We start from the raw sequence: 71680 nt of genomic DNA, 5'->3' as shown, positions 1-71680 counted from the left end.
TGGGAGGGAGTTTGGGGGTGGGAAGGGATGTGTGGGAAAAGGGAGGTAGTGCACGATCTGGGAGGGGGTGCATGCTCTGGGAGGGAGTTTGGGGATAGGAGGGAGTGCAGGGGCGAGGGCTGTGGGGCTGAGGATGAGGGATTCATGATGCGGCTCATGGCTAGGGCAGAGGGTTGGGGTGTGGAGTGAGGGCTGTGGGGCTGAGGATGAGGGGTTCATGATGTGGGGGGACTCAGGGCTGGGGCAGAGGATCAGAGTGCGGGGGGATGAGGGTTGGGGTTGAGGATGAAGGGTTCATGATTCGGGGGAGCTCAGGGCTGGGCAAGAAGATTAGGGTGTGGGGGGATGAGGGCTGGGGCTGAGGATGAGGGGTTCATGCTGCGGAGGGGCTCAGGGCTGGGGCAGAGGGTTGAGGTGTGGGCTGTGGATGAGGGATTCATGATGTGGGGGGAGCTCAGGGCTGAGGCAGAGGATTAGGGTGTGGGGGGCTGAGGTGTTTGGGGTGGTGGAGAGGCTCAGGGCTAGGGCCGAAGGGCAGGGTAAGGGCAGCCTGCCTTGCCAGTAGGGGATGGCAGGCACGAGGACCCTGGGGCAGCAGACAGCAGTTCTGCTCTGGCAGCAGAAGCAGGCAGGGACGCGGCGGGGCGGGGAGACCCACGGTGGGGGGCGCACGGGGGGGCGGGGGTTGGCAGGCAGAGGCCAAGACCCGATCCAGGCAGGGACACGGCGGGGTGGTGGTGGGGAGACCCGCGGGGGCCGGGGCCCGATCCAGGCAGGGCCAGGGGAGAGACCCAGCTCCAAATATTGCTGGTGCTCGAGCACCGCAAACATATATAACCTGCCGCCTATGGTCACAAAGAGCAATGGCTATGGTCCAACAGCTACACATATCACCCAGTTGTAATGCTTGGCAGCATCAGTGTAACGGCAACTTGTGTTGCAATCCAGGGTTATCCCTGGATCTCACAATTGTATTAAAAAGCAGTGACCATCCTCCAATAGGTCAATGAAGATACAGATGAGTCTGAACCAAAACCCCAGCTCCAAACTTGAAAAAACTTTGTTTCAGATCCAGGCTTGATCACTGGCCTTTGTCTCCATATCCGGGCTGAGCTTATGAAAAAAGAGCTGGTTGCCACTAGATCAGTTATGGCAGCGGAGGTGATAAAGCTCTGTGCTACCATAAAAGCAGGGGAAAAGAAACAGCAACAAGCCATCCCCCTTCCCCACCCACCCACTGCCAGTTGGCTACTTAAGGATAATCACTGCACTCAGATCTGCATATTAGTGTCTCTAAAAAGCTGCATAATTTGTGAGGTGACCAGCAGCCTCCATGCTGAACTGTTGCATGATCGGTCCATCCAAAAAGCTACTGTGAAAATCCTCCTCACTGCTTGGAATCATCCTTCCTTGGCTGGTCTCTGCCTGGTTTGTGCATCAAATCCAGGCTTCCATTTGTCACTCTTAGAGGTTTGCACAGTGCTGCTCCTTAGTCCATCTCCCTAAGCCACCAGCCTAATTAGTCTCTTCTTTTTCCATCTTCCATTCTCACCTCTGTTGCTCCTTACGCTGGGAAGTCTCCTTGTTTACTGGATGACCATTAGGGCTAGGAAAATTTTTCTATCAAAAGTTTTCTCTATGGAAAATTGTGGGGTTGACTACATGTAAATTTGTGCAGTACGTTTCTGCTTCCCTCTAATTTTTTTGTCAGAAAATCAAAAAACTTAAAACCCCAATTTTTTGATTTTCAGCCAAAAATTTTCAATTTTTCAATGAAAAGTCACAAATTTCCACAGAAAACAACTCCATTTTCCAACCAGCTCTACTGACCAAATTTGGTTCTTCCGAATCCCTCCTTAAACCTCACAGCTTCCATTAAACGTTTCAGGGATGACCCACTAAAGAAATCCACAACTCTTCACTGTCTGTGACAAGAGCTTTCTTTGTTCAGCTGGTTTATCACAGCATATATCTGAGCAGCATTGTCTGGGCTATATTAATCCAGTTAGCATCTGCTGGGGTAAACTTTGTGTTACCGCTTTTGACCGGAGCAGTTAGTTAAAAACCTAGGCTCTAGCATGCTGTTCCAGTTACAAGAGGAAATTGATGATACGGCCAGGTATTGTTGATGCAGTCCTGTTTATGTACAAAGTCCTGTTTCCCTGAACACAGGACAAATCAAATCACAAGAGCCAGCTGTTTTTCTCACAGCTCGAAGCCTCTTTCAGCTCCAAAGGCTCTGTCTCTCTAGGTTTTTCTCAAGGCCATGCTCCCAGTTCTAGTTCAGGCTTTGTCTGTTGCCTTCTTGCTGCCTTTTCTCTCAGCTTCTCTGGTCTTTTTGCTGTTTCTCTCAGATACACAAACCTGCACAAAACAATAGCCAGAGAACCCTCTCCTCTCATGGGTGCCTTTGTGTTCTCTCCCATCTAGTGGCACCAAGACCACTTAGAGAGAGATTAATGAGTCTACTCTACAGCCTGAGCTAAGAGGCATATGGCTTTTAGCTTAAGCAGTAGAGGGTCATGCATTTAGCTTCAGAGGTCTCAGGTTCAATCCCACCCACTCATGACCAGGGTCTGTCGGTGTTACACAGGGATCCATTTACACCTTCTCCAGCCAGCTTCAGGGCATCTGGCCCTCTGTGTAATTCAGGTAATGAGTCCCTATGGGCAGGGGCCATGTTGCATTGAGCAGTGGTGAGACCACCAAGAGTGCTTGGTAGATAAGAAATGCTGCTAATATTTATGCATGGTTGTCTCTTTTGTGAGAGAGGATCCCCCAAAAGGACTGTGAAGCAAGATGTTCCAGCCCGGCCTGCATACGTTATTGGTAGGCTATCAGAAACAGGCTGTCTCGTGGGTGTAATTTATCACTCACTCTCGCTGGAAGGACGAGTATTCCAGGGCCTATGGTATTTGACCAGGCCTGGTCTCTGATTCTGACACTAAACTCCCTCCCACTACTGTGTGTGGGTGGAGGACAAAATGTGGATTTTGAGTCACCAGGATTTTGCCAGGCTGCAGGAGCTTTAATGAGCCTCCCAGCCAATTTGAGATCCAATAACAACATCCTGCACTCAGGGACCTTGCATGTGTGTGCCACTCCCTAGGAGATTTGGCTTCATTACCCAATGGGCAGAGTCCTGCGAGACAACAGTGCCAAATGAAGCCAATGGCCCAACACCGCTTCTGCCTGAGAAAGGGCAGTGTAAGAACACCAGGATCTGACAGATAGTGTTTTAAATTGTGATAGGTACAAATCCTAGTGAATCAGTCGAACTGCAAGTGTAGACTAGGACAGATTTCTGAAACCATGGTTAAAGCCTGCTCTAGTCTTGCACTCCTAGGTGTGGGAACTAGGGTGTGTGTGTGGGGTGCTGTAGCACCCCCTGATTTTGTGCAAGGTCCTGGCCGCCAGTCTCACGCCCAGGGTCCCAGCACTGCTGGCCCTACGCCTGAGGCTCTGCTCCTGGCCCACGCCCAGGGTCCAGGCTGCTGCCAGCCCTGTGCCTGGAGCTCCGCTCCTGTCCCCATGCCCAGGGTCCTGGCCGCCACCTGTCCCGCACTCGGGTCCCGGCTGCTGCCAGCCCTGTGCGTGGAGCTCCACTCCTGTCCCTATGCCCAGGGTCCCAGCCGCCACTTGTCCGGCACCTGGGGTCCCGGCTGCTGCCAGCCCCCGCTTGGGGCTGCACTCCTGGCCCTCCCACCCCCAGCTGTGGTCCCAGCCTCAGTCCCTTTACTCCCGTCCTCCCCACCCCCTGGAGCCACAGCCCAGTCCTGGCCCCAGCTCTGAGAAGAGGGGGCATGGACAGGAGTAAAGGGGTATGTGAAGTAAAAAGTTTGGGGACCCCTGGCTTTCAGCACCCCCACTGCAAAAAGTCTTCCAGCGCCACTGTTTGCACTAAGATCGTGTCCATCCCCATTTCAATTTCATTCAGCGTTGACACCCAAGGCCTGTCTACGGGTACGTCTTTACTGCGAAGTTAAATGGTGATTGTAATGTGGGGGCTGGGTACGCATACCTGTGTTAGCTTTAATCCAGCGACAGCTGTGAAGTTGTGGTGGCGCCCCACCCTCTCCCTATTGCCAGAGTCTTTCCCTGGACCCTTGCCTGCCGCAGAGAAAGACTCTAGCACCAGGAGAAGACTCTGGCAGCAGGGAGTTGCTGAAGCTTTTCCTTGCTGTCTTCCCCTACCAGAGCCTTTCTCTGCTCTATGTAGCTACACGCCACATAGTGTGGACGCAGCAGGCTTTTCCCTGCAGCATGTAGCTTGACATACCCTACAAGCACCTCCAATGATATGCAGTGGAAAGTCGGGTGAGCTGAACCAGTTTAAAACCAGTTAGAGTTTGGGGGAAATTTCCCCAGCATAGGTCGCCATCATCAACAACTGGTAGTTTTCCTAGCGCAGACCAGACTTTAGAGAAGCACGTTTCTCTCATCTCATTTACTACAGTGGATTTCACGCTAACCTGATTATCTCAAGGCTGTTCAAATAAATAGCTGTTCATGAGTCTGGAAAACTAAACCCAAAAGCCCCTATTCATATTTGTTATAAGTTGTTTACAATAATTGATTGATCACAATGCTAGCTCCACCCCCCTACCCCCCAGTTTACACCCTTTGTTTGCAAATCCTTTGGGGGCTTTAGGTTCTTTTATTATACTCCAATATACAATACAGAGGAACATTTAAAAAAAAAAGAAAAGAAGAAATGAATTTTGGCTCCGGTAATTATTCTCTAGACAGGCTTGCTAACAAATGAGATAAACTTAATCTCAATAGCAAAGGTCAGGCAACTTGTCCTTATTGAAATGTGGGTTATTTTAAAATATGAGGTCAGTTTAACCTCTCTAGCCCCAGAAAGGGTGTCCTCAGCTGCATTGTTATAGAATACGTATCCAATCAATTGATTGTTGGGTTAAAATTAATTCATTGCTCCTTAAACTTGAAATCTCAAGGACAGGTTCCCAGTTTGGGTAAGGCGTGGGGAAGGAGAAGTGGAAAGAAAGAGAGAGACATGCTAAGATTTTCAAGAGTGACTAGTGATCTTGGAAGTGTCCATTTTTGAGTGCCCACCTTGAGACTTTTTAAAGTGGTCTGATCTTCAGAAGATGGGTACTCAGCCCTTTCTGAAGATAACCATTACAATTTTCAAAAGCACCTAATACGATACATAGTGTATTTGTAGCCATGTTGGTCCCAGGATATTAGAGAGACAAGGGGGGTGAGGTCATATCTTTTATTGGACTAACTTCTGTGGGTGAGAGAGACAAACTTTGGATCCATACAGAACTCTTCTTCAGGTCACCTGAAGAAGAGCTTTGAGTAAGCTCGAAAGCTTGTCTCTCTCACCAAGAGAAGTCTTGGCCATAGATCTGTACAATATATTTATAAATGATCTGGAAAAAGGGTAAACAGTGAGGTAGAAAAATTTGCAGATGTTACAAAATTATTCAAGATAGCTGAGTCCAAAACAGACCCAAGACTTACAAAGGGATCTCACTAAATTGAATGATTGGGCAACAAAATGGCAGATAAAATTCAGTGTTGATATATGTAAACTAACACACTTTAGAAAATATAATCCCAACTATACATACAAAATGGGGTGGGGGGTCTAAATCAGCTGTTACCACTCAAGAAAGAGATCTTGGAGTCATTGTGGATAATTCTCTTGATACCAGTCAACTCTGTGTTCTTGGGGAACCAGGGTACAGTATGTAGATTGTCTGACTCATGAAAGACACCCCCCTCCCACCAGTCTCTGCTTGAACCAAAACCAATCAGAGAAAAGGTTTGCAGAGAGCAATGAAGGGTATTGGGAGACACACCTAGACCCCTCCTGACAAGGGTGACAACATTAAGACATCTCCATTTGTATACATAGTGGAGAACAGAGACAACTCCCCTAGCTGCATCTGCATGAAAGATGGGACAGGGATTCATCTCATTAGCATACCAAATGGAGAACAGAGAACCACACTGAACTCTGGGACCAGGAGAGCAGGGACACGCTGCATCATGGGGGATCTCTGCTTCAGATGTTAATGAACCTACATTTGCACATACCCAGCTCAGCAGTATCAGACCAGTTCTAGTAATGAGTCCTTGATTGATATCCAAAATACTGAAGCTCCCTAACTGCATTGTGAGCTCCCAGCAAGAAACATCACTCATAGCTAGCAGTGATCATCTCCTATTACCTAATCTAAAGAAAACCCTTGAGTCATCAGTTTACCTATAAACAAATCTAGTGTTCTCCCTTGAACCATTGTATTTTCTCTACAAAAATCCTTACTTACCCTCCAGTCAGTGTTCTGATGCATAGACAAACTCTGCATCAGTTCCACTGGGATTCCATCTTCTCCTGACTGATCGTGCCAGGGGTTCTGCCTGTCTCCAGTACTCAGGACCCTGAGCTACCACCATCACCTGGGAACCCCGACCAGTTCAAGACTCATGGCGTGGGTGAGAGCCCGCCACCCCCTTTTCTTTTCTACCTCAGGTATTCACCTTTAATAATGTAACTGTTATACTGGTTTAGCCCTCCTTGTGTAGTTATCACTATTATTCAATAACTTTTATGATTGAGCTGGTTGCTTCTCTCTCTCTTGCTGAACTTTACTCTTTTGTGGTTTTAGATTCCCTCGTTTACTCTGCAGCAACGCTTCTTTTACCTAAGCTAAAGATCCCTGCAGTGCCCAAAATACAGTGGGGTTTGCTCATCAAGTAGGTTACTACCAGTACAATTGTGATGTGAGAGTGGGGAGAGGGACATGCTGAATGTGTAACACATAAGGGTGGCAGCTTGAAAGTGCTGCTTGACCCAGCCCATTGAAACCCCCCCTCCCAGAAGAGTAACCCGAATAAATGAGCATACCCCAAAGTAACGGGCAAATCTGGTAACACTCTGAAAACACCCATTCAATGTGCAGTGGCAGTCAAAAGAGCTACCAGAATGTTAGGAATCATTAGGAAAGGGATAGGGATAAGACAGAAAATATCATAATGGCTCTATATAAATCTATGGTACACCTACCCCTTGAATACTGCATTCAGTTCTGACTGTCCCACCGCAAAAAAGATATATTGGAATTGGAGAAAGTACAGTAGAGGGCAACAAAAATGATTAGGATATGGAACAGCTTCCACATGAGGAGCATTTAAAAAGACTGGGACTTTTCAGCTTGAAAAAGAATCAGCAAAAAGGGCTATGATAGAGGTCTAGAAAATCGTGACTGGTGTGGAGAAAGTGGAAAACGAAATGTTATTTATGCCTTTGCATAACACAAGAATCAGGGGCCACCCAATGAAATTATTGGGCAGCAGGTTTAAAACAAATAAAAGGAAGTACTTCTTCACACAATGCACAGTCAACCTGTGAAACTCCTTGCCAAGGGATGTTGTAAAGGCCAGAACTATAACTGGGTTCAGAAAAGAATTAGATAAGGTCATGGGGGATTGGTCCATCAATGGCTATTAGTCAAGATGATCAGGGATGCAACCCCATGCTCTGGGTGTCCTAAACCTCTAATTGCCAGAAGCTGGGAGTGGATGACAGGGGATGGATCACTCCATATGTGCCTTGTTCTGTTCATTCCCTCTGAAGCACCTGGCATTGGCCACTGTGGGAAGACAGGATACTGGGCTAGATGGACCATTGGTCTGACCCAGTACAATCGTTCTTATGTTCTAAACAATCAGTATGTTCACACCGAGAGGATAGTAAGGTGATAAGTAATACCCACACTGGATATGTCAAGAACAAATCATGCCAAACCATTCTAATTTACTGTTTAACACAGTAATCAGCCTAATAGATGGTGGGAAGTAGTGGATGTGATATATCTGGACTTTAGTAAGACTTTTGATACTGTATCTAATAACAGTCTCATAACAAACTAGGGAAATATGGTCTGGATGAAATTTCTATAATGTGGGTGCACAACTGATTGCAAAACTATACTCAGAGTAGTTTTCAATGGTTTGCTGTCACATGGAGTGGACGTGTTAAGAGGGGTTCTACACAGGTCAGTAGATGACATCAAGCTTGGGGAGGGGGACAGTTGCAAGCACTTTGGCAGCCAGGATAACACTTCAAAATGACCTTGATAAATTGGAGAATTGGTCTGAAATCAGTACAATGAAATTCAATAACAACAAGTGTAAAATACTGCACCTGGGAAGGAAAAAATTAAATGCACAACTCCAACATAGGGAATAAGTGGGTAGGCAGTAGTGCTGCTGAAAAGGATCTGGGGATCCAATTAGTGGATCACAAATTGATTATGAGCCAGCAATGTGATGCTGCAATGAAAAAGGCAAATGCCATTCTAGGGTGTTGTGACGAAGTGGGACTGTTCTTAATGTTTCCTCTGAATACTGTGTGGGTGCCTCAGTTTCCCCTATGTTTTTTTTAAGTCTTCATTGTGCATAAATGGCTGACACTTTGTATCCTGGCAATAAATGGCTGGGGCCCTTCCCCCTGCAAGGGAATAGCTAAAGGTGAATAAAGAGATCCGGTGACCTCCTGGCCCGGGAAAGAGACAAAGGCCAGAAAGGAGGAGCTGGAGAGGGTTTTTCAGTTGGGAGCTGGCTGGGGACAGGAAGTGAGGGCAGATGGGGTTGTCTGGCTCACTGGGCCCCAGAATGGACCAGGCTGAGGGGACATGTTCTCTGCACCTACAAGCTCTGTTTTAGACCGTGTTCCTGTCATCTAATAAACCTCTGCTTTACTGGCTGGCTGAGAGTCACGTCTGACTGCGAAGTGGGGGTGCGTGCAGGACCCTCTGGCTTCCCCAGGACCCCGCCTGGGACTTGCTGTGTGAAGCATACAGAGGGGCATATGCTGAATGCTCCAAGGTCAGACCCAGGAAGGTGAAGCCGTGTGAGCTTCTTGCCCTGAAGACAGTCTGCTCCAAGGAACAGGAGGCTCCCCAAAGTCATGGCTGGCTCTGTGGGGAACAGTTCCAGAGCATCGCCCAGGGGACAGGTGTATTAACAAGAGTGCTGCATGTAAGATAGGGGAGGTAATTGTCTTGCTGTACTTAGCACTGGTGAGACTTTAGCTGGAGTATTTTGGCCAGTTTTGGATGCATGTTGAGGGTGCATCTACACTGCAACTGGGAGCGTACTTCCTCACGTGAGTAGACAGACATGAGCCATCTCTGCTAGAGATAGTGTGCTAAAAATAGCAGTCTAGGTGGGGGTAATCATGGCAGCAGAGGTCCAGGGGGTTTGTCCTTGGGTGTCTAGCCTAAGCTGCCACCTCTGCTATCCCTGACTACACTGCTAGTCTTAGCCCACTAGCTCAAGCAGAGCTAGCACAGAAGCTGCTGTGTAGGTGCACGTAGAAATACATGAACATATTGGAGAGAGTCCACGAGAGAGCAACAAAAATGATAAAAGGTTTAGTGAAACCTGGACCTGTGAGGATAGGTTGAAAGAACTGGCCATGGTTAGTTTAGAGCTGAGGTGTGCAAACAGGATCCTTCTGCCCGGCCCCTGAGCTCCTGGACTGGGAGGGTTACCCCCAACCCCTCCCTTGCTGTTCCCTGTGTCCCGCAGCCTCAGCTCACTGTGCCACCGGTGCAATGCTCTGGGCGGCAGGACCTGGTCTCTGTGCAGCCTGGTGGCGTGGCTGGCTCCAGCCGGATGGCACGGCTGCCTGTCCTGGTGCTCTGGGCAGCGCGGCTGTAGCATCACCAGCCACCGGTGCTCCAGGCAGCACAGTAAGGGGGCAGGAAGCAGGGGGCGTTGGATAGAGGGCAGGGGAGATCGGGGTGGTGGTCAGGGGGTGGGAGTATGGATAGGGGTCGGGGTGGTCAAAGGGCGGAGAACAGGGGAGTTGAATGGGAGGAGGGACTTGAGGGAGGCAGTCAGGAATGAGAGGAGGGGTTAGATGGGGCGGTGGGGAGCACTAAGGGGAAGGAGTCCAGAGGTGGTCAGGGGACAGGGAGTGGGGGGTTGGATGGGGCAGGAGTCCCAGGGGTGCCATCGGGGCGAGAAGCAGGGGGAGTCGGAGTAGGGGGCGGGGGCTGGGGCCTGGCCATGCCAGGCTGTTTTGGGAGGCACAGCTTCCCCTACCTGGCCCTCCATACAATTTCAGGCCAAAAAGTTTGCCCACCCCTAGTTTAGAGTTTTGAGAAGGCAGATGGAGGATAGGTGGAGAACAGTCTTCAAATATGGAAAACAATGTAAAAAGAGTGGTGATCAATTGTTCTCTATGTTCACTGAGCGTATGACAAAACATTATTGGTTTTGTTTGCAGTGAGGGAAGTGTAGGTTAGTGAGAAAGGTAGTTAAGCACTGGAACAGGTTATCTAAGGAGGTTGTGGAATCCCAGTCACTGGAGGTTTTTAAGACCAGGTTAGCCAAACTCCTGTCAGGGATGGTCTAGGTATACTTAATCCTGACTTAGCACAGGGGGATGAACAAGATGACTTCCCAAGGTCCCTTCCAGCCTTACATTTCTATGATTCCCCCCACTTTACAGATGGGAAAACTGAGGCAGAGAATGGCAAAGTGACTTTGCCCAAGATTATCCAGTAGGCCAGTGGCAAACCCAATACAAAGTTCCTGAGTCCCAGGCCAGTGATCTGGCCACTAGCTCCTACTGCCTTCCCATGCTTTAGAGGATGTCACCAGTGGATTTGTGAAAGCCCCAAACCTGGTGAAATGCTCCTGACTTGGGGTTTTATTACCAGTTTGATACAGAAGCACAAAATGGCATAAATCCAGGTTTTTTTTTCTTTTTCTTTGCAGGTCTCCTTTAAGTTAATGCTGTCTCAGGGCCTATCTACACATGAAAGTTATTTCAGAAGAAGGTAGAGTATGAACTTAAAGTGGAATAGGTATTCCTGAATTACTCCATGTGTGAACAGTCTGATTCTATAAGAAAAGGCTTCCATGCATGGTGTTATTCAGGACTAGACAAGCTCTTAATATGGGGTTTCTTGTAGCAATATCTTGTTTGATTTCACCCTATGTTAATTACGGAATGCCTGTCCTTGATGCATATATTCCTAGATTAGATTACATCTGACCTATGAGTCTATGAGTCTATGAGTCTATTATCAGCTGCCTGATAAGTCCTTGCAAGCACAGCAGCTTGTTCAGAAGGCTGCAACATGATTTACTTCAGTGATTAATGCTCATAAGGGGTAAAATTCACCCCTGTGCAAAAGGCCAGTCCCAGGCCTACATACCGTGTAGGCCCCTATTTTGAAGACTTAAAGGGGATTTATGCAGGGTGTAGCCGTTGTGCTGAGTCACGGTGAACAGGGCTGAATTTCACTCAAACAGTGTGTCCCGCCAAATCTTAACTGATTATCTTAGCTTCTGTTTACCCAGTGCGTATACTTGAAAGTGGAACATATAGAGTCAATGGCCTCAGACAGCAGGTTCTCCCTGAGAATCTTCTTTCCTCTTACAATGGATGAATGTGACAAGGTGGGTAAGGTAATCAGGGCTGCTCAGAGGATTCAGGGGGCCTGGGGCAAAGCAATTTTAGGAGCCCCTTCCATTAAAAAAAAAGTTGCGATACTATAGAATACTATATTCTCATGGGGGCCTCTGTGGGGCCCAGGGCCTGGGGCAAATTGCCCCCCTCTCCCCGGGGCAGCTCTGGAGGTAATATCTGTCATTGGACCAACTTCTGTTGGTGAGAGACAAGCTTTCAAGCTTACTCAGAGATCTTCTACAGGTCTGGGAAACATACTCCGAGTGTCACAACTAAATACAAGGTGGAGCAGATTGTTTGGAGTACGTAGTTAAAGCATATTTCAAGGGACCGTTCAAGGTGAAGTGGCCCATTAACTGAGACATTAAGAACATTTCCCAGATCAGAAGAGTTCTGCGTAAACGTGAAAGTTTCTCTCTCTCACCAACAGAAGTTGGTCCAATAAAAGATATTCCCTCCCCCACCTTGTCCCCCTCATATACTGGGACCAACACAGCTCCAGCAACTCTGCATATGACACTGGATCAATGTGTGCATTCAAAGTTGTTGGGTATTCTCTTGTATCCTCCAGTGTCCTATAGATTTGCCTTGCTGGTTTTAGCATCTGCGGAGGTGAGATGCCACTGACAGTTGGGGTGGAGATGCCCGGTGTCCTGAAATTCACAGAACAGTTGTGACTTCCCTAGGTCTGCCTCTTCTTCTGCAGTTAGAGTCCTTCCTTTATTTCGGGAGTGCTGGGGCTGTGGTGCAGTGACACAACGTGATGTCACCATGCGGGGAGATGCTTCCCTGGTGGCAGGAGGAGATCATGACTTTGTGGTGGCACAGCTTTGCATGGTTGTTTTGTTCTGCCAATCAACGGGAAAGGCACCGAACGATTCTACGGTCTCATGTTTGAGTGAGATGCCTCCCCCCCCCCGCCAAAAAAAAAAGAAAAAACAAACCTGCCCTGGTTGGGCCCGGCCTTAATCCTAATGCAGAATCTGATCATAGAGTGACATCTGGAGTTAAACTCTACTTGGAATCAGCTTGGGCCCATTTTACAGGGCACAGTGGCATTTTCCTTGTGAGACGTTCTTATCTGTGAAGCACCCTCTGACAATTCCAGCGAGTCTTGGAGAAGCTGGAACGTATCAGTGTCAATGAAACACCATGATGCATGGCTAGACAGTAAGAGCCAGAGTGTCTCTTGTCCTTAATGGGGGTGCAAAAGGATGCGTGGAAATAAGGAGACTTGCCACCCCTTGAATTCTGTGAGCAAGGGTCAGGGACAAGTGCAATCTCTGCCCTTTGGGGAGCACAGAAGCTGCTCACTCTGTGCATCTAAATGTATGATCTAGCCCTAATTTACTCTCTTCCCTGCTATGTAACTGGCATAACTGGGCTGTTATGGTCTCATGCGTTACCTGATATTCAGTGAAACGTGATGACTCCAGGACTTCATGTGCTGGGAGCATCACTGCTGTCATCAGCGGGGATCTTCTCAAGCCCCACTATTTGCATCTGGATTTGGAGCAGGGACCATCTTTTTGTCTGTGCTTGTACAGAGCCTAGCACCATGGGGTCCTGATCCATATCTGGGGCTCCTGGGTGCTACCACAACACACTATAATAAATAATAATAGGTTCCGATTTATATTGCGCCCCTAATTCAGAATGATCAGCTCTGTACCCAGCCCAAGTCATTAGCTTGATTGTAATCTCACTTATATTAGTTTGATTCCAATGCCATTGCAGTAACTGCAGCAGAGTCACTCCTCATTTGCACTGGTGCAAGTCAGACCTGTCTCAGGGCCTGTATACGTAAAGTTTTCTTTTTAAGCCTTGCATAGGTATAGACAAGAATTATTGTTAACTAGTTACTGTTATTAATCACTATCATGAAATGTACGAGTGTTAGTAATCAAATTATTTTTCTTCCGGATGTCACTTGGGAAACAGCATGCTTTAAAAGGTGCTGTATGGATAAAGATGACTTGTACCATGTCCTCTCTTCCCCATTTCCTACCCCAAACCATGCTCTGTGCTCTATCTATGGACCCCATCACTAGGATCTGAGCACCCTGCACTGTTTAACATATTTCTCCTCAAAACAGCTCTCTGAAAGTGCTACTGTCCCCATTTTGTAGGGAGGGAAAAGACACACACACAGATGAAGTAACTTGCCCAAGGTCACACAGGAAGTCTGTGGCAGAGCAAGGAATTGCACTGGGGTCTCCCAACTGTTAGACTATTGGGCTAGCCACTGGACTCTCCTTTCTCTCAGGCTGTGGGCACAGAGCCCAAGAGGCATTTCCCATTCATTTTCATTCACATGCATATACAGCTCTTGAGATAAAATTTGGCCCTTGCATTTAATTTACTTGCCAGATTTTTAGGGCTGGGTTGTGCAACCCTTCCGTTGGTGAACCCTTACCCACTTGAAATGTCCCATAGATGGGAGTAAGAGTGGCATAATCCTGCCCTCAAGCTTCCCGTGACCTCTGTCTCCACAACTGTCTTGCACTTTGCTCTACTGAACAAAACCAGGGGCAGTGGTGCCTTAGAACCTACTGTGAAACTCATTTCTGCATTGAGAATCTACAATGAGACGCTGAGATGAAAGGACTTGAATCCTCTTTCAAATTCTGCCAGCTTGTCTTTTTCCCCACACTGATCTTTGGCCTGATTAACTATTGCCCTCCAAAATACAGAATAATTGGGGAGGAAGTGGGAAAAGTTCACCCACGTGGAAATGTTATCTCTGAGCCCATGTCAGATGATAGTCATTCTTTAACACACACTGTATCTGGAAGAAGGGATGTATATTTGTCATGCCAAAAGGGCAATTTTGTGCACTTTGGTTTGTTTGCAGATTTAATAATATATCCATATACATATATCAATAAAAAGGCATTAAAAGAAGATTAAGGGTGCACGGTGATATGATCCAGAGGGTATATCTATACTGCAATCACATGATGTGATTGCATCTCATAGAGACCCCACAAGCCAGCTTTAATCCAGCTAGCCCAAGTAATTACCTAATGTTCTGGGCAGGCATTGTACACGCAATGTTTCCCTATAGCCTTAGATATAAATGCACAAAATCTTCCAGTGCTGTCTACTTCTCAGACAGAACCAGAGGAAATACCACTTTGGATTAGACCAGTGAATCATCTATTTATTTACTTACTGTTTAGATTTGTTTGATTTTAGTTTGAGGGTTTAACATCTAGCTAGCTAGCACTTAGCTGAGGGGAGAACTGGGGTTTGTAGTCCCTGTGCTGTGGCATTCCTGTCAAATTCTTTATGATGTGTGAACTGTAGAAGAACTTAAAATATGTTTCTGCCATAGAATTTATAATGACACTTGAGTTGAATATGTTATGTTGATGGATGACTGCACAGAAAATTAATATTTATCCTACAAGATCTTGAGTTTAAATCTTCTCCTGATGGATGAGTTATTAGTTATTTTACTCTACAAAGAGGAAAAAATAGCAAGCATTTTGGGCCAGGGACCTTGTCTTCTTCTGTGTTAAGAATGGGCCCAATTTTCTAGTATCTGCAGTTTCCACTGGAATGGCAGCAGGTGTTAAACGTCATTGAAAATCAGGCCCCTCTGATTTTACACGTCTACAGAAACTTTAAACGAAGGTTTTTAAACAACACCAAGTTAGATCTCGCCACAGGAAAGGGAATTGGATATGGTGGGATTGCTTTCTCCGACCCATGAAATGCAGCCACCTCTGGGGAGGGGAGGGAATAAAGCAGCTCTGCACTTCACAGCAACATTACACCACAATTTTGACAGGAGGTGGAGAATATCTTTTTCCAGTCAAAACCGATGGGGGAGCTGAGGTAGGGAAAATTTAGTTACATGAGTTTAGCCAGAATAACAGAGGTGACACTCCTTGTTTTAGAAAAAGTGCCAGGGGAACTTGAATACCAGAGGTGGTCAGGACTTGGATTTATTTCTTAGCTACAAGAAAGAGGAACAGGAGAACAAAGGCTGGGTTAAAACAAAGATACAAGTGTAAGTAAAGCTGCTGCTGAGTGGTCTCCTGCATTCTCAGTTCTTGTGATTGCCAGATTCTACTGGAGTGAGGAATCGAAGAGGGGGAAAAGTCAATGTCTGAGTTATCCCACCAAGGGGAGTTGGTAATGTTAGTTATGTCTAGATGGACACAGCGGTTGGGATCCTGCTTGCCTATCTAGCAGCTCCTTCCAGCTCTGTCCATACACAAAAATGGCTCTGATGCAAGGCTAAATGTTACAAGGGTTTCTAGCATCCATTGCTCTTGCATTACTAGCCTGGCTCTGTACATCAGTTCATAGTGTCCACACTTAGCACTCTGTGGCCTGGGCTTAGTGGTTCCTACCCCATAATTGAGGGGGCAGGCCTTTAGTTTTGTATGGTCCTGGACCCAACTGTCCTCGCATCTGCAAATAGTACACAGCACTCCCATTCCACAGTTCCCAGCACTGCTCCCCAACAAGGAGTTGTGGGAGAACCTGCAAAACATTGTGGGACCAGAAGGGTATTCTGAGAAATAGGGTGAACATCCTACAATCTCCCTCCAGCCCCCACTGGATGCACTACGGCAGTGGTAGATGAATGCAGGGCATTATGGACAGGTACAAGACATTTCATTTCCTGCACCTGATGACCCAGGTAGTGGCCATAAAGTTCAGGAAAGTTCCTGCAGGGTGAGGCAAGAGTCGTGAGGGACTGTGCCAGAAAACTGCCGCAGTGCAGCTGTGACACCTTCCCAGCCTCCCTAACACGGGAATGGTTTGACCCAAACCAGTTTGGACGGAGGCACTCATAAGACCAGCCCGGAGTCAGATGGTGCAGTCGTTATCTGGCAACAGGTACTTGTGTGTGCAAACATCAGCCTGTCTGTCTGCACACAGGATGTCCCTTTCTCTAGCAAGGGGTGCAGGAGCATTCCATGTCATGCCTAGCAGTGAGATTAAAGCTAACTAGAACCACATATTCCAACCCAGGCAGAGAACACGGAGTTCTGGTTGCTTTCTTCAAACTAACTAGCTCCTGAGGAGGGAAATTGCCAGTCACAAACCATGGGCCAGCTCTGCAGATGGCATGAACTGGTGTTGTTCCACTGACTTCAGTAGAGTCTTGTTGACAAGCTACACCAGCTAGGGATCTGCCTATGGCATCTGAGCACAGAATCAAAGCATGTTTGGAGAGTGTGGCAGCAGCTGGCGGTGGCGGACTTTGGGTTCACCAAAAGCAGGGATTCATTCACGGCTTCGAGCCTTATCCTGAGGGTGAGCACTCTCAGCTCCCACTGCAGGCAACTCATTGCCACCTCTAAAGTTCAGGCTGCTACTGATGAAGCCCTCATAATCCATTCCCGTGCTCTCCTTCTCCACCCACCTTCCTGTCAGGGAGCTCTGAAAGGCCTGGGAATTTGGAGGCTGGCCTGAGAAATCTCTGAGAAGCCCAAGTGTGTGCTTGAAAGCTGGTACAGCGTGTGCTAGTGGCTAGGAAACTAGACTAAGAGGAGAGCTTAGTTTTATTGCAGGTGCTGCTGTATGACCGGCCTGTGCCTCAGTTTCCCCACCTGTAAAAATGAGGTTAATGATACTTCTCTCCTTTCTAAAATGCTATGTAAGAGTTCAGCCGGATCATTAAGGTTAAATGTGTATGCAGGCATCCAACTATGTTCTGTAAGTGCTGTATAACCTCAGTGCACTCTGTAAATGATACATAAGAAAGAACTATCATTGGTATGGTCAGCCCAATACAGAGAACTTGAAGGTATAAGAGAATTAAAAGGGAAGGGGGCGAAATCTGGGTAGAATCACTCCCTGCTCCCCCAAATTTTATCATTTACAGGGTGGTGAATAAAACATCTCTGCCCAAAGAAATGCCCTGCATAATTCTAACAGAATCTGATTAGGAGGATGAAAGGATCTGTGCAATGCACAGCTGGCCAGACCCCTGCACTTGCATTTCATTGTTTGCAATTTGTAAAATAGGTATAGCAAAATGCTAGCGCCCCATGGCACTGTGTATGGAAGCAGAGGTTGCTGCCACCTAGTGTTTAATAAGAATAGTACACGTTGCTCTGGTAGAATAAAGAATATGGAGTCCTGCTGCGTTTGGTTCTTGTGGGTTACATTATTTGATCCCTGCAGCATCTGTTCTTTGGGGTTGACAGACTTTTGGTTTGCTTGGCATTTATGGTTCCACTCAACATTAATCTCTAAGGGGAAAGTCCCCATGCATTAGCCATCCCCAACCTGGCTCCTTCCTTCCTCCCCTCAACTTTGCCTTTAGATGTCTCTGGAGAATGGAGGGGACCTAACCAATCAAATCCATGTTAATGAAAGCCAATGCAGTATTTTAAATGCTACGGATGCCTAACCGACTAAATGCTACTGTGGCTGGTGCTCTGTACATACAGAAGATTGTAATCAGCAAGCACTGCAATCAATGTAACTCCTGCGTACTTTTAATGGCAAACACTGGCACGTGCACCAGTATAGAAATGCAAACTCAGTCTGAAATTAGGGTTGCCAGGTGTCCGGTTTTTGACTGGAACGCCCGGTCGAAAAGGGACCCTGGTGGCTCCAGTCAGCACTGCTGACCGAGCCGTTAAAAGTCCAGTTGGTGGCACTGTGAGTCTAAGGCAGGCTAGTTCCTACCTGTTCTGGCATGGCGCTGCACCCTGGAAGCAGATAGCAGGTCTGGCTCCTAGGTGGGGGAAGCACAGGGATCTGTGTGCTGTCCCCATCCCAAGCACCAGCTCCGCACTCCCATTGGCCAGGAACCATGGCCAATGGGAGTTGGGGGAGCGGTGCCTGTGGACAAGAGCAGCTGAAGGAGCCTCCTGGCCCACCCGCCTAGGAGCTGGATGTGTGTCCGCTTCCGGGGTGCAGCACAGTGCCAGGAGAGGCAGAGAGCCTGCCTTAGCTCTGCTGCGTGCTGACTGAGAGCTGCCTGAGGTAAGCCCGTGCCTAAAGCCATTGCCCCAGCCCTGAACCCTCCTCCCAAACCCCTCATCCCCTGGTCCACCCCAGAGCCAGCATCCCCAGTCGGAGCCCTCACCCTCCCACCCCAACCCCCTGCCCCAGCCGAGAGTCCCCTCCTGCACCCCGAACCCCTCATCCCCAGCCCTACCCTAGAGCCCGCACCCCCAGCTGTAGCCTTCACCTCCTCCCACACCCAACTCCCTGCCCCAGCCTGGAGCCCCATTCTGCACCCTGAACCCCTCATTTCTGGCCCCACCTCAGGGCCCACATCCCCACTTAGAGCCCTGACCCCTTCCCGCACCCCAACTCCCTACCCCAGCCCAGTGAAAGTAAGTGAGGGTGAGGGGAGAGTGAGCCACCGAGGGGGGCGGGAAGTGTTACAAGTGGCGGGCGGGGCCTTGGGGAAGGAGCGATTAGAAAGTTGGCAAACCTCCCTGACATAATGGGACACTAGCCAACATTGTGGAATCTCCATCACTGGAGATTTTTAAGAGCAGGTTAGACAAACACCTGTCAGGGATGGATTAGATAATACTATCAGAGGGGTAGCCGTGTTAGTCTGGATCTGTAAAAGCAGCAAAGAATCCTGTGGCACCTTACAGACTAACAGATGTTTTGGAGCATGAGCTTTCGTGGGTGAATACCTACTTCATCAGATGCATGTAGTGGAAATTTCCAGGGGCAGGTATATATATGTGCAAGCAAGCTAGAGATAATGAGGTAGTTCAATCAGGGAGGATGAGGCCTTGTTCTAGCAGTTGAGTTGTGAAAACCAAGGGAGGAGAAACTGGTTCTGTAATTGGCAAGCCATTCACAGTCTTTGTTTAATCCTGAGCTGATGGTGTCAAATTTGCAGATGAACTGAAGCTCAGCAGTTTCTCTTTGAAGTCTGGTCCTGAAGTTTTTTTGCTGCAGGATGGCCACCTTCAGGTCTGCTATAGTGTGGCCAGGGAGGTTGAAGTGTTCTTCTACAGGTTTTTGTATATTGCCATTCCTAATATCTGATTTGTGTCCATTTATCCTTTTCCGTAGCAACTGGAATACAAGCTGTCAGGAACAGTATCCCTGATGATGCTACAGCACAACGGGCTGCTGAGCTCTGTGCCTTTATCCTCACACACAACTATTTCAAATTTGATGACAATATGTATCTCCAGATCATGTGTCTGACGAAGTGGGTATTCGCCCATGAAAGCTCATGCTCCAAAACGTCTGTTAGTCTATAAGGTGCCACAGGACTCTTAGATAATACTAGATGACCTATTGAGATCCCTTCCAGTTCTATGATTCTAATATCTTGCTGTTAAGTGTTCAAGCTTGTAATTTACTAACGAGGTTGGTAGTGAGCCTGCTAATACCCCTAGAGGACTGAGCACTTCCTCCCAGACTCCAAACCATGTGCACACACTTTTTTTTTGTAATCAAGAAAAACTCCTAACAACCTAGGAAATTAAGTGCAAAAATACATTAATCCAACATGAAGGCTGTAGGGTTAAGCACTGAAAAGTCAGGAAAGGCAAAAGTTATGACTGGTTGCACAAACCACTTCCTTTTGTGCATAGGCTTTATGATACAACCTTTAAATACATGAATACTGGTTGTGTGAATTACTTGGGGAGTATGTAAGGTTGCAGCAAATGGTGTATTATTTACAGTTATCAGAGAAAAAACATGTAATCACATACTCAGAGACTATCGTCATCAGGTAAAGGCCCAAGGACAGAGGAGCAGCCGAAACAGCCCTGGCTTCTGAAGTTCCTTGCTTTTGCATGCTTAATTGTGCAACTTTAGGCCTGGTCTGCACACGGTGTTTGTACTGATTTAACTATTTTGATCAGGGGAGCTGCTTTTATAGGGCTGGTCTACACTAGGGGGTGGGATTGATCTAAGATACGCAACTTCAGCTACGTGAATAGTGTAGCTGAAGTTGAAGTATCTTAGATCGATTTACCTCTTGTCCTCACGGCACGGGATCGACGTCCGCGGCTTCCCCTGTCGACTCTGCTACCGCCGTTCGTGCTGGTGGAGTTCTGGAGTCGAAGGGAGCGTGTTCGGGGATCAATATATCGTGTCTAGATGAGACGTGATATATCGATCCCAAGAAATCGATCGCTACCTGCCGATACAGCGGGTAGTCTAGACGCACCCTTAGTGATATAGTGAAAACAGTACAACACCTGCTGTGAATGCAGTTACACCAGTGTAAAGGTGCTTAGACTAAGATAACTTTATTCCCCAAAATGTAGGGGAATATGTTATACAGGTATAACTCCATCCACACTAGGAGGTTCTGCTTTAACTGCAGTGGTTTCTATAGTTAAAGCAGTAATACAGCTGTGTGTTGCAGTTAGCGTTGCACTCTCAGTTTTTGCATTCAGTAGCAAGGTCTGTTGTCCGTGGGGTTGCAGGGGTACGAGCACCAGGCCCGTGTTGCTGCCAACTCTCACTGGCAGAAGGCTTACAGAGGAGCAGAATTTGCTGATCACTAAGGCTTGCCTTCACTTCAGTGTTAGCTCAGGTATAGCTCAAGTGTGACCCCTAACCTGTCTCCAGTGCGTGCACAAAAGTTGGGTGGTGCTTTAAACTCAAGCTAGCTGGCCCGGGAGGGGGTATGAGTTGGAATTCAAGTGGATGGGGCTGTTCCAGCTAACAATGCAGTGTGGATGCAGCTCCTCTGTGCTGCCAAGGCAAACACTCTGTGGCTAATCCGATCAGTCTGTGCAGCTCCGAGTGCTGTTTTGCTGCATAAGCACTTTCACTGGAGCTGGCTAACTCGGGGGGAATTAACTCAAGGGGAGATAACTTGAGCTAACGCTGCAGTGAAGACACGCCCTTAGTTGCACTGGAGCACATTGATATCCACTTGTATGAAAGGCCCCATATAAATGCAGTATCGGTATCACCAGCTCAGGTTTTTGCCAGCCATTGCTGGGCAGCCCATTCATCGCATCTTGATATTCGCGTGTTGTGTCTGCTAAAGGAGCTGCGTAAATTTGAAAATGCCCACATACGTATCTTAGCAGGACAGTTTAGCTGTTCTTTTAAATGATGGTCAAAAGCATCTAGAATTTGGGAACTGGGCCTCTTTTTGGTGCATTATTGTAAATCTAAATAAAACAAATTCAGAGCTGAACTTGACACCCATCTCCAAACAATGGTTCAGGAATAATGAAATGAGACACACATTTTTAATCTCAAGGGCAATTAACTATTGGAACAGCGTCCCAAGGGATGTAGTAAATTCTTCATATCTTGGGAGTCTTTCAATCAGGACTGGATGTCTTTCTAAAAGAGATGCTCCCATTCAACCACAAATTGTTAGGCACCATACAGGAATTCCTGGGTGAAATTCTCTCTCTGTGTTATGCAGGACTAGATGATCGACGTGGTCTCCTCTGGCCTTAAGAGCTATGACAGCTAGGAAACCATTTCTACCACAGGTTTCAGAGTAGAAGTGAGCTGCAGCCCACAAAAGCTTATGCTGAAATAAATTTGTTAGTCTCTAAGGTGCCACAAGTACTCCTGATTTCTACCACAATGTACCAGGGAAGGACTAGGCAACCCATTAGAGTAGAACTTTTGCGGTTCTAATTATTCTGTGACATCACAACACTAATGACCAAGGCAGATAGATGAACCTTTACGCTCTTTTAGGTTCTAATCCTGCAAACTTTTGTGCATCTGCTGAACTTTACTCGTGTGCATAAATGAAGTACATGCATATGTGCTTGCAGGACTGAGGCTTTAGACTCAATTGTAGTTATCAGCATTGCTCTGTACCTTTGGATCTGATTTTTCTGGGTCGAAGTCCCATTAAGTGCCATAGCAGTGCTTGAGCTGATATATGGTGACATTGATCAGCCATGTGCTACTCACAGCAACGTGGCATTATCCTGATTCTTGATCCTTTAGAAAAGAGTGAGTATTTTTCTCAAAAACACAGAATATTAGAAATTAGAGGTGGAAACTCTTAAGACCAATCAGTAGGGTGACCAGACAGCAAATGTAAAAAATCGGGACAGCAGTGGGGGGTAATAGGAGCTTGCATAAGAAAATCGGGGCTGCCCCTATAAAATCGGGACATCTGGTCACTCTACCAATCAGGGACGCATAGAGTCATAGACAGAGAACATATAACAGGCTAAATGGATTTAAAAATTTTTATTAAAGCTAATGCTAAAATTATATAATACACAGGTTAAGGAAAGTGTGTCTATACATATGGGTATAATGCTTAAATTATCCAAAAGTACAAAGTTTGTCTTAAAAGTCATAGAATACATATAGTACATAAACTGCAATATCCCAAAAGAAGGTTAATAAATTTAACAATGCAGTTTAGAATGCGGTTGTAGAAAGCAAATATAGCAATGAGTGAAGATTGTCCCTCAGTAACTGAGAATTTAGGATAGGTTGTCCGTTAGAAAATACAATCCATCAGAGAAGTATTCCAGTTACTTTCCTGACCGTGCTTCTCATCGGCACCCCAGCTCATCTCTGCTGGTATTGCCGATGTTCAGTGATGTGTTCTAGGTAGATGTCCCTGGACTACCTGATGGCATCCAACACCATGAGTTGCTGCATCAGCCGAGTGTAGCACTGACCGGTTCTACATTCCCGCAACACTTGCTTGTTGCAGGGGTCCTATGCGCTCAGGGCTCTGGCGATCACAGAGCGTGAGTTTGAACCTGGTAACCCCTAGCTCTCAAGGTGTTGGCCAAAGGGGAGTATTCCTCCACTGCTTGAGCTTCACGGAAAGCCAGGACCCTGTTCTCGAAGGGCACTCTGATGTCCACTGTGACGATCTTCTTTTGGTTCTCATTGGTGATGACAATGTCCGGTCACAGTTGGCCGTTGGTTCCAGGGATGGTAGAGTTCATGGCCACCTACAATGAATCTTAGCCTAAAAGGTCAACTATATGTAAAACGGTTTCTACAATCAACTCTAAGAATTCTTGCAAATAGATTGCATGACATTCTCTCTGGTGAAATCTTGTGTGATCCAAAGCTGTCTTTGTATGTACCAAGGATGTCCCTGTCTCAGTTATTCCTGTATGACAGCTGAACATAAGCTACATAAATACTGTGTGTAGCACAACTCATTTCCTTATGCAGAGTTTATGATCTACCTGTTCAAGACATATGGATTCCTTTAGTTACAAATATGTCAGAGCACTTGACCAAACATAGACAAGATCCCTGCCCCTAAGTACTTCTCATCTAGTGATGCCTGAGGTAACAGCTAAGGTATAAGGACTTCTGATACGGTGGCCAAGAAAGCCCCATGCTATTTGCGCCAGGCACATTCATAGCTCGCTGGGAGATGTGATCATACATATTTATTTATCTACAGAGATTTTTATGCCATGCACCTTGCTGTAGTATCTGAGCACTTTACATGGAGATTATCAGAACAATTTGCAAGTCAATAATTATCTCTCTGGTCCATGTGCATACACACATACACACAAAGTCCTGTAAGACTTGGGAGTGCATTTTTCCAAATATCCAGTGTGCAGCTCGCTTTGTAGCACTGAAGCATCCATTCTGTACTCACCTCGTCCCCAACATACAGCCCTGTAAAAACAAACCTATATAAACTGATGCAAGAAGAAGAAGCTAGAAAGAAAGGAAGGTTGTCTTGTGTTTAAGACAGAGAAATGGGCCATAGGAAAGCTGGGTTTTAGCCCTGACGCTGCCACCAGCTTGTTGTCTGACTTTGGGCAAGTAACATAACCAGTTTGTGCCTCGGTTCCCCCATCTGTATAACATGGATTTTAGTTGTTTACCTACCTGCTGGGGGGTGGGGGCGGGAATGTGTACCTTTATTCATTGTGATCTGCAACAAATCCAGAGATCTATGGACGGATGGAAGTGCAAAGATTCTTTATGCAGATTTTTGACTTACAACTGGAGTCCTCTTTCCACAGGAACCTGCAGTCCCCATGTGCGTTGGAGTGGGGAGTGTTTTCAAGGAGCACACAGCAAAGGCTGGCTTGCTGCCTAGAGGGCTGGTTGTTACTGGCTGGTAAATCAAGCAAAGCTCCCTTAGCTGGCGGGAGGCTCCTGGTTTTGCTCTATTCCGGAGTCTAGTTGCTTGTGCATTGGGTGGCTGATGCCTTGCTAATTAGTAAGTAAACCCCAGCCGCTTTGGGCAGGGCCAGGACGGCTCTATTGGGCTGGTTTGACCCTGCTCGGAAGAGAGGACGTTGCTTTCTGCTGCTGGGGCAACCTTGTAGCCAGCTGCCTGGGGCTGGGCTCGCCTTACCCGCTCGTGCTCTGCGGATGGGCCGGATCAGCTGCCAGTTTCCAAAGCTCCAAGGGGCTGAAGCTGGTAACTGACCGGGGGTGGGGGTATTTGCCTGGGCTCCTGCACCCCACAGCCCGACTCCTGCTGGGACCAGCGGCTCTCAGGGCGTGAGTGGCTGCAGATCGCCTTGTTGCCTGGTGGTGACTAGCTCTGATTTGCACGGCGGTGTATTTTCCGCGGCTGCGGCCGGCAGACGCTACCCCTGGCAGAAGCGGGGCTGCTGCCTCTGGCTTGGACATTGCAAAACGCTGCCCCAAAGCTGCAAACAAACCTGGCAAGGGCGAGCGTCCCCCCTCCCCCGCTAGCATCACAGCACTGGGCTGGGAATGGATTGTTCGGTTCTCTGGCCAGGCTCATTCTGGGGCCCTCCAGCAGGTTGTATTCTCCAGCTGTTTTTTTCAAATCAAATTGGAGGAGATTTTGAAATAAAACGTAATTGTGAATAAAAAAACCTAATGCCAGAATTTCCCCCCCTGATTGAACCAATCTGGTGAATTTAACACACATTTGGAAACATTGTTCTACCCAAATCCGTATTTTTTGGAGGAAAAAAAAAGTTTCACTGAAAAATCTCACCCTGCTCTGTCTGAGAGTTTTCCAGGTGGTGCGGGGACACCTTGTTCTTCCAGTGCTGCATGCCTGAATCAGACACCATCAGTTTTCCTACATGTATGATGGTTTATTGTGCATACGCAGAACAAAAAGATGGTCCCTGCATCCAGTTGCTTACAGTCTAATACTGTGTATAGTGTTGTCACCCCCAACATCGAAATATCCTGATCCAGGCCTCCTGAAAAATCATGAGAGTTTTAAAACAAATGAGTTGAGGCTCCTTTTATTTGCTGTGTTTTTAAAGTCTTTAGTGTTCACATTTTCCAGCTTTAATCCACAAACATGATGGCTAAAAACTTTGATTTTCCAATGAAAGCTGAGATTCCAAGGCCTTCGCGCATTCTAGGAATGTAAAATATCATTTTAAAAGTTAACGGTTTAAATGATTAATTTTATATTGTTTAAATGGTTAACTGATTAAAGGGAGAGGGCCTGGGGTTGCTCCAGCCGGTGCAGCTGGGACAGGGGTTGGGTTCAGCCGGCAAGGCTGGGGCCGCTCTGGCTGGTGCAGCTGGGTCTGGGGTTGGCCGGTCGGCAGGGCTGGGGCTGGGATTGGTCGGCGCGGGGCTGCTGAGGTCGGCGGACCTAATACTTACTGGTTAATATTTAATATCTCTAATACATTCCAAGGTCAGAAGGGACCATTGTGATTATCTAGTCTGACTTGCTGCATAGCACAGGCCAGAGAACTTGCCCAAAATAATTCCCACAGCAGATCTTTTAGAAAAACTATTGAATTCTCTTCCTGTTGCATTCAGTGGAAAGCTGGCCATTGATTTCAGACTGTGGGCGTAGGCCTTGTGCTAGCATTTTTAGGAGCTGTGTGTCAGTGTCCATCTCATACAGTGCTGATGTGGTCCCCCGGTATGCTGTAAGCAGGGTCTCTTTGGTCCAGTTGGTTTCCACTGCCTTGTGAACTTTACCTACTAGGCAGTCCCCTCAACCAGGTCTGTGGTGTGGTGCCATCTTCTGTTTTGGCTGTGCTAAAGTTATATAGGCCTCAATTCTCAGGGTAAAGTTAGGGGCCTAATTCTCAAAATGCTGAGCCACCACAGCTCCCTCTGGGTTCAGGAGGAGCTGCAGTAGTGCTCTCTGAGCAGGAGCAGTACCAAGAGAAGTGTTTCTATAGAGAAATAAGTTATCTCCTTCCCCAAATAAATCTCCCAGTCCCCATGGAACATGCAGGGTCCCTCTTATCTCCTCAGAGAGTCCTGGCCTGAGAATAGGCCCTTGCACTTCCAGAGAACTAGTTGCCTTGATGAATCAGTCTTGAAGACAGTCTTGTTCCCAGTTTGCATGACACCAATCAGTAAAGGGCACAGCAGCATCCACAAAACACCTGTCTGTCTCCCTGTCTTGTGATACCCCAGACTTCTCCTTCAGAGCACCCTCGTGTAACTATCATGTCTCTTGCAGCGACGCTGGAAACATGAGGTACATCAGCACTCGAGGAGAAGCCAAGAGCATTGACTTTGAAGGAGCCCTCTTTTCTGGCTATGCACCGGATGGTGGCCTTTTCATGCCCCAGGAAATCCGTACCCTGGACTATAACACCCTGCGAACATGGAGTGCCTTCTCCTATCCAGAGCTGGTGAAGGAGCTGAGTTCACTCTTCATCTCATCTGAACTAATCCCACGGAAAGAGCTGAATGGTAAACGCAAAGTAGACATCAATCCAAGCAACCTGCTGTAGGGTTCACACTATTTGTATCAAAGCTCTTAGATGAGACTATTATTTTACCCTGTATTAACCCATCAGCCTAATAACCCTGATCCTCACTGGACCTATGAAGGCCCTTAGTGGCCAGAATCTCCTTGGTTATTATAATGTTACCCTGTCCTTTACCTTCCTCAATTATTTCATCCACTTGGTGTGTCTTGTTGTTAAATTAGCTTGTTGGAGATCAGCTCCTCTTCTGAAGACTAGCAGAAGATTCTCTTTAAACAACCAAAGGACCAAATTCTATCTCTGTCTATAAATATCATTCTCTTAAAGGGCTAATGCAGTTTCCCGGGTTGCTGTAGGAAGGCAGATCTCTGCTGCAAGTGGGTGCAAATACAGTATGTATAATGTTGCAAAATCGGTGGTTTGGGGCATCTTTATGCTGGCTGCAGCAGCCCCTGCCCACCTGGCTGTTCCATGTAGAAGACACCTTCTAGGAACATTGGAGCATATCCATTGAGATCTTTGGTGTATCAGAGGGCATGCATGGAAAAGATAAGCAGGCTATATCATCTTTGTGGCTCCTATCATAGAAGACCTGTGGAGCCCTATGTGGCTTTTGATTGGTGTAGATAGGATTAAGGAGGAAATTTCCTCTCTTGCTGTATCTGTGGTTTTTCTATGCCTTTGGGTAGCACCCTGTCAGAATTTGGCCCAGATTGTTTTAAGTAACACATATTTATAAACAGATGTAAAAGCAAATGTGGCAAATGAATTCCTCCTTCTGCCAGTTGTTCCTGGATCTATATTTTCCCTTGGCAAAATGGATCACAAAACAAGCATGTAACATGAAGCCAGGTGTAGGTTTTGGTAAAGACACCTTGTAACAAATCATTGGTCTCATTGTGCTTCAGAGTTGTTACTATGGTGCACTCCATGGATGCTTAAATTTCTCTCCAACAGTGGGAAAACAGTTTGGATTCTCCTGCTGTAAAAGCAGCATCTCCTTAGCTGTCAGCCATAAATAGCTTCTGACAGGCAGTTGCGCAGTTCTCTTTATACAGTTAGATTTTAATATAGCCCCTATCCAAAGTCTCACTGGGTACGTCTACACTATCCATCGGATCGGTGGGTAACGATTGATCTATCGGGGATTGATTTATCACATGTAGTGTAGATGCGATAAATCGATCCCTGATTGCTCTCCCATCGACTGCTGAACTCCAGCTTGGTGAGAGGCGGAAGCAAAGTCGACTGGGGAGCCGCGGCAATCAACCCTGCACTGTGAGGATGCGAGGTAAGTCGAACTAAGATACGTCGACTTCAGCTACACTATTCTCGCAGCTGAAGTTGTGTATTTTAGGTCGATTCCCTCCCTCTCCCCCCTGCCCCCCCCCCCGGTGTAGACCAGTCACTGTTCCATTAGAGGGCAGTGGGGACCATCCACCTGAGCCTGTTCATTGCAACATTATTTGATTCTTGTTTTAATTGTTAAAATAGATCTGACTGGGTCAGATCTGTGGCTGGTATAAATCAGCATGGCTCTGTTAAAGTCAGTGGACCTGTCCAATTTACACTGAGGATCAGACTCTTAATTTGTAAGAGGATAATGTCTTGGGCTTCTATCTATCACTTCCTTAGCTCTGCGGTACTGGGGAGTCTTTGGTTTTTCAGTAAAGATTCTCATGAGCTTGGCAATCCATGATCATGCAGGTGATGTGTTAGAGGTTTATTCCTGGTACCTATTCTAACAATCCCCTTCAACTGCTTCCCTCCAGATCTGATTGACAGCGTCTTCCGGAGGTTCAGACACAAAAATGTTGTGCATCTGGCCAGGCTGAAGAATGGATTGAATGTTTTGGAGCTCTGGCATGGTGTAACTTATGCCTTTAAGGACTTGTCCTTGTCCTGCACAGGACAGTTTTTACAGTACTTCCTGAAGAAAAGGAAGAAGCACATCACTATTCTAGTCGGTAGGTTACAGCTAAACAGATGGATGCAAGCAATGTAGTCTGCATTTACCCTGGTGGAGGCTTACATCCTAGTTATCTCCAGAACAGGGTGGCCAGTATGCCTCACTTGACCTAAAGAGGACATCTACCTGTTCAGCCTCCCATTCATTCTTTGGTATCTCTGCTGATAGTGATTTGTGATGCAGACACTTGCCTCTTGGGAAGTGCTCATTTTCCAGTATACCCGGCACTAACCAAAAATGATCCAGACTGACAAGTGCACCCTTCTTCTGTGTGAAAACAAATGTAGCTGATCTTTCAGTCTTTAATTAACTCTTAATTAGTAGATATAATTATTTTGTCCTTGATTATTTTCATGTGAAACAGGAACTTCGGGAGACACCGGTAGCTCGGCAATTGAAAGTGTGCGAGGGGAAAACAACATGGATATCTTTGTTCTCTTACCCAAAGATCTCTGCAGCCAGATACAAGAACTGCAGATGACGACGGTGATCGAAGATAACGTCCATGTGTTTATTGGTTTGCATTTTGTTGGATGATCTACTTCATACTATTACTGGGTTGATGTTAATGTCAATCCCAATGTGAACTAGCCATTAATTGTAGATAGCCTTGTGGGAATTGTGTTACAAACTGCTCCCACTTTGGGTGTACCATGTTGGGCCATCAAACAGCATGACTTGTATGCAGTACTGTTGTAGCCATGTGGGTCCCAGGATGTTAGAGAGACAAGGTGGGTGAGGTAATACCTTTTATTGGACCAAATTCAGCTGGTGCGAGAGAAAAGCTTTCACGTTTACAAAGAGCTTCAGGTCTGAATAGGTTTCCCAGACCGGAAGAAGATCAGACCCACGTCCACCTCCAGGAATCATCCGGGGCTGCTGCCTTCAAGTCCAGCTCTGAAAGCAGCACACAAGTGAGGGTGGAAATTTCACAACCCCCCTACAACAGCTTTGTGACCCTCCCACAACCCCCTTTTGAGTCAGGACCCCCAAGATTACAACACCATGAAATTACAGATATAAACATCTGAAAAAATGGAGTTGACCAATTTTCATATCCAATGGCTGTGAAATGGACCAGAATGAACCATTAATTTTGTAGGGCCGTACCATGACTCCCTTTGGCCCAGGCAGCATTCTGAGTTACTAAACAGAATTGGGAGCCATAAGACATTGGTTCTGCCACTGGTTCATTTTATGACCTTGGAATAACATATAGATGGACCCAAACCAAAATCCCAGATCCAAACACCCTTAAAAGTTGGAAATTCTGAGTAATTCAGAATCAGAACCCACACCTGGATCCAAATATTTCAGCTGGACAGCTATATGTGTGCCTACCCTAGCTCAGCAAATCCAGTTTGATGGCTAGAATAACCTATCAGTCTTGAATCCTATTTGGTAGGTAAAAGCAACTGTTTTATGCCTAATTCACTAATTTCAGCAGCACTTCTGTTAATACACCTGATTGTTCCTTCCTCTTTTCCGCAGCTCATGGAAATAGTGATGAAATTGATGAGCCGATCAAAGAATTGTTCGCTGATGCAGATTTTGCTAGAAAATACAATCTGATGAGCTTGAACTCAATCAACTGGTCTAGGATTATGGTGCAGATCGCTCACTACTTCTATGCTTACTTTCAATGCACTCCATCCATGGACATGACTCCACTGCCAGCTGTGGAAATTGTTGTGCCAACAGGGGGTGGAGGAAATCTCACAGGTTTGGTGTGTGTGTGGGGGCGGGGTGTGTGTGTCTTAAAACGAAAAAGTGGCTTGCGATAAAGAGGGAGTTTGTATTTTTTTTCTGAACCACTTAAATCATGATTAGTAATATTTAAGTATCAACAGCATTGTTTGTGCCATACAAGACGCAGAACAGTGCTGTGGTGCCATATGTAGATAATATGAGGATGAGCATGTTAGAAATACACATGAACAGAATGAGTTGGATACTGAAAAGAGAAAATACTGAGGATCTGATTATTCTTAATTAGACATGAATATATAGAATCATAGACTCATAGGATGGAAGGGACTTTGAGAGGTCATCTAGTTCAGTCCCCTGCACTCATGGCAGGACTAAGTATTATTTAAACCATTCCTGACAGATGTTTGTCTAACCTGCTCTTAAGAATGTCCAGTGATGGAGATTCCACAGCCTCCCTAGGTAATTTATTCCAGTGCTTAACCACCCTGACAGGAAGTTTTTCCTAATGTCTAGCCTAAATTGCAATTGCTGCAATTTAAACCCATTGCATCTTGTCCTATCCTCAGAGGTTAAGAAGAACAATTTTTCTCTCTCCTCCTTGTAATAACCTTTTATGTACTTGAAAAATGTTATCATATCCCGTCTCAGTCTTCTCTTTTCCAGACTAAACAAACCTAATTTTCTCAATCTTCCCTCATAGGTCATGTTTTCTAGACCTTTTAATAATTTTTGTTGCTCTTCTCTGGACTGTCTGTCATTTATTCACATTTTTCCTAAAATATGGCACCCAGAACTGGACACAATACTCCAGCTGAGGCCTAATCAGTGCTGAGTAGAGCAGAATAATTACTTCTTGTATCTTGCTTACAATATTCCTGCTAATACGTAGAATCATAGAATATCAGGGGTTGGAAGGGACCTCAGGAGGTCATCTAGTCCAACCCCCTGCTCAAAGCAGGACCAATCCCCAGATGAGCTGGGGTCCCAACTACTCCACTCCACACCAAGTAAGAGTGCACAGGAGTCCAGTGACTACAGCATCTCGGGCTCCAATATCACCCACAAAACAACGCTGCGCCTTTTTAGGGAGGATTCCTTCTTCCACAGATCTCTTCCAGTATAGTGTAAGCATATATAGACTGTGCACTGTGTTAAGGATTTGCTCTTAAGTTATTATTGAACAGAAATATATTTGAGAAATTAAATAGTTATCACAAGAAAGTGCACTAGACCTGAGGACAAAATTCTTGAACTTGACTACAATTTAAATAAAGCCTTTATAGCTGTGAAAAATATAAATACATTTGTATTCTGAAAAAAAAAGAATTTATAAAAGATGCTTTCTGAAAATTCTTTATTCATCAAGCTATAAAGTTCATTTGTCATCAAATGAAGATTACTTTTTTATTTAATCCCAGAATTATGTTCACTTTTTTTGAACCAATGTTACACTGTTGACTCATATTTAGCTTATGGTCTTGTCTGACCTCCAGATCCCTTTCCACACTACTCTTTCCTAGGCAGGCATTTCCCTTTTTGTACGTGTGCAACTGGTTGTTCCTTCCTAAGTGGAGTACTTTGCATTTGTCCTTATTGAATTTCATCCTATTTACTTCAGACCCTTTCTCCAGTTTATTGCGTAGAAGTACAACTAATCTGGCCTGTGTGTACCTGTGGCTCATTATACATCCATTTGCACGTGAATTTTATCCTGCTTGGGGGGAGAGGGGGCAACCATGGTAACAGCTCTCTCCTAACGTTACAGTTCTGGCCTTTTAAACTTTAGGGCAGGGGTAGGCAACCTATGGCACGTGTGCCGAAGGCGGCACACGAGCTGATTTTCAGTGGCACTCAAACTGCCCGGATCCTGGCCACCAGTCCGGGGGGCTCTGCATTTTAATTTAATTTTAAATTAAGCTTCTTAAACATTTTTAAAAACCTTATTTACTTTACATACAGCAATGGTTGAGTTATATATTATAGACTTATAGAAAGAGACCTTCTAAAAACGTTCAAATGTATTACTGGCACATGAAACCTTAAATTAGAGTGAATAAGGTAAGACTCAACACACCACTTCTGAAAGGTTGCCGACCCCTGCTTTAAGGGAATAATATCTACTGAAAAGCAATACAAGGAGTGATGTAAAATGTTGCATTCATGATATTTCAGGAGCATCTATCTGAAGCTGCATTAACATGAGACCTCTGAACTCTTGGCAACATCCTATTTGAATGAAAAGCATTTTCCAGAGGCCCCTCTCTTCACTACATCTCTTAATATGATTGTGTGGTCCACAGAGAGTCCAGGACCAACCAGGTGGTGGTCTCTCTTGCTGTGAGGCTGCTCAAATGGAGCATTGCGTACTGGGAGGTGTAGTTTCTTTGAGCTATACCTGTATATTAAAGATAACTTTTGGCCTCTCCTGATAATTTTGCACGAAAGGAGGAGCAATGATTTCATTTGTAAATCCGCCTTATGAACATCTCATTGTGGGGCTGAACCCCATGTTCTTGAATTTTTCTTTCCTAGCTGGATATATTGCACAGCAAATGGGACTTCCAATCCAACTCGTTGCTGTTGTAAATAATAACGACATTATCCACAGGACAATTCAGCATGGAGATTTCTCATTCTCGAGGAGTGTTAAGTCAACTTTAGCTTCTGCAATGGATATTCAGGTACATGTCTGCTTAAACAGGAGAGATCATATATACTGTGTTGAATGATACATCGACTAAAATTATTTTGATGTCCATATTCTGTTCTACATCGGTTCTTACACCACCCTCCTTACTACAGAGTCTGGGTGCCTGAAGTGATGTGACTAACATGTCACATGTGGTTCATTCGCCCTCTGACTGTCTCCATCATGGGAGAAGTGTGTGTGCAGTGTGGTGTTTTGATAGGGATTTTTGTTTTGTTTATGTGTTGCTGCTTGTGTTTATTGAACCAAGGGCAGGCTGGAAAAGTGTCGCTGGCATTTGGAGAAGGTGGGGAGGTTTGTGATGGTCCATAGGTCCTGATAGGTCATTCCATAGCTTCAGACAGCCTTCGGGACAGCTCTGTGTCCTGTATAGATGAGCTTTTCCCCTATGGTAGAAAGTTCCATTGTACCTGAGAAGTGGAGTTGTCGACCATGTTCTTCATCCTGGAGCTCAATTAAAAAATCCTGGGTCTCTGCCAAGATGTCAGTATTTCTGCTAATCGTCTTCCTGGTCTCTAGCCAGGTCACTACATCATCCTTCTGATCTGGGGTAACAACGTCTCGCCAGACAAGCTTGTTCTGTGTTATCTCAGGCAGTCTTCTCTTCCAATTGCAGGTCCTGTGCCACTTTGCTGGTGGCTGGTAGGGGAGCCCTGGTCCACCTGCTACTCTGAGTCCCAGCCCAGGGACCCTGTGACTAGCAAGTTAGATCTGTTCAATCTAGGACTCTGTTGCTGTTTCCCAGGGTTCCTACTGCACCTCCCTATCACTTTGCCTATCTCTGGTTTACCTCTGGAGGTTCCTGTGCTCTCTATAGTGAATTTACCCTTCTGGGGCTCTTTCTGGAACCCCAAGCCTAGGGCAGGATCCCAGGCTTACTCTCCACCTGGATCTCCTCTTTTCTTTTTCCAGCTCTATTTATTTGGACACAGATATACAAGGCCTGCTCCTGCAAGGAGCTGAGCATTTCCAACTCCCATGGACCACACAAGAGGTGCTCAGCCGTGCTGTATAGTAGTATCTACTGCACTAAGTATCCAACTAGAGATCACCAGTGCTCCAGATTCTGAACTTGATCCTGTGTGGATGGAGGCTCATGGGTGTGGTGTGTGTTTTTATAGGAACCTTACAATATGGAGAGAATCTTATGGCTGCTTTCGGACTGTGATGGCAGCTTGATTAAAACTCTGATGGAACAGTTTTACATGTCGAAAAACCTTACACTCCCAGAAGGATTGCACAGAAAGGTCAGTCTCTTCATGTGTGTTTAGTAAATATTTTTCCATCACAATTTAAAAAAGAAAATCAACTGTTTTCAGAATAAATATGAATATTGCAAGTGTATTAATGGGTTTGTGCCATGTTGTCTCAAACCTAAAATGTAGGTATCTGTAGGTAGGGTGGCGGAAGACAGGCGTTTACAAAACCTGTGTGCATAGGTATCTTGTCAAATAATCCTTTCTTTTAAAATTACTATTATTTTGTTGGTGTTTAAACATTCCCCTGCAGTCCTAGAAACCCCAGTCCAGTAGCATGTGCGTTATTTGTATTTAGGACCAAAAGGCTCCCCAACAATGTAATTTCACTGTCCAACACCCTGAGCCAGCAAAGCTTTGAATCAAGTGCGTAACTTTAAATTTGAGTAGTTTTATGGATTTCTGTGGGACTACATGCATGCTTAATCTTTTAAGCAAGAGCTTTGGTGAATCAGGCATCAGGCTGAAAGGGAGAAAAATCAAAGGTGAAAAGTAAACTAATGATTTCAGTGTTTGTTGTCTCCGTGGGAAAGAAACGCTACAAAGTCCCTGTTAAATCGTAAAAGATATGTATTATTGCACCCATCACATACATCAGGGTTTGGGATTGATATCCTCAAATACCGGCATCAGTTGCAGTGTGTCCCGCAACAAAGCGCAGTTATTAACTGACATACCTGGGTTTGCAAAATCCCTGCATAGGCTGGACTGCCTCGGATGATGACATCAATGTGTCTGACAGAAGTAGCCGTCTCTCTTACATTCAAGATGCTGACAAATAAGGTCTTACATGCAAGTGGTAACATCACAGAATGAACTTTTAATACATTTTTAAAAATGATTTGACATTGATCTGTACATTCATTTGTGGTTTTTGTGTATAATTGTTGGGGGTCTTGGTTCTGGCGGGTTTTTTTTTTCCCCCTCGTCCTGGGTTCTCCAGCTTTCTGAAGCAATGAGCTCATGTTCAGCATCTGACGAAGACATTGTTCAGGCAATGAGACGCTGCTGGGAAGATAATCGCTACCTGTTATGTCCCCACTCAGCTGTGGCTGTTCACTACCATTATAAGCAGTTGGACTGCCATCTCAGCAAGTAAGAAGCTACTAATGGAAGGCAAGATTCCTTTCAGGCAAGGGGGAGATCCTGGCTCACATCAGCACGGGTGCATCAGGTTGCAGCCTCTCTCCCAGCTTCTTCATAACCTCTGAGGTTGTGCCTGCACTTTTTCCTGCACTTCCTGATCCAATCACACCCGTTTTGTGCCCCACAGAGTTGCAGGACCTTCTTTTCAACCTCACTCGCCAAGTCAGCCATCCATCACACTGGGAGGAGGAAGCTGGACAGGGGGTGCTCTGCGACCATGGGGCCTGTTTCCATTCTCTTCTCAGATCATGCCTCCAGGCACAGTTCCTCTGGGTGGTGTCTGTTGACTCCTTAGATGCCTTTGAGGAGCTGTGGATGCTTTCTGGAGTTATCTGCTCAGTGTTCCCCTCTGGCTTCCTCATTATTAACCTTTGACCCTACTCCTGTTTTCTCTTTAATTTTCCCCAGAAATTGCCAGTAGCCTAGACTCGGTGGGTCTGCCCCTTTAGCTGAGGGGGTGGTCTTTTATTTTGGGTGGGTTTACACCCAATGGACCCCAGAATTACTAATAGTACATGACATCCTATGTCTCTCTCTCTCTTTCGCAGCAGACCCAGGTGCTGTTTAGCACCCGCCTCAGCAGCAAAGTTCCCAGATGCCATGCTCAGAGCAAAACTTGTTCCTGAAGCCCCACCTGAGATACGAGCTTTAAACGTGATGGAGACCAGGTCCACAACCCTGAGGAGAGATGATGACTGGGCAAGAACCCTAAGAGACAGAATAGAAGCCATTGCCAAGCGCAGACACACATAGGTGGAGTTCATCTGATCCTGAATAGTGCCATGCCTGGGCAGTTCCATATAAAGGACAAGGCTGACTTAATGATGCACATTCTTTCTGATAATTTCCCTTCCTAGGAAAGTCCTAATGAACTCAATAGAGGATTATAACGTTTCCATATAACTTGTAACCTAAGCAATAGAATTCTGTAATTCTCTATCACAATTCTATAGAATGTGTGACAGACCCAAACCAGTGGGGTACAGGAGTCTGGTAGAGGGCAAATATACTGGTCACTGGGTGAGTAGTTTTCTGTTCCCTGAGTGACCAGAGCAGGGGATGCACTGGAGCAATCAGGAACCTGCTAGAACCAATTAAGGCAGACAGGCTGACTAGAACACCTGCAGCCAATCAAGGCAGGCTAATCAAGGCACCTGGATTTTAAAAGGAGCTCACTCCAGTCAGGCAAGGAGGAGCCAGAGGAGAGGAAGTGCGTGTGAGGAGCTGGGAGCAAGAGGCACAAGGAGCAGAGCGTGAGAGGGTGTGCTGCTGGAGGACTAAGGAGTACAAGCGTTATCAGACACCAGGAGGAAGGTCCTGTGGTGAGGATAAAGAAGGTGTTTGGAGGAGGCCATGGGGAAGTAGCCCAGGGAGTTGTAGCTGTCATGCAGCTGTTACAGGAGGCACTATAGACAGCTGCAATCCATAGGGCCCTGGGCTGCAACCTGGAATAGAGGGCAGGCCCAGGTTCCCCTCAAACCTCCTAACTGCTGATCAGACACAGGAGAAGTTGATCCAGACTGTGGGAAAGATCACTGAGGTGAGCAAATCTGCCTATAAGCCCAGGACCCACCAAGGTAGAGGAAGAACTTTGTCACAAATGGTTTAAAAAAATTATGGAAAGACTGTCTGTCAAATTCTATAGGGTTTTTAGAGTAACTTTGATAGAATCCTGTTTAAAGTCTCTGGACCCATACAGCTTTTATCCCTGTTAACCCTTATGGAAAAGTTCTTCAAATTTATCTTCAAAGTGCCTCACAAACATGAATTGTTATCTGACTACAGTTTTACGCAATTATTACAATCCCATATCTTTCCTTCTGTAATTAAAAAAACAAATCTGTAGAGGAATATAATACAAATTGCTGTATTGTTTTCCTGAACAGTTATGTTATAATTTGAATAAGTAATAAAAATGAACTGCTGTCCAAAGTACATTAAGTGAAATCAGTGCTGAATTCTGCTTACTGTATCCCCTTTTCGATAGCTTGCAAATGCTGAATTTTATCATTTTCTTCAACTGTCCACCAGAGGGCACTGCAACCTAATTTCGTTCTGTATTTTAAAATAGATCATAAATTGGAAGAGTGCTCACCAGTTGTTGCCTGTATACTGTTTAGGGTGACGAGATAGCAAATATGAAAAATTGGGACAGTGTGTGTGGGGGTAATAGGAACCTATATAAGAAAAAGACCCAAAAATCAGGACTGTCCCTATAAAATCAGGACATCTGATGACCCTAATACTGTTTAAGCAGCCATAGAGAGTCTTTGGAGACTTGGATCTCCATTTAGATGAACAAAAATGCCAGGTGCTTCAACAATACTTCCAGCGACTAATCTTCACAATTCAATACGTGAATTTTTCTACGGGCAATTCCATGCCTTATTTGCATGCACAGACATTCAGTGCCTGCAGATGGGGTACTTGCACTGTTGGTAGTGCAGCTAACTGGCTATTTGCATGCACAAATAGTGGAGCTGCACAGGCAGTTGGAGTAATAGGGCACACAGGTTAGGCAGGCAATTTGGCACTCGTGAATGTGGGCAACTAACTTTTAAATGTGGAATAAGTCACATCTCTGAAAATAGTGAGGTAGCCAAACAATAAAACTCTCCTTGTGGGGGAGATGAAGCCATTCTGCGTCCAAAGAGAAGCTGTTTCAGTTAAGGGAAGGTAGGTGCTGTGGTTGCTGGGGAGAGGTGTTTCTTGTCCTTATAATGTGGATGCATGTGTTACCAGAACAAAACAAAAACCGAACCCAACCTCCAACAGGCTTGTAGTAACTTCATGAACTCAAGCATGGTTTGATATCACCATAGCCTGTTAATGGGAATATAGTCTTGTGTGCATCCACATGGAAGACAAGTGCAATTGCAATGTACACATGCAGAACTCAAATTTTCCCTGTGGTGTTTACCATCTCTCCAGCTCATTTCTTTTACCTGTACAAATATAGCACAGCTTCTTGTATGAACAATCTTAAAATCATAGAAGATTAGGGTTGGAAGAGACCTCCGGAAGTCATCTAGTCCAACCCCCTGCTCAAAGCAGGACTAACCCCAACTATATTGTCCTAGCCAGGACTTTGTCAATCCAGGCCTTAAAAACCTCTAAGGATGGAGATTCTACCACTTCCCTAGGTAACCTATTCTGGTGCTTCACCATCCTTCAGTGAAATAATTGTTCCTAATATACAACCTAGACCTCCCTCGCTGCAACTTGAGACCATTGCGTCTTGTTTTGTCATCTGCCACCACTGAGAACAGCCTAGCTCCATCTCTTTGGAATCCTCCTTCAGGTAGTTGAAGGCTGCTATCAAATCCCTTCTTACTCTTCTGCAGACTAAATAAACCCAGTTCCCTCAGCCTCTCCTCATAAGTCATGTGCCCCAGCCCCCTAATCATTTTCGTTGCCCTCTGCTGGACTATCTCCAATTTATCCACATCCTTTCTGTAGAGGGGGCCCCCAAAACTGGATGCAATACTCCAGATGTGGCCTCACCAATGCCAAATAGAGGAGAATAATCCCTTCCCTTAATCAGCTGGCAATGCTCCTACTAATGCAGCACCATATACCATTAGCCTTCTTGGCAACAAGGGCACACTGCTGACTCATATCCAGCTTCTCGTTCACTGTAATCCCCAGGCCCTTTTCTGAAGAACTGCCACTTAGCCAGTCAGTCCCCAGCCTATAGCAATGCTTGGGATTCTTCCATCCTAAGTGCAGAACTCTGCACTTGTCCATGTTGAATCTCATCAGATTTCTTTTGGCCCAATCCTCCAATTTATTTAGATCACTCTGGACCTTATCCCAACCCTCCAGCATATCTACCTCTCCCTCCAGTTTAGTGTCATCTGCAAACTTGCTGAGGGTGCAATTAATCCCATCACCCAGATTATTAATGAAAATGTTGAACAAAACCAGCCTCAGGCCCAACCCCTGGGACACTCTGCTTGATACCGGCTGCCAACTAGACATTGAGCGATTGATCACTACCCACTGAGCCCAATGATCTAGCCAGCTTTCTATCCACCTTATAGTCTATTCATCCAATCCATACTTATTTAACTAACTGGCAAGAATACTGTGGGAGACTGTATCAAAAGCTTTGCTAAAGTCAAGGTATATCATGTCCACCATTTCCCCCATATCCACAGAGCCAGTTATCCTATCATAGAAGGCAATCAGGTTGGTCAAGTATGACTTGCCTTTGGTGAATCTATATTGACTGTTCCTGATCACCTTCCTCTCCCCCAGATGCTTCAAAATGGATTCCTTGAGGACCTGCTCCATGATCTTTCCAGGGACTGAGGTAAGGCTGACCAGTCTGTAGTTCCCCAGATTCTGCTTCTTCCCTTTTTTAAAGATGGGCACTATATTTGCCTTTTTCCAATCACCCAGGACCTCCCACAATCGCCACAAGTTTTCAAACATAATGGCCAATGGCTCTGCAATCACATCAGCCAACTCCCTCACAGGAACTCATACAATGTATAAGTGCATTGAAGATTTCAGGTTGGAAGCTGGAAGCTTTGGCAGCTGGGCAGATTTATTTTATTTCTTTTATTTTTTTTGGCCAGCATTGGAGTACGTGGAGTTGGTTTGGGATTAGAACTAGGGAGGTCCTGGTCTTGGTTCCAGATGAGATTTAGTTGAGTTTTGCAGCTAAAACAGGGACTCTACCTCTCTGTTAAAATAGTATATCCTCCCCCTTGCACTTGGACCCCAATTGCGGAAAGCGCTTCAAAGTGTATGCTTTGCTTTAAGCACATGTGAAGTGCTTTCTTGATTCAGAGCCTTACTCTACTTAATTGTATGGGAATTTACAACTAAATCCGTCAGTAGCTTGAGTTAAAATTAATTGAAAAATTAGTCCTTTCGGTAATTGGAGTCTTTTGTTCAGAATTATGGTAATAAGAGAATAACATAGGGCGTGTCTACACTACAACCTTTTGCCAACGCAAGTTGCATGGGCATAAAGTTAATATATTGCTTGTGCGTGTAGGTACTTGGCTCCTTGCATGGCACAGTGTGTACTCACCAGAGGCGCTTGTATTCATTCACAGTGTGGTGCACCATGGGTAATTATCCAAGAGTGCAACTCACCACCATCCAGTGCACTGACTTTTGGGAAGTTCTGGCAATACACAGTGTGGCAGAAATGAGTCGCACGGGGTGGCTGGGACGGCAGGGTCAAGTTCCCATCCTGCAACTTTCTGCACCCCCTAATGCCATCTCTAGCCCATAATTTTCACTCCTATTTTGAAAATCCCATGAACCTGTGCAGGATTTGTCGCTGGCCACTATCTGTGACACAAGTATGGAGCCTGCATAGCTCTGCACTGTTGTCACAAGCACTGCAAGCATAGAATGCCTTATGCTATTTGCAGAGCTGCTGGAAGACTTGTGAGGAACATGACGATTTCCTGGAGGGCAGTTTGCTGTGGGATATAGCGAGAACCAAGTCTAGGCTGGTGATGACATTCACAGAACAGCTGCAAACAGTGGAGCCTGAGAAACCAGCATTGACTGGTGGGATTGTAACTCACACACCTCCTGAGTGTAGTGCAGGGATGGCTTTGCCAACTCAACCAATTCCCCTGAATCAGGCCCCGCGCCCAAGCCCCAGTATGGCGTACCGGCAAGGAGCCCCAGACCCTTTAAATTGCCACCAGAGCCCTGCTCCTGGAGCCCTGGGGTAGGGCTGCGGGGCTCTGGCGGCTATTTAAAAAGTCTGGGGCTCCCATTACTTGTACCGCCCCAGTCCTTTAAATAGCTGCCGGAGCCCCGCCGCTTCCCCAGGGCTCCCTCAGCTATTTAAAGGGCTGGGGTAGTAGAAGCAGGGGAGTCCTGGACCTTTTAAATAGCCCTGAGGTAGAAGGGGGGGCTCCAGCTGCCTCTGCAGCCCTGGTCCTTTAAATAGCCCCCAGAGCCCTGCCACTTCTCCAGGGCTCCATCTGCTATTTACAGGGCCAGGGCGGTGGAAGCAGGGGAGCCCCAGGCTGCTGCTGCTACCCCGGTGGGGGAGTGAGGAGGAGGGGGCACTCACCATACAAGGTGGGCTGTACCCCCTGCACCTGCACCCCCTGCCTGCAGCCAGCCCCTGCTGCACCCCCTGCCTGCACGAGTCCCCCACCCCCTGCCCTGCCTGCACCAGCCCCGTCTGCAACCAGCCCTGCACCCCCTGCCCGCAGCCAGCCCTGCACCCCCTGCCCTGCCCGTACCCCCTCCCCACTCTCCAGCCAGCCCCGCACTCCCTGCCCGCAGCCAGCCTGTCTCCAGCCAGCCTCTGCCGCACCCCCTGCCCTTCCCACACCAGCCCTGCACCCCCAGCCCTGTCTCCAGCCAACCCCTGCTGCACCCCCCTGCCTGAAGCCAGCCAGTCCCGCTGTCCCCTCTAGCGGCACTGAGGAGTGAAATCAGGAAGGCCAAATCACACTTGGAGTTGCAGCTAGCAAGAGATATTAAGAGTAACAAGAAGGGTTTCTTCAGATATGTTAGCAACAAGAAGAAGGTCAAGGAAAGTGTGGGCCCCTTACTGACTGAGGGAGGCAACCTAGTAATAGAAGATGTGGAAAAAGCTAATGTACTCAATGCTTTTTTTGCCTCTGTCTTCACGAACAAGGTCAACTCCCAGACTGCTGCACTGGGCAGCACAGCATGGAGAGGAGGTGACCAGCCCTCTGTGGAGGAAGAAGTGGTTCAGGACTATTTAGAAAAGTTGAACGAGCAGAAGTCCATGCAGCCAGATATGCTGCATCCGAGGGTGCTAAAGGAATTGGCGGATGTGATTGCAGAGCCATTGGCCATTACCTTTGAAAACTCATGGAGATTGGAGGAGGTCCCGGATGACTAGAAAAAGACTAATGCAGTGCCCATCTTTAAAAAGGAGAAGAAGGAGGATCCAGGGAACTACAGGCCAGATAGCCTCACCTCAGTCCCTGGAAAAATCATGGAGGAGGTCCTTGAGGAATCGGTTCTGAAGCATTTAGAGGAGAAGAAAGTGATCAGGAACAGTCAACATGGATTCACCAAGGGCAAGTCATGCCTGACTAACCTAATTGCCTTCCATGATGAGATAACTGGCTCTATGGATGAGGGGAAAGCAGTGGAAGACTTTAGCAAAGCTTTTGATACGGTCTCCCACAGTATTCTTGCTAGCAAGTTAAAGAAATATGGGCTGGATGAATGGACTATAAGATGGATAGAAAGCTGGCTAGATCATCGGGCTCAACGGGTAGTGATCAATGGCTCCATGTCTAGTTGGCAGCCAGTATCAAGCAGAATGCCCCAAGTATAGGTCCTGGGGCTGGTTTCGTTCAATATCTTCATTAATGATCTGGAGGATGGCGTGGACAGCACCCTCAGCAAGTTTGCAGATTACACTAAACTGGGAGGAGTGGTATATACGCTGGAGGGTAGGGATAGGATACAGAGGGGCCTAGACAAATTAGAGGATTGGGCCAAAAGAAATCTGATGGGGTTCAACAAGGACAAGTGCAGAGTCTTAGGACAGAAGAATCCCAGGCTCTGCTACAGACTAGGGACCGAATGGCTAGGCAGCAGTTCTGCAGAAAAGGACCTAAGGGTTACAGTGAACGAGAAGCTGGATATCAGTCGACGGTGTGCCCTTGTTGCCAAGAAGGCTAACGGCATTTTGGACTGTATAAGTAGGGGCATTGCCAGCAGATTGAGGGACGTGATCATTCCCCTCTATTTGACATTGGTGAGGCCTCATCTGGAGTACTGTTTCCAGTTTTGGGCCCCACGTACAAGAAGGATGTGGAAAAATTGGAAAGAGTCCAGCGGAGGGCAACAAAAATGATTAGGGGGCTGGAGCACATGACTTATGAGATGAGGCTGAGGGAACCGGGATTATTTAGTCTGCAGAAGAGAAGAATGAGGGGGGATTTGATAGCTGCTTTCAACTATCTGAAAGGGGGTTCCAAAGAGGATGGATCTTTACTGTTCTCAGTGGTAGCAGATGACAGAATAAGGACTAATGGTCTCAAGTTGCAGTGGGGGAGGTTTAGGTTGGATATTAGAAAAAACTATTTCACTAGGAGGGTGGTGAAGCACTGGAATGGGTTACCTAGGGAGGTGTTTGAATCTCCTTCCTTCAAGGTTTTTAAGGTCGGGCTTGACAAAGCCCTGTCTCAGATGATTTAGTTCGGAATTGGTTCTACTTTGAGCAGGGGATTGGACTAGATGACCTCCTGAGGTCCCTTCTGCGACATTATTGATATAATCTGGGACCACACAGAACATGGTTGCAACCAAATTCCTGTAGTGGCACTGAATCTTGCATAAAGGGGATCAAATGAGGTGTCTAAGACCAGGTTATGGGTTGATAGTAACGATTATGCTGTCTGTATACATATCATTTTGTAGTTGAAGTTATGAATATTGGCTCTTTACTGTCTGTATTTCAAACTTGTGCTGTGCTTCTGAGTGACATCCCAGTCAAGTTTTGGTGTTAGCTCTGCTTAGCCTGCTTGATGGCCCATTAAGAACCATCAGCTATTCAACTGACCCATTGAGAGAACCTGTAACTCAGCAGGGTGTGCAGGAACTTGCCCATGTGACTGCAGACTCCATTTTGCTGTAATTTTCCACAGTAAGAACAAAGAAGTGTTCTTACACCTGGAAAAGACTATAAAAGGCTGATGCCTCATCTCCATCTGGTCTTCAATCCTGCTTCTTACCTCTGGAGGAACTTTGCTACAAACTGAAGCTCTGAACACAGGACTGAATGACCCACCCCCACTGTGGATGTACTCCAGAGATTGGATTTGAACCTGCAGTTTAGTCCATCACTGCTACATGTCTGAACTAAGGACTTTGCCATTACTGTATGTAATTGATTCCATTTAACCAATTCTAGCTCTCATCTCTACCTTCTTCCTTTTATGAATAAACCTTTAGATTTTAGATTCTAAAGGATTGGCAACAACATGTGGATAAGATCTGATTTGTATATTGACCTGGGTCAGGGGCTTGATTCTTTGGGAGTGAGAGAACCTTTTTCTTTTATTGGGGTGTGGGTTTTCATAACCATTCATCCCCAGGACGAGTAGCACTGGTGATGATACTGGGAAACTGGAGTGTCTAAGGGAATTGCTTGTGTGACTTGGGTTAGCCAGTGGGGTGAGACCAAAGTCCTCTTTTGTCTGGCTGGTTTGGTTTCCCTTAGAGGTGGAAAAACCCCAGCCTGTAACTGCCCTGTTTTAAGCAATTTGTCCTGAATTGGCACTCTCAGTTGGGTCCCACCAGAACCGCATTGTTACACCTTCCAGCCCTGATATTCTATGATCCTTCCTGCCGACTGGGGTAATGACTGAAAACCACATTGTAATGCAGGCTTGGGATGATGAGCAATGGCTGCAGAACTTTGGGATGTGCCAGGCTACATTCCTGGCTCTGTGTGCTGAGCTCTCCTCAGCCCTCCAGCACAGGGACACCAGCATAAGAGCTGCCCTGACAGTGGAGAAGCATGTGCTGCACAGGTTCTGTCCTCTATAAAAGAGAGGATCCAGCTCAAACTTTTAAGCCAGATCCAATTATCTCCCAAGTTCTGGGATGTTAGATCAGAACCAAAACCACAGAGCCAATCTCTCTTTACAACAACGACTTCCTTTGTAAGGTGCAGTCTACTAGTGATGGCCATCAGTGGCTGCTGATCTACTGGCAGAATTAAAGTGATACATTTCACAGCTGATTGTTTGCCAGAAGAAACCCTTTAGATCTGCACAGGCCTGGCCTTACCCTTTGTGGTCCCCATGCTACTTCAGTGGAATGGGATCAGGTAGGGATGCTCCATCTGCTCATGCTCATTGAAGGGGAGAGCAGGCCAGCCTGTTTGTTGCAAGTGTGTGTCCCAAAAGCTTTGGGCCCAGGCAATCACTTGCATTGCTGGTGCTTGTGGTCAGCACTGGCTCATCATGGTCCAGGCCTGTCATTTTGTGTGAAGAAACGAACATAGTTCAGTGGGAGGTGATGGCAGATTAATGTAGCCCAATTGCTACTCAAGAATAATGTGATCTCTGCAAGTGTCAGAAATATTGTCACTGCTCTTAGCCTATGATCAATGACTTAAAAGCAAGTGCTGTGCATATCTCAGGGGCAGACCAGTCAAAAGAAGCTCTCAGATATCTCTGCCATTCCTATTCTGCCCTGCTTTAGGAAGTGTCATCCTCGCAGTCCACCTAATGGAGATGGATTATGGCAAAACACTAGCAGGAGCCTTTTGTTTGGGCCTATCTGCCATATCCAAGTGTAAACAAACGTGCAGCACTTGGGGTCTTGTGACTGCCGTGGGCATGTTGGGGGCGCTTTGCGTTCCTGCCTCACTGATAGATGGCTTGTGCATCGCCTAAAGGCACTATACATCCTGACTGAGATATTCTTGTTGGGATAATGACTGGGATGGGGCCCCCTGTGGCACATTTGCTAATTCTCAAGGTTTAAGCAGTTTCTTGGTAGGAAGAGAGTTCATAAATATAATCTTGGCTGACCTTTAGTGCTAGTGAGAAAATTGATCTTTTGGCTTTTGGCCTGGTTTATGGAGGTATCGCAGTTCCCCTCAATCCAAACTGGAAGCGAGAAAATGTTCTTATTAGTTAATGCATCTTATTTTTAAGAAATCTAATAACCCATGGCAGTTAATGTACAAAGTTCCCACAGTCCTCAGCTACCTGAATATGTACATCATGGGGAATAATACAGCAGAGGATCATCGGCTTCCAAAACACAGTTCTCTAGCCCTAACCCAGTGCAATCAGCCCTGTCCTATATCCCCGAGCAGGACTGACATCTCCCATGGAGAAAACCATATACAAACAAACCAGTTTGTTTCAATGGTCAAGGTATTTCACATAAGGGTTCCATATACAGAAATAGTGGCAATCGTAGTCACCAGCACACAGTCTTCTCTGAGACCTTCTGAGTTAGAGGCATTGTTGGTTCTAAACATAATTTGTGTCTATGCACAACACGGTCAATGTTCTTGTAACACCCACTTCCCCAGGCCTACACTGACACAAGGTTTCCTTATAAATTTGCAGGGATCCCTAACACTGTCCATTTGTCTGGTCTCTCTTCCTCCTAGCTCTCTGGCTCCAACTTAGGAAAGCAAGTGCTGTAGTTAACACCCATTGACTTCAGTAGGTCTTAAGTGTGTGCTGGATCCTTTCCTGCCGATGGGGAGGCCTTCCTGAATTGAGCCTTTGGTGTTGTAGAACATCCCAAATGCATTGCCCCTAAGGCTGCTCTGATTGCACAGCCTCAGGGCCTGCTATCCTCTCAAAAGCGCTGGTGAAATAACCTGAGCCATACCTCTTGGTATGCTCAAGGCTCTCAGGCCCGGTAAAGAAAGATGGATGAGCATCATGTGACTGCATTCCTCAGCTCAATTACGAGGCAGTAGCATGAGGTTCTGCTCTGCCTCCTGGTGAAGACAGCAAGGGAGTGTTCGGAAGTGGTGTTTCAGTGCTTTATTCTTTAAAAAAAAACAACAACAAAAAAAAACATATCAAAGCCTGAAATAGATAGACCAGTATGAAGGAAATGTAGGGATGAGGTCCCAAGAATGAGAGACAAGGTGGGTGAGATAATATCTGTTACTGGACCAATTTCTGTTGGTGAACGAGATGAGCTCTTGAAACCTTGTCTGATTCATCAACAGATGTTGGTCCAAGTCCAATACAAGATATGATCTCAGCTACCTTGTGTTTCCCATTATTTGTAAAAGTTCTGATGAAAACAGGGGATGGGGGGGTAAAGAGGGCCGTGTGTATTTAAACAATCCACTGCAGAGTTTGCAGCCTAGTGATTGCAGCTTTGTGCTAGTGCATGAGAACCAGGAGGTGAAATAACTAGAAATGAGTGAAACTGACTCACCTGTTTTCCTTGCCCAAGCTGAGTGAAAGGAATGGAATTTCTGATCAGCGCCAGAGGTTAGGTCTACACTACAGACATTACAGGGGCACAGGTTTCGTGCTGCAGCTGTGCTGCTGGAATTCCACAGTGCGGACACTCGCTCCAGTGACGAAAGAGGCTTTTATGTTACTGTGGTTAATCCACACCTTCGAGAGGTAGAGATCTTCCATTGACTTAGTGGGGTCTTGGTTAGGGCTCATGTCAGCTTAACAACAGCTCTCAGGAGTGAGAATTTTTCAACCCCCTGAGTGACATAGCAAAGGCGAAGTAAGTTTTAGCTGTACACCTGGCCTACCTGAAGTGCAGTTGGTTGAATAATGCATGGAACCAATAATGGCAAAGCTTGGGAACTTCATTATTAGGCAAATGATATTCAACCAGCATTAGCCTGATTTTAGATCTGGTACCTGGTGACAGCGATCTTAGTTAGCTTCCAATCTTGCATTGCCAGCTGCACAGAAACCTTTGACCAAATCCCCCAGCAGGTGCTTTTGCCGGGAAACGCCCATTGAAATGAATGGGGAATGGGAATTTTCCCCTGCCTAGGGATTGCAGTTTCAACTCTTTTAATAGCACTTTATATATGAATATATTGGTGCAATAACCCAATGTGTAAGTGAGCTGGGGAGCTGCCTCTACAAGTCATAGCTTTTGGGGAATATCATATAACTAAAAAGAAAAAAAATAGGAATAATTACACTGGGGGGAAAAATCCCCTTTCAATGTCAAAATAAGTTCCATCGTAGGAGGATTAGTTTTACGATTTGGTGCCATTTGGCAGGTTAAAAGTAAGTGCTGTGAAGTGAATAAGCATGGGATTTTTTAGGCTGTAAGAGAAGATGAGAACTTTGCTTGGGCTGAGATCCCTGCTTCTAGCTCTTTGGCTGCATCTTATTGACTTCCTCTGCCTGGCTAATAAATGCAGAGAACTTTTCCCCTTCTCTCTTCCCCAAGATATGTCTACGCTACAGATGTGACAATAGCCTAGCTATGGCACTGCAGCAGTGCACCCACAGCACCATAGGGAACATACTTGCTACAGCAACAGAAGGTGACTGTGGGGCTTGCTTCCGCTCCATGGTCCGATCACGCATCCGGGTGGAGTTCCTCTGGGCGGCGTCCGCTGGCTCCCTTGACGCCTTCGAGGAGCAGTGGGCGCTGTCCGGGGTTCTCTGCTCGGTGTCCCCATTAGGTTCCCTCCTTCTAACCCTTTGACCTCACTCCTGTCCCTGTTCTTTTATTAGTTGTCCCCCGCACTCAGTGGGTTCTGTGGCCCTGTGGTTCCTCCCCTTAAGCTGGGGGAGGATCCTTTAGCAGTGGGCGGGCTTAGCCCGCCCACTTCCCAGACACCCAATAGGTACAGCAACAGAAGGGATTCTTCCATCGCTGGAGTTAATCCACATCCTTGAGAGATGGTAGCTAGGTTAATGGAAAAATTCTTCTGTTAACCTAGTGCTGTCTACACTGTGCTTATGTTGGCTTAACTATGTCTTGCAGGTGTAACTCAATGGTGGGCAACCTGTGGCCTGTCAGGGTAATCCTCTGGTGGGCCACCAGACAGTTTGTTACATTTGCACGGCCGCCTTCAGCTCCCTGTGGCCATGGTTTGCTGTTCACGGCCAATGGGAGCTGTGGGAAGCGGTGCGGGCCACAGGGAGGTGCTGGCCACTGCTTTCCGCAGCTCCCATTGGCCAGGAATGGTGAACTATGGCCAGTGGGAGCTGCAGGTGGCCATGCAAATGTAAAAAAACTGTCTGGCGGCCTGCCAGCAGATTACCCTGATGGGCTGCAGGTTGCCAACCACTGGTGTAAATTGTTCATACCCCTGAGCAACATAGGTAGGTTGACCATAGGTTAGGTGTAGACCAGGCTCAAGACTCTGACCAGGTCTATACCGGAAAATTAGGTAAGCCCAGCTCTGTCAGTCAAGGATGTGAAAAATCCATACCGCGGAGCGACATAGTGAAGCAGACCTAAATCCCGCCATAGGCAGCAATAGGTCAGTGGGAGAATTCCAAACTAGCTACGGCCTCTCTGGACTGTGCATTAACTATGGCCATGGGCGAGCTTTCCCGTCGCTTTACTGAGGGTCTACACTGAAGTGCTACAGCTGCACTGATGTAGCATTTTGACTGTTGACTTACCCTCCAATATTGCGAGGTGCTGGGATCTGCAATTCCAGCTGAGTTCAGGGACAGCCGAGTCTGCCTGATCCCTTTCACAATCACGCACGGGCGCTCTGGCCCATTCCTTTGAAAATCACATAAAAGCCCAGCTTCTTGTCAAACAGGCTTTGAACACATTTGGCGTCAAACCCAGCTGGGCCAATTCACCGTTGTGTTACTGCAGTTTCATGCCAGAGTAACTCTGTAAAACTGGAGCGGTGCCATGAAGAAGCAGGTCCCAGATCCTCTGAAATAAAAATTTAGAGCTAGATGCTCAGCTGGCATAAATTAGAATATCAGAAGAAGTCAATGATTTAGATCTGTCCCTCAGTGCTGAATTAACTAATGAACGATTGTTTTGTTCTTTAAATAATCAAAATATCCACTTAACGCCCTTCCCCGTTATTGATAATTTGTTCACCTCTAAGTTGTTATTTTCCACTAAAAGTGTTACCTGGTAACTCACTATTAATACTACCACTATTCATGATTAAACAGCCTGGCAACTCCATTGAGCGCTATAGCCAGATTCCTCTCTCATTTATGCCCATCTAAACACCAGTTTTACTCCTCTGAATTTAATGTAGCACCTCGTGATTTTCTTCCCATTATTGTCCTGCGTGGGCATGTAGTTCAAGTAATCAATTAACCCTTAATCTTTGTTCATTTCATGATAGGTTTTATACCCATTTCATGATGGGTATAAATCCCCCATTTTATCAAATCTATCCCAGGTTTGCATCCAAATGCAAAGTTTGCAAATCTGGTCCATCTCTGTGAGAAAAAAAAAATGCAGTGAAGATAGCTAATTACGCAGGTAGATCAGTAGCAGAGGTGAACAAATAGAGCTATGAAAATATCGGTGGAAAGAAAAATGAGATGTGTAAGCAAACCGTTCTTCAGTTCTGCCGGTGGATTTGTCATTATTAATAATCATTGTTACTATTACTGAAAGGGAACAATGGTCCAGTGTCTAGGATGCTAACTTGGGTGATTTGGATTCAATTCTCTGTCCTGTCTCAGATTTCCTGTATGGTCCTGGAAAAGTCATGTAGGTCCAGCTCCTCAAGGGCATTTGGGATGCTCACTTCCCCTGAAAAAAAATCAATGGATGTTAGGAGCCTAAATAACTTTGAGGATCTGGGTTGGAGACATTAAACAATTTGTCCTTGATCACACTAGAAATCAGGGAAACAGCCAGGGACAGGATCCAGATTTCTCTGCTCCCTGGTGTTTTGCCATCCCTGTGCCTTAGTTGTCCACCTGTGAAATGGGGATAATAACACTGCCCTAGCTCAGAGGGGAGTTGTGAGATGCTCAGATACTGTGGTAATGGGGGCCATATAAATATATAAGATACAGAGAAGTATTCACCTAATAGTTTGGATGAATTATTTTCAGTCTGTGGAAACTTTTTAACTGGAAAAAATGATGATAAATATTGAATAATGAATTATTATTGTGAATATGGTCCTCAGTAACCTTCCAGGACAAATATTTTCATGAATACCAGTGACCATCCAATATATTGACTAGCACAAACACACAAATAGTAATGAATCATTCAAGTTACTTAATCACAAATATATTTGCAACATCTATTTTTCGCCCCATTATTCAACCGGTTCTAGAAACAAGTAGCATTATCATAGTGTCTCTTGCAGATGTTGGATACTGAAGAAACAACCTTTTTGTGGCAAGAATGGGTAGAGAAAATAATTTTGATTTAAGATATTTAACCAAGGCTGAAAATAAAAAAAGCCTCAAAGCCCAAATTACTAAATGACTGCAGAGATATTTCCTTCCAGTAGAGGGCAGTCTTCTGTAATGCTTGTTTGGCTCTAGCCACCAAATGAATACTAGAGATTTTGGTAGTGGTAACCTTGGCGTATTAGCATTTTTAAGTATTTTTGAATATTGTTATCAGATGTGATGGGCCTGAATATTATTCTTAGTTTATTTGATTTTAAGGCCAGAACTGACCATTGTGATCATCTAGTCTGACTTCCTGCATAGCACAGGCGGAGAATTCCACACAGGGACTTCTGCACCTAGCCCAAAAACTTGTGGCTGAAATGACATCTTGTTTCCAGTTTGAACTATGCTGGCTTCAACTTTCAGCCACTGGCTCTTAGACTTCAATCCTGCAGGGAGGGATTTGGTAACAACTGTAATAACTCACATGGGCTACAAGAACCTCAATATTAATTTGACCGAAAATATGGTTGAAAAAAACTCCAAGGAGAAAAACCTCTTTGCAGCTAGAGCCCTGCCCCCTAAAATACTAATCACTTCCCACAAGGGGTGCTGAGTGCCTTTACACTGTCTTTGACTTGAATGGGAGATGAGGTCTCAGAGTAATGTGCTGGATGAACCCCTATCAAGAATAGTGGCAAATGAAAGCATTAGGGGCAACATGGATCGATTAGAGTGGAACAAGGGTATGTGCACAATACTGAGATGCAACCTGTAAAGGGTACAGAGCTTTGCAGATGTACTATGCATCCATCGCAGGTCAATTGTGACTAAAAGTCATTGCCACCTGCCAGCTGTTCATTGGCGTATTGTAGGACTGTCAAACAATTAAAAAACGTAATTGTGATTAATCGCGTTATTAATCACACTGTTAAACAATAATAGAATACCATTTATTTAAATATTTTTGGATGTTTTCTACATTTTCAAACATATTGATTTCAATTACAACACAGAACACAAAGTGTGCAGTGCTCACTTTGTATTTATTTTTTATTACAAGTATTTGTGCTATAAAAAACAAAAGAAATAATATTTTTTGAGTTCACCTCATAAAATCACTGTAATACAATCTCTTTACCATGAAAGTTGAACTTACAAATGTAGAATTACGTATTAAAAAAACTGCATTAAAAAATAAAACCATGTAAAATTTAGACCCTACAAGTCCACTCAGTCATACTTCTTGTTCAGCCAATTGCTTAGAGAAACAGGTCTGCTTACATTTGCAGGACATAATGCTGCCCGCTTCTTGTTTACATCACCTGAAAGTGAGAATAGGTGTTCACATGGCACCGTTGTAGCTGGCGTCTCAAGATATTTATGTGCCAGATGTGTTAAAGATTCATATATCCCTTCATGCTTCAACCACCATTCAAGAGGACGTGTCCATGCTAATGAGGGGTTCTGCTCGATAATGATCCAAAGCAGTGCAGACCGATGCATGTTCACTTTCATCATCTGAGTCAGATGCCACCAGCAGAAGTTTGGTTTGCTTTTTTGGTGGTTTGGGTTCTGTAGTTTCTGCATTCTAGAATCATAGAATATCAGGGTTGGAAGGGACCTCAGGAGGTCATCTAGTCCAACTCCCTGCTCAAAGCAGGACCAATCCCCAACTAAATCATCCCAGCCAGGGCTTTGTCAAGCCTGACCTTAAAAACTTCTAAGGAAGGAGATTCCACCACCTCCCTAGGAAAACCATTCCACCCTCCAAATGAAAAAGTTTTGCTAATATCCAACCTAAACCTCCCCCACTGCAACTTGAGACCTTGTTCTGAAAGCAAGGCCAGCTCCAGAGTTTTTGCTGCCCCAAGCAGCAAAAAAAAAAAGCTGCTATTGTCATGTGCAGGAGCTCTACCACGGCCACTTCAGTCTTTGGTGGCAATTTGGCGGCAGGCCCTTCGCTCCAAGAGGGAGTGAGGGACCCGCCGTCAAATTGTTGCCAAAGAGCCAGACGTGCCGCCCCTTCCCCGTGGCCATCCCAAGCACCTGCTTGCTGGGCTGGTGCCTGGAGCCGGCCCTGTCTGAAAGCATGCTCCACACCTTGTCCCTCTCAGATTTTGGAAGGCACTTCAGATTCTTAAATCTTGGGTCCAGTGCTGTAGCTATCTTTAGAAATCTCACATTGGTACCTTCTTTGCGTTTTGTCAAATCTGCAGTGAAAGTGTTTCTAATATGAACAACATGTGTGCTGGGTCATCATCTGAGACTGCTATACATGAAATATATGGCAGAATGTGGGTAAAACAGAGCAGGAGACATACTATTATCCCCCAAGGAGTTCAGACACAAATTTATTTAATGCATTATTTTTTAACGAGTGTCATCAGCGTGGAAGCATGTCCTCTGAAATGGTGGCCGAAGCACGAAGGGGCATACAAATGTTTAGCATATCTGGCATGTAAATACCTTACAATGCCAGCTACAAAAGTGCCATGCGAATGCCTGTCCTCACCTTCATGACATTGTAAATAAGAAATGGGCAGTATTATCTCCCATAAATGTAAACAAACTTGTTTGTCTTAATGATTGGCTGAACAAGAAGTAGGACTGAGTAGACTTGTAGGCTCTAAGTTGTACATTGTTTTGTTTTTGAGTGCAGTTACATAACAAAGAGAGTCTACATTTGTAAGTTGCACTTTCATGATAAAGAGATTGCATTACAGTATTATATGATGTGAATTGAAAAATGCTATTTCTTTTGTTTATCATTTTTACAGTGCAAATATTTATAATAAAAATAAGAATATAAAGTGAGCAGTGTACACTTTGTATTCTGTGTTGTAATTGAAATCAATATATTTGAAAACATAGAAAAACCAAAAATATTTAGTAAATTTCAATTGGTATTCTATTGTTCAACGGTGTGATTAAAACTGTGATGAATTACAATTAATTTTTTTAATCGTGATTAATTTTTTTCATTAATCACATGAGTTAACTGTGATTAATTGACAGCCTTAGTTTACAGTAAATGAGTTGGTGGTCTCAGTCCAGTTCCGTGATCAAGGGTACATCTACACTGCAAAGAAAAACCCACAGCCCTGAGTCTTAAGGGTATGTCCTCACTACCTGCCAGATCGACGGGCAGCGATCGATCCAGCAGGGATTGATTTATCACATCTAGTCTAGATGTGATAAATTGACCCCCGAGCACTCTCCCGTTGACTCCTGTACTCCAGCTTGGAGAGAGGGGCAGGCAGAGTCGACGGGGGAGCGGCAGCAGTTGACTCACTGAGATGAAGACATCACAGTAAGTTGATCTAAGTACGTCAACTTCAGCTACGTTATTCACATAGCTGAAGTTGCGTAACTTAGATAGATCCACCCCCCAGTGTAGACCCGGGCCTTGGGTATGACTACAGTGAAATTAAAAACCCACAGCTGACCGGTGCCAGCTACCTCAGGCTCACGGGGCTCAAGCTAAGGGTCTATTTACTGTGAAGTAGATGTTCCAGCTCTGCCTGCAGCCTGAGCTCTGGGACTTTCCCACCTGGCAGGGTCCTAGAGCCTGGGCTCCAGCCCAACCCTGAATGTCTACACTGCAATCAAACAGCCTCTTAGCCTGAGCCCCGTGAGTCAGCTGGCCTGGGCCAGCTGTGGGTTTTTAATTGAAGTGTAGACATACCCTCAGAACCCAGGTCAATTGACTACAGACTTGCGGGGTTCGGGCTACAGGGCTGAAAATACTACCCCAAGACTCCCCACTCACTGGGTTACAGAGCCCAGGCTCCAGCATCAGCCCGAACCTCTACACTTTGATTCTTAGCCCCAAAGCCCGAGCCCCATCAACCTGAGTCAATTGACCTAGGCTCTGAGACTTGGCGCCATGGGTTTTTCTTTGCAGTGTAGCTGCTCTGCTCACACTTGGCACTTCTTATTGGCCAGTCTTAGCAGAGCGGCCAAGTGCTGAACGGGCCATTGAGAATGGACCATCCTTTCATTAAGGCTTCCGCTGCCTATGCCACTTTGGGGGTCTCTAAACCTGTCTTTAGAGACACAACATATGTTTTTTCAAAACATTTCCTAGGCTGACTGTGGAGCAATGTTCGTCTGACCTTAATCCTAATTAGGTAACATTGTCCTTATGGGCTGGAGAGAAGGAGGCAATATGGCGGTGGATTATAGACCAATTCTTTAAAACTATGTACTGAAGGTTTAGGAATTGAATTATTATTTATAGTGCCCACAGGGTACTAGGTAATTTACGGACAAGTAGGTGCTCAGATGCTGCGGTGGTGATGAACACAATATAACTGCCTAGATAGAAAGATAAATAGACAGATGAAGACCGGGCTCTTATTCTCAAGAGTTGACAATGTAGAGGCTCTATCCCACAGATACTTACTACGGTCACACAGCACTTACTTTTCGGAGTGGGCCCACTGCATCAAAGGTTCACAAATCTGGTGCAAATGGGTTACTTACTCATTTTTTAAATTAATTTATCCCAAGTGAACAAAGGAAAATGGAGTTGCTTTGTTGTTGCAATTTGCTGCTAGGCATTCCTACATGTGCTAATGATAAGTATTAATTAAATACCTCACTGTTGTCTTTTAAATGCAGTTCTTTCAGGGTGTAATTAAGCACAGACACCCAGCCCTTTCTGTCTGCATAGAGAGAGGCAGGCTGGCCTTTTTGGAGCTGTATGTTTCCCTTTGTGCAGCAGGAGAGAAGCAGAACATGAGATAAAGCCAGTTTCACCAGCACACATATCCTTTGCGGGGAAAGCGACCAGGTAAAGAAAATTAAAGGTATACTCTAGTGTTAAGATTGTGCTGCCTTAAGATTTTACTCTTTTTCACAGTTTCATAGATTTTTAAGGTGAGAAGGGATCTGTAGATCACCTAGTTTGATTACAGATCCAGACTAACACGGCTACCCCTCTAATAGTTTGACTAGGGTGACCAGATGTCCCAGTTTTATAGGGACAGTCCTGATTTTGGGGGCTTTTTCTGATATAGGCACCTATTACCCCCTACCCCCATCCCGGTTTTTATACTTGTTATCTGGTCATCCCAAGTGTGACCTTCTGTGTATCACAGGACATAGAATTTCACTCTCTCACCCCTGAATACAGCCCAGTAACTTGTGCCTGGCTAAGGCATATCTTCCAGAAAGGCATCCAGGCTTGATCTAAAGACTTTAAGGGATGGTGAATCCACCACTTTCCTTGGTAGTTTTCTCCAGCGGTTACTCACCCTCACTGTTAAAAATATGTGCTTAAATTAAATCCTCCCCTGCTCATGGTACACATTTGCACTTCTTTCTCATCACGTGCAAAGAAATGCAGATTTGATCACAACATGGGCACCTTTCATCAGCAATCTCAAAATATACACACAGCATCAAAGCCTTCTGGAAATTAATATTAAAAAAACATAGGTGCACATTAGTGACATGTAATGATCAAGCACAACTCCATATATGGACGTAATTCTACTTTAAATCCATAGTGCTTTATAGTGTGAAACGACACACACATTATTCCAAACAAACAGAAATCATGGGTAATTTATTTATTTAAAAAATTCTACCAATCCATAAATATATTGATCAGTATTTGCCACTGATAATGGGTAAATACATTGAGGCAGAACCCCAGAAAACCCAGGAGTCAGAGATCTGCTTGTTGTGATGAAATATGCATTTCTTTGTACTGTGTTCTCAGCCAGCATTCCCCAAGTGCAGCTACATAGGGACTGCCTGTAATTCCCTGGTTGGTTCTACACCTCAAACCTGCTCTAAAGTTCGCTGCTCAGACCTGTAATAGACTATCTCAGTATAGCCCTGGAGCTATAGGGCTGCGGTTATTCCCTCGGCATGTCCTCCCGATGAGGGAGCCTGGGTGCTGACTGGCTCTACCCTCGCTGGAAACTCCCTTTTGCTCCCTGAGCCTGGAGGATCCACTAGCTTTATAGCCTCTCTGTGCCACTGAGGCCATGAAAAGGGGCTGGATCAGAGCAGAGAAGCTGGCACTCTCTGTCAGCAGATTTGCTAATGCCCAGTGTTTAACAAATCACGACATTGGCTTAAAAGGCACGAGATTTGAAAAATAAGGAATTCTGTTTTTTTCTTAATCTGCTTTCTAGTTTTTGATCCTTCTGGGTTCACATTTTCCAGCTTTTCTCGGCAACCAGAAACTCTTTTTTTAACAAACAAATAAAAGCTGGGATTCTCACATGACTCCAGAAGCTCGGGCTTTGAGAAAAACACTCAATATTGCAAGACTCACAAGAGGTAGCAACACCAGTTCATTATGTGGACAGTGGGAGATTTATGATGTCCTTAGCTATTCATTTCCTTACTGCTAGTTGTAAAGTTCTTTGGGGAAGGGACCATGTCTTCATATATGTTTGTACAACACAATTCACAATGGGGCCCTGGCTGTCTCTCTGACTAGTACTGCAACATAAATAGGAAATAATAAATAGATGATGGCCTGGCACGGCGATGGTATAAGAACCTAAACAGAATAGAAATTATTATTATTGTGCTAGCCCCTAGTAGCCCCAATCATGGATGCAGGACTCCGTGATGCGAGGTGCTGTACAAATACAGAACAAGAAGGTGATCCCTGTCCCACAGAGTTTACAATCATAGGCTCAGATAGGAAAGAAAGGACTGTCCACTGGTTAGAGTGCTAGCCTAGGACTTAGGAGACCTGTGTTCAGTTCTGTGCTCTGCCACAGACTTTCTGTATGACCTTGGGTGAGTCACTTAGCCTCTCTGTGCCTCAGTCCTCTTTCTGCAAAATAGGGGCAATAGCACTGCCCTGTTTATAAGGCTGTGGGGAGGATCAATGCACTAAAGAATGTGAGGTGCTAAGTGTGGGATCCATGAAGGTACTGAGGTGCCTATGGTGAGTTTTGCCATCACTGCAATCCACAAATCTCCCATAACACTCTGTATGCCCCTAAACTCACTCAGCACCTACATTTTCAAACTAAAAGTTCCTAGGCTCTTACATTGCTGTCACTGAACCTGTGCCCTGCCACCTCACTCTGTGCATCCCGACACCTATCTCCCTCCTCAAGCCCTGGCAGGAATCACAAACCTGGGACAGAGAGACGTTTGGCTGCCTAAGTCATGTGTGAGCGTGATCCAGTGGTTGGAGCACTCATCTGCCTGTTTCTGAGAGGGGCAGGGCTTAACACACACCCTTGTTGTCGGTATTGCCCATTGGCTAGCTTAGATGGCTCCATCCTAGCATGCTGGCTTTTGTGGAACACATCCTTGGCATCTCTCTCTCTCCCCACTCATTGTACAGGGAGCCTGGGCACCTAACTGGCTCTGTGGATCGCAGTGCTGTTAGGTGCTAGGGGTTAGGTGCCATGACATTCAGCATTGCAATGCCTAAGTCCCTTTATGAATCCCACCTAAGATCCTACAGTGACTGGGGCCAGGGAAGTATGCAAGGCAGACACCCATGCTAATTTCCCCCCTACTGTTACTCACACCTTCTTGTCAACTGTTGGAGATGGGCCATCCTGATTATCAGTACTAAAGTTTTTTTTTCTCATGCTGATAATAGTTCACCTTAACTGATCACTCTCATTAGAGTTGGTATGGTAACCACCATTTTTTCATATATCATATATTCATATATCTTTGTATATCTATATCTATATATATTCCTACTGTATTTTCCACTGCATGCATCCTATGAAGTGGGTTTTAGCCCACGAAAACTTATGCTCACATAAATTTGTTAGTCTCTAAGGTGCCACAAGGGTTCATCGTTCTTTTTGCTGATACAGACTAACACAGCTACCACTCTGAAATCTATTGGACCAGCTTCTGTTGGTGAGAGAGAGAAGCTTTTGAGGTAACATAGAACTCTTCTTCTCTTCAGATCCTCAAAAGCTCGTCTCTCTCACCAACAGAAGCTGGTCCAATAAACGATCTTATATGATATCCCATCTTGTCTCTAGAATATGACAATTGCCAGCCATTTAGTAGCCTCAACAGGGTTTTAAACCAAGGCTTTGCAAGGGCGGGGAGGGTTAGAACAGAATTAAAAACGGTGCTTCATCAATGTACCAAATTCCTATATATAGTTAGCAGAGAAGACAAGGGCTGAACAGATTTGGAGACTGAGTTACCCCTGCTCCTGGCATGGAAATATAACCCCTCCACGGCACAGTGAGAGGGGCGACATGGGGAAGCTTTAGCCTGCTCCCGCTGTACCTGTTCTGTGCCGAGATGCGTCCGTCATTACATCCCTCTCTCTGGCACCATTCTGGAGCGCTGCAGGTACTTGAAACTAGTAACAACTGCCAGCCAGAAAGCTGCCCTCGGCTCTGACTGATCTGCCAGGCTTCACACTCCTGCTGGCTCTGCATGTTCGTGGGGATTGCCTAGTCTAGTGTATGAGCCATGAACCCATTACACGTAACTCAATAGTTTAATTGTTACCATTAAGATAATTACAGGCCGCAGAATGCAATGGGAATGGCACTGTGGATTTGCACAGGGGCTGGAGTACCGAGCTGTGTACAGTACATGAGATGGGACATTTATCATGGTTTTCGTAAAGGGATGTGCAGGCAGCTGGGTATTTGTAGCTATTTCTACACCCCTACTATTGACAGGGTCATGTTCCCTCCTAACCACACTGTGCCCTGAGCAACCAGAATGCAGGCATCTGCCGGATAAGCACAGCAGAGGCCCATGCTTTTAGAGCCCATGGTTCTGGGTTCATCCCCCACAGAGGACCCCTAAAGGGATCTGAACTGCTGTGGAGCTCTGATGCTCAGGATGAGCTTTCCCATGCTAGGGTGGGCAGGGAAACGTAACGTACATTAACACAGCATGGGTGCCTGTCCCCCTCCAGTGCTTGGTTCACATCAGATGTTTATGAGTCTGGTACTGCTTCTAGTTTATGGATTTAGGCCCAGATCTGCAAAGGTATTTAGTCGCTTGGTTTGCGTTGATTTCAATGGATGTTACGAGCCTATACAGCTTTGGGATCTGGGCCGGGCTCCATTGACTCATGTTTCTCCACTGAGTCATCGCAGGGGTACTTGTGAAAGATTGTTCCCTTTTGTGAATATTCACGAGCAATAGCCATATCAAACACCTTAGAAACTGAAGTCTCTGGTACACAGGGATTCTATGGGCTGGACCCTGGCTATGGAAATGGCCATGAGCTAGCACATTCCTCGGGCACACTGGAGTTTTTCACTGAAATGTGAATCAAGGTTTCCAAGTGGTTGCACCTAAGACAGAAGTGAGACCAATGCAAGTCACACAACCTGCGTATGGCTTTGGATGCTCTCTGAACTGGATTAGAACCAGGGACAAACTCTGTACCCCAAGGCCTGAGCAGATTGCATAGGGACTTGGGCCTCACAGTAGTGGCCTTCAGGCAAATGGCTTTCCAGAGAGACCTAAATCAGCCTGATAATTCCTCTGCATTGTGCTTTTTTCCTCCATTTTTCACGAGGTGCTTCCTTTGAAACTTCCCAGCCCTCTGGTATATGTCCTACTGCTGAGATTAGCAGCAAGTGCTTTATTACGTTCTACCCTTACGTCTCTTCTGGGGCATCCCAATTTCTAAAATTCTTTAAATATCTCCTAATAAAAGCTGCTCCAGTAACTACCTGCTCTCTCCAGAAGACAGAATTGCTGGAACTTGGTGTTATCTAAAAGAAATTCATTTTGGCACAAGGTGCTCTGCATATGAACCACTTCTGCCCATTCACCTTATCAGCCATCTCTGCATCCAGCACAAGCCCTCCTCTCTCATTCCTAGTTAATTGGTGTGAAATTGGAGCAAGTTCTCAGGTGATAATGTGTTTGCATTTACTGCTTCACTGAACCACCCTGGCTACTCAATCCCAGCTTCATTAAATCCTCAATTTTAGCTTTTGCTCCTAGCTGTGAGCTTCAAACCCTATTTCCTGTGTCCTAGACATACAGCGTAACACATGTCAGGAAGACAGCTTGATTGTAGCTGCTGGTAACAAGGGGGCCACTGCCCAATCAGTGTTAAAGAAAATTCATTTCACATTAGAAAGATACTTAAGATCCCTGCATTGGGCAGAGTACATTTCAGAACACTTCAAAGGAAGTTGATTAGTTCCCATACTTGAAAAGACATATTTAATACACTTTAATTATCCTCCATTAATGAAGTAATGTTTTCACAGCACTTTGACTATAGAAAGAGTTAAACACATTCTATTATTAGTATTTAAAGTCACAGCCACAGTCAAAAATTAAATATTTGTACACACAAAGGAATGTCAATTTTCAAGCATTGTAGAAACTATTCATAGATCCTGATGTGACAGTTATTATTAGTAATTGCCATCATTTTTTTTCTTTTTCTTTTTTGTTTTTTGTCTAGAACATGCCACTAACTGGGGAAACGGGGGAGAAAGGAGACAAATTAAAGTAGAAAATTTTCATGAAAAATAATGACTTTTCATGAAAAAAGTCATCACCATTTCAAATTTTTGAAAAAATGGATCTGATTAAAAGGCAAAAAAAATCAGACAAATTAGTAAAACTGTGTAATACATTTAGATCTAGCGCTATCTGTGAAATATTCTTTGGGAACTCCCAAACCCCATGAAACACTTGTGATGGCCTGGGGGAAGGAAGAATTGATTCTCAAGAATGAGCTGAGTAGAGAAATCGATTTTAAGAGCCCTTTATGTCAAAGGGTATGGCTGCACTTGCAGCTGTACAGTGGTCCCGCAGCAGCGCTTTGAAGTGCGAGTGTGGTCGTGGCACCAGCGCTGAGAGAGAGCTCTCCCAGCACTCCAGGTGCTCCACCTCCACGAGAGGATTAGCTTACAGCCGAGGCACTGCTTTACAGCGCTGTAACTTGCTGCACTTAGGGGGGTGTTTTTTCACACCCCTGAGCGAGAAAGTTGCAGCGCTATAAAGCACCAGTGTAGCCAAGGCCAAAGTAAATGGCTTCGTTGTGTGGGCGGGTGCAGGGTTAATTTGATTTAGCGCTGCTAAATTCAACCTAAACTTGTAATGTAGACCAGGTCAGTACACTTTTTGTACTGGTATAACTATGTCAGTTAGGGCGTGTGGGGTTTTTTACTGTATAAACGACACTGCTATAAGCACATTTATACTGGTATAACGGCCACCATACAATAACGTTGTATTGCTTTAACTGGACTGGTACAGTTAAAATGGTACAACTTGTGTTTGAGATAAGCCTTGCTCTCTTGTGAGGAAGGTACTCCCTACTGAACTGCAGCTGAAGAAAGAAAGGAAAACGTAACTGTTTATACTGAGGTGACGTCTACACTACAGACTTATGATGCCACTGGTGCAGGCAGGGGCTTGAAGAGGTGTGATCCCTGACTGACACAGCAGTGCCAGTAAATGCCTCCAGTTCTGATGCAGTTATACCAGCAAAACAACTGTGCATTTATGGGTGTACCAAAGGGTATGTCTACTCTACACTACCAGTGGCACCGCTGCAGCTACATTGCTGTAGCCTGTAGTGTAGACACTTGCTACAGTGACAGAAGGGATTTTTCCATTGTTGTAGTAAATCCACCCCCTCGAGTGCTAGCTAGGCTAACGGATAAATTCTTCCACAGACTTCTACAGTGGGAGTTAGGTCCACTTAACTACGTATAATTGTAGTGCCCTTGTGGCCTTTCCATCACCCCTGGATCAGTTCGCTGGGTGTGCTCCACATCTTGATCCTTCAGTCTGGGAAACTGAGAGTCCTGAACTCTAGTAAATCTTGAATAGACTGTGGGTATGGCTTCTGATGGTGCCCCTAGCCCTGTGATACTGAATTAGATGTATCCATGGGCCAATTTGAGAATTTTATAACAAGAGGCGGTCATTTGCAAAGAAGGCTGATTCCTCCCCCTTCTCCCTGGAAAACTTCAGTTGCCAGTAAATAAAGATCTTGATTGCACCATAAGTATTAGTGTTTCTATCTTTTAACAAGGTTTAAAAATCAACATTATCACTCATGTTTGTGACTAATGGAAGAGGAGAGATCAACGATCTCTAGCAAGCTTGTGAAGAGGGGTTTGTAGGCGGTCAGGGCAAGGTGTATGCATGTCAGGTGATTGCACTGTTATTTTTGTATAATGTTCATGGTAGAAAACTCAGATTGGCAGAAGTATGTTGATCTGAGTATCATTAAAAGATAGATGGCTAGATTCTGGCTATTCTGAAATTGGTCAGCATATTGAGTCTAAGAAATCACAAAGTCCCATTTCTCAGACTTTTGCCTCCAAGACATCTGAGCTCTGGAGCCTTACATTTTCTAATTGAAAGGCACCTTCACCAATTAAATCAAGAATATTCTTTGCTTCAGAAGGGAAAGGTAAATTGGCACAGCCGGCTAATGGATCATTAACAAATAAAAGCAAATCCGCTGGAATTTTAAAATTCTCAAATCGCATATTAAAATTTTCAATCAGATTGTTTAGGAATTCTTGCATCATTTTCATGGATATTTCACCTGTAGCAACAATATTCAATGTGGAAAGTGCAAGATCTTTCCTCTGAAGTCTGTCTGAAAGATTTAAAGATTCCTCTGAAAGGTACACACTTTTTCAAACAGATCCTCAACACTGCTTGCACGGCCTTGGAGCTGCAAATTGAGGGCATTCAACGTGGCCAGTCATATTGCACAAAAAGGCTACCTGTGACATAGAGGGGACATCGTTCATAAATTGCAGGAATGCGCAAGCCCTGTTCGTCTTGTGATTTGAAAGAAATTCTATTATTTCTTTTTGCAGTGCATGAAAACTCACTGACACAGGCCCCCTACTTAACCAGTGAACATCGTTGTGCTGCAACAAGTCACTGTATCGTAAAAGAACCGTCCTGTAAAAGAGCTTCAGTGAAGTTCTGGAACAACCTGAGGGAAGTAGTGGGGGCAAAAGACTTATCTGGCTTTAAGACTAAGCTTGATAAGTATATGGAGGGGATGTTATGATAGGATAGTTTAATTTGGGCAATTGATCTTGGATTATCACCAGATAAGTCTGCTCAGTGGTCTGCGGGGAGATGTTGGATGGGATGGGAACTGAGTTACTGCAGAGAATTCCTTCTTGGGTGCTGGCTGGTGAGTCTTGCCCACATGCTCAGGGTTTAGCTGATCGCCATATTTGGGGTCGGGAAGGAATTTTCCTCCAGGGCGGATTGGCAGGGGCCCTGGAGGTTTTTCGCCTTCCCCTGCAGCGTGGGGCATGGGTCGCTTGCTGGTGGATTCTCTGCACTTGAAGTCTTCAAACCAATTTTGAGGATTTCAATAACTCAGTCCTGGGTTAGGGGTTGTTATAAAAGTGGATGGGTAGGGTTCTGTGCCCTGCCTTGTGCAGGAGGTCAGACTAGATGATCATATTGGTCCCTTCTGACCTATGAGTCTATGATATTGCAAGCTAGAAGCTGAGCATATGTAGTTCACTGATTGCATCACAATACTGCAAGAGACATGTATTTGGCATTTTTTAAATCGGAAAGCAGTGCTGACCAACAATCCTCAGAAATTACCTCCAACCTTCACACTGCCGTGGAATCAGACTGGGGAACTTGCTTCACATAGTTCCCAATGGGGGCGCTGGAACATAGGCGCTGACTTCCTCTCAGTTCAGAGGTCCCCGCATTCATCTGATCATTGGGCGATAAATCTTTAGTGTGAGGCCTGTGAGATAAGGCATCTGCATCCATATTTGTTCTCCTGGATCAGTACGGCAGAGTGAAATCATAGGCACTTACCAACGGTCCCCCATTGTGGATAATTTCGCTATTGTCTTGATGTATGGCAAAGGGTTATTATCAATCTTTATGACGAATCTGGCCCCACAGATAGTCATGGAAATTCTCTGCCACAGCCCACTTTAATGCCAGGAACTCCACTTGATGAGCAGAGTAGTTTCTCTCAGGGGGCTTGAGGCCTTGACTCTCAAAAGCTACTGGCTGGAATTCGCCCTTATCCTTTTGATAAAGAATGGCTCCTAACCCGGTGTAGCGTGCATCAACGTAGAGCTCATACGGCTGGACAGGATTGGCATACTCCTCCACCTCGGGTGACCATATTTCCCTATGCTGAATACGGAACACCTAGTAAAATTGCTCAAATTTAAGCAAGTTCAATGGCAATCAATCAGAACTATGCAGTAACCCCCTCCCCCCATATGCTATAAAAACTCCAGGGCCCAGCTAGGGAAGGGGACTTTAGGGGTCTGGTCTGGGGGCGTGGGAGTGGGGGGCTCAGGCAGAGGTGCAGTATGACTTCTATTTTGGGGGCAGGTGCCAGGGAGGCTAAAGCCAGCTCCATATGGCAGGTCCAGGGAGGGAGCACCACCTCCACACCTGAGTCACCTCAGCAGGCCACTCAGCCTGTCTTGGTTGTGGCGGGGCGAGGAGAGAAGGAGGTGTGTGGGGGGGTGGAGCTGCCCCCTGGACTTCCCTGCACTTCCACTGCAGTTTAAGGGGGGCATCATCTCTGATGTCCCCAAGCTCTGCCCATTGGCTCACAGGCTTCTGCCCCACTGGAAGCACTGGGGATGATCTGGGGTCAGATTTTGAGCCCTGTGGGGGGCACTGGGGCTGAAGCTCTGGGTTTTGGCACTGGCACCCAGTGGCCCCCTGAAAGGGCTTGCAGAACCCCCCTTGAGAATCCTGCTTTAGGTTTCACACACCCCTCCCTTCCCTACAGGGCTGCCTCTCCCCCACCTCTCCACCCCGCCTGAGGCCAACATGTGCTCTCACTGACCAGCCACCACCTTCCTGCACCGCACTCACCCATCAGAGGCAAACAAGACTCAGCCAGGGCTGCCCTGACTGACCAGCGGGGGAGCAGAAAATACAGAACAATTTGCCTGTTTTTTAAAAAAAGGCAGGACACCCGAAAGAGGGCTTAAATATGGTACTGTCCTGTTAAAAACTGGACAGATGGTCATCCTACTTCCACCTGCAACAACCAGCCCTTCCTGTGCCTCAGAACAAGGTTTGAAAGGGGCTGTGCTCTCTAAACCCCAAGGCTGTTACATACATCGTACAGGGCATGACCTGTGTCACAACTCTGAGCTAGCTTGACCTAAGTTCTAGGTGTAGACCTGGTCTAATTTTGCTTGTGGGGTCGGGGTTGGCTGGTACAAACTGAGTCTCCACTATGAGGGTTTGCTGTTATAGCCATATTGGTATAGTTATGCCAGCCAACTCTTTCTAATATAGACAAGGCCTTACATATACATAGGGTAGATGTTTAAAGTGCTCAGTTTTGGCTTTATTCTGCTCCCGTGGAAGTCAATGGTAAATTGTTATTGACATCAGTGGGAGGAGTATAAGCGCCAACTTCCTCTCTACCCAGGGGATGCTAAACCACCCCCTGCACCAGGCCCGCCCCCACTCCACATCTTCCTCCAAGTTCCACCCCTGCCCTCCCTCTTCCCACCCCCACACCATCCCTTCCCCCAACCCCCGACCCTAGCTCTGCCCCCACTCCACCCCTTTCCCAAAGGCCCACTCCTTCCTCGCCTCTTCCCGCCCCCTCACCTTCCCTGAGCATCCCCCGTCCCCACTCCTCTCCTTCCCTCCCAGGGCCTCCTGCATGCCGATGAACAGCTGTTCTGCAGCATGCAGGAGGCACTGGGACGGAGGGAGAGGAGTTCATCAGTGGGGAGGGAGTGAGGCGCTGAGGGGAGAGCAGGATCTTGGTTGCTGGTGGGTGCTAAGCACCCCCTAATTTTTTTCTGTGGGTGCTCCAGCCTTGGAGCACTCACGGAGTCAGCACCTATGGGGAGGAAAGTTATGCCTACACAGAAAATCTTTTCAAAATGCCTTGCAAATCACACCCACGATAGACCAAATAGCACCCACCTTTAGCTCGAGGCACTGCACCAACATTAAAAATACAATCAAATGAAGAGTAAAACCAGCAGCTGCTCTGCACCTATGTGCCAAGAACAAGCAATTACAACAGATCCAGGACGCTCCCCTTCTGAGAATAAGCTACATTGGCAAGACGACTTTTCTGCCAGTAAATGTGTCTCTATGGTAAGGCTTTGCCAGCATAGCTGTGTTGGTTCAGAGGGCGACTTTTTCACACTCCTAGCTGACGTAGCTATGCCAGCAAAATTTTACACATAGACCAAGCCTAAGGGCTTGACTACATTTGAAGCCACTGTAGCACATCAGTGTAAATGCTACCTTTGCCGACGGGAAGGGTTCTCCCATCGCTGTAGTTAATCCACCTCCCCAAGAGGTGGTAGCTAGGTTAACGGAAGAATCCTTCCATTGACTTAGCACAGTCTACACCAGGGGTTAGGCTGATTTAACTATGGTATTATGGGGTGTGGATTTTTTTGAGTGACATAACTGAGTTGACCTAACTTTTTAGTGTAGACCAGGCCTAGGGCTTGGTGTACACTCAGATTTTTGTACTGGTGTAACTGGTTTGTTAGGGGCATGATTTTTTGACTGAAATACCTAGTATAACCCCTAGTAAGGATGCAATTATATCAGTATAAAGGTGCTTATGTCAGCATAGCTATTCCTGTATGGGAAAGGGAATAAGCTATGCCAGCATAAGGCTTGGTCTATGCATAAGGGTATGCCTGCACTTGCAGAGTTTTTGCGCTGTAAGTTTCCCCAGTGATATTGAACCGGTGAAAGAAAAGCACTGGTTTGTGTACTCACTTAATTCCTCAGGTGTCAGAGACTGCTTACACTAGCAGCACTTAAATCGCGGATGAGAGCAGCGCTGTAGGGCAGCTATCCCACAGTGCACCTCTCTTGCTAGGTCTTGAAGGAAGTGGGGGGATAAGTGGAAGGCATTCTGAGTCCCCACTCAGTGCCCCATGACACTGCTTCATGTCCCAGCAGCTCCATTACTTCCTTATTTCTTTCATGAGGTTTTTAAAAAAACCCTGCTGTCTGGCTGCCTTCCCCCCCACAAGGGAAAGGGAGTTTCAAACTTCCTGGGGCTTACAGGGGGAGGGGCAGACGTCCATTTACCTGGCATTAGAGCAGCAGAGATGCTGGCCAGAGTGGTCACTTTTGGAACTATGGGATATCCTTCGGAGGCCAAAAGGTTTTTAACCAAGTAGAACATGTCTTCACTTTCACAACAGCGCAAAAAGAACAGCGGGAAGAACTGTACACCTCTCCTGAAGGTGGTTTTCTTTTTGTGGTGAAATTTCTGAGTTTTACCACAAAAAGTCATTAACAAGTGTAGACGCTCCCATGGTTTTAGCGCCCAAAAATGACATTTTGCGCTTTAAATGGCAAGTCTAGACGTAGCTTAAAAGTTAGGTCAGCATAGCCATGGCACTGCAGTCAGGGCATGAAACAACCACCCCCTGACCACGGTATGCCGACAAAACCCCTGAGTATAGAGTGCTTCTGTCCATGTAGCTCACGTTGTTTGGGGAGAAGGTGTTCCTACACTGACAGAAAAACTTCTTCGGTCAGCATACATTGTATCTACATTAGGGGGCTATGTCAGCATAGTTATGCCAGTGTAGGCTCTGTAGTATAGACATACTCTTAAGTTACAGCTTATTCCCCTTCTCATATGGAAATAGCTATGCTGATACAAAACCTGGTCTACACTTAACACTTAGGTATGTTTTCACTACTGGCTGGATCAGCGGGCAGCGATCGATCCAGCAGGGGTTGATTTATCGCATCTAGAATAAATCGACCCCCAAGCGCTCTCCCATCGACTCCTGTACTCCAGCTCGGCGAGATGTGCAGGCAGAGTCGACGGGGGAGCGGCAGCAGTCAGCTCACTGCGGTGAAGACACCATGGTAAGTTGATTTAACTATGTCGACTTCAGCTACATTATTCATATAGCTGAAGATGCATAACTTAGATCAATCCCGCCGCATAGTGTAGACGAGGCCTTAGATTGACAGACATATGGCATTCCAGGGTGTGAAAAATCCATCACTGAGCCCAAGAGGTTCCTCTACACCACACCGGCTCAAACCCACTCTTAGTCCAGACAGGAATAATAGAAACGACTACATAATGCATGTGTACAGCTAGCATAGTACGGCACCAAGTGCCTTTGCTTTCATGATAGTTGTCAACTATTTAGTGACTAAAAGTGACTTTGGGGGAAAACCTTGGGACTGTGCCCTTTTTTGCTTCTTTACGATGGATAAAGAAAGTCTGAAAAGTTTGCAGATTTTTTTAAAACATTTTTCAGTTTGTTTTTTGCATTAGCCAGTTGGGTCTCATATAACTTCAGAGACTATCTGAGGCTAGTGAAATGATGACATCGTAAAAGCCCTGGGAGTGAAAGCTGTGACAATGGGAGAGGGTGAGGGTTTATAAGACTGCTTATAAGGCCCGTTTTTTTGTTTTGGTTCACGCTTATTTAGTTTTAATGACTAATTAACTTTGTGAAGAAAAGAAGCCTTTGATAAAGATTCAGCAACCCTTCTTCTTCAATTTAGGTTTGAGAGCTAGCAATGTCGATCTTCCACCTAATCAAGCACTCCTGCAAAATCAGGAGAGACCAAACTTCATTTTCTGGCATTTTTAAAGCCAAAAAACCAGGCAAAAAATAATTTCAAAACCCTCAAACCCTTTTTCTGGGGACAAACTCAACAAAAAATACCCTTCCAGCACTTTGTTATGCATCAGAAATAAGACAAAGAGGACACAATCCCAATTTCAAATCCCCTTATGGGTGACCGCTCATATGTTAGCAACTGGGTAATTCCCTGGAGTCCTAGTTCTTCTGTTTCTTTCGTAAGCCAGTTCTGTTCCCTACCCTGAAGGAATAGCTCAAAAGTCTTCATCCTCTGCTACACCCTGTGGCGATGAGCACCTCACTGTTGGAGCCTCTAAGCCCTCCAGTAGAGCCAGGACCTGTCATTGGTTTGAGCATTGGCCTGCTAACCCCAGGGTTGTGAGCTCAATCCCTGAGGGGGCTGTTTGGGGCCAAAATCTGTCCTGAGATTGGTCCTGTTTTGAGCAGGGGGATGGACTAGATGACCTCCTGAGGTCCCTTCCAACCCTGAGATTCTATGATTTGTTTAGCACTAATATATTCAGCACATTGCCCTGTGTCACATACACTAGTGATGCTATGGATGTGCATGCAGGGCATGAATCAGATTGCTTATATGGAGGTGTGGAGGGTATTACTGATCCACTAACTCAGCCCTGTTCCCATCCTTTGCTAGACTCCGGTCTCATTTACACTGGTGAGAATCTTCACTGACATGAATGGAATGACTCTGGATTGGCTTTGGTGCAAAGGAGATCAGACTCTGACCCCAGCTTTCTGACAATGCTGGGATTTAGCCAGTAGATGGCACTGTTTCTTTCTGTGTTAAATAAAGCTGTTCCCTACGGTTTCTATAACAAAGCGGGTCTGCAGGACGTGTCAAGTTAGGGCCGCCTATACTGCTGGTTGTGTGCAGGCTCCTAGCAGTTGATCGGTTGCCTGTCCGGGTTCTTATGCTGAGCCGATTACCATAGTAGAAAGGAGAAGACGAGAGAGAAAATGAACCACACGTCGCAGATGTTAGTCATGTAGCTTAACGTCCTACTGGAAGATGCTCAGGGTTAGATCCACAATGGGAATTAGGCACCTGAATGCTACTTTAGGCACCACAGACCAACACTTAAACACCACTGAGATCCTCAAAACCCCAGCTCAGCCACCGGCTAACCCTGTAGGTACCTAAATTCCCTCGGTATTTAAGTTTCTGCATGCACAAAACTGCCTAAATCCCAACACTGCCCTGCTTCTCAGTATCCTAGCTCACACCTAAACTCTGGCAGGAGTCACAAACTGAGCATCCCCCTGCCTATATCACTCCAGTCTGGTCCTACCCTGTCCAAACTATAGCTGGGAGCTTGCTGGAGGCTGGGCAGTGTAGGCCATTCACTCAGTCTGCCTGATTTAGGGCAGAGACTAGAGACTACATCCTCCACCGCAATGCCCTGACCACTCAGTTGCAGGGCATTCTAGATAAGTCTCTCTCGGTCTCGCCTGTAGATACTGTTCCACTTTGATTT

The 71680-nt window shown here is 45.8% G+C and overlaps 1 protein-coding gene and 2 long non-coding RNA genes across 4 annotated transcripts; 2 read left to right on the top strand and 1 right to left on the bottom strand.

Annotated features, from left to right (window-relative positions):
• The first annotated feature begins 24468 nt into the window (after positions 1-24468).
• On the top strand, positions 24469-36680 carry THNSL2 (threonine synthase like 2). 2 transcript variants are annotated; one of them, XM_030565194.1, is made up of 9 exons: positions 24469-24581; positions 26790-27025; positions 28815-29009; positions 29376-29528; positions 30503-30733; positions 33254-33402; positions 34550-34675; positions 35628-35779; positions 36379-36680. In XM_030565194.1, the coding sequence occupies exons 2-9, from the start codon at positions 26803-26805 to the stop codon at positions 36581-36583; spliced, it is 1434 nt and encodes a 477-aa protein (XP_030421054.1). In that variant the 5' UTR covers positions 24469-24581; positions 26790-26802; the 3' UTR covers positions 36584-36680. The 2 variants fall into 2 exon arrangements, with proteins under 2 accessions (XP_030421054.1, XP_030421055.1); XM_030565195.1 differs by lacking the exon at positions 35628-35779 and having other exon boundaries at positions 36379-36551.
• A 6455-nt stretch (positions 36681-43135) lies between these two features.
• LOC115652632 lies at positions 43136-66582 on the top strand. The gene is made up of 4 exons (XR_004000703.1): positions 43136-43145; positions 45937-45940; positions 54239-54244; positions 66466-66582. It is a non-coding gene; the product is annotated as an uncharacterized LOC115652632 (long non-coding RNA).
• LOC115652633 lies at positions 43918-65067 on the bottom strand. The gene is made up of 3 exons (XR_004000704.1): positions 65053-65067; positions 45123-45139; positions 43918-44058 (listed from the first exon to the last, which is right to left on the bottom strand). It is a non-coding gene; the product is annotated as an uncharacterized LOC115652633 (long non-coding RNA).
• Positions 66583-71680: the final 5098 nt, after the last annotated feature.

This window comes from Gopherus evgoodei, chromosome 5 (assembly GCF_007399415.2).
Source record: "Gopherus evgoodei ecotype Sinaloan lineage chromosome 5, rGopEvg1_v1.p, whole genome shotgun sequence".
NCBI lineage: Eukaryota > Metazoa > Chordata > Testudines > Testudinidae > Gopherus > Gopherus evgoodei.
This window is presented reverse-complemented; position numbering and strand designations above follow the sequence as displayed.

Bases quoted from the DNA above. Each gene is read 5' to 3' on its own strand.
- THNSL2 (XM_030565194.1), top strand. From the start codon at position 26,803: ATGAGGTACATCAGCACTCGAGGAGAAGCCAAGAGCATTGACTTTGAA. The intron at 27,026-28,814 runs GTAAACGCAAAG...GCTTCCCTCCAG, and splicing joins CCCACGGAAAGAGCTGAATG to ATCTGATTGACAGCGTCTTC. The intron at 33,403-34,549 runs GTACATGTCTGC...GTGTTTTTATAG, and splicing joins CTTCTGCAATGGATATTCAG to GAACCTTACAATATGGAGAG.